This window comes from Platalea leucorodia, assembly GCF_965183815.1.
Source record: "Platalea leucorodia genome assembly, chromosome: 7".
NCBI lineage: Eukaryota > Metazoa > Chordata > Aves > Pelecaniformes > Threskiornithidae > Platalea > Platalea leucorodia.
In genome coordinates, this window is record NC_138829.1 from 15,215,401 (window position 1) to 15,287,489 (window position 72,089).

Consider the following 72,089-nt stretch of genomic DNA (forward strand, 5'->3'; position numbering starts at 1 on the left):
AGTATGTATTTGTTTCACTAAGTAAAATAGCAATTAAAGTGCAAAGGAGCACATCAGTAAGGGGATATCCTTTGGATATACTTACTTAGCAGTTTATATTGAAAGATGTTTGAAAGGTCAGGATGCCCATAGGCCTTGCATGAGCCTGACCAGCTGTGTCTCAACTCCTCTGCTGTTAGATGGGACAAGCAGTTCTGAGGAGATGCTGGGAGGTTAATGTGTCAAAGCAAGCGACTGAGGCACTGGAGCGGGGGGTCATGCATGTACCTAAGATAGATATCTAGAAAGATAAATATTCAGTGTGGCCACAGTTTTTCACAGGGCAATTCAGAAAGCCCGACCATGGAACAAAAGCACATTAAATCTTCTCTGTCTGGGTTGTCATCAGTTATTGTGAGAACATTTCCCTGGGGCTATATCACTTCCAGGATTTTCCCTTCTATCAGGCCCATATCCCAACTCCTGTAACTAAAGCTATGTTTGGAAGAACCTTTGAGGGCCTCAGAGATATTGATGTGCCTTAGATTTGCAGTCCTGTGACTTTCAGAAGATGTGGATGAATAGCCGAACAATGTATATAATAATAGTTATTATAATAGCACAGCATGTAAGTTTTCAATTAAATGTTCTCTTCTACTGTATGTCATCCAAGACGGGCTGTATTGGAGGACTTGTGATCAGAGGCGGATGAGAAGAATTCAGAGTTACCAAAACAACTCTGCTGGCCTGCAAAGAGAATGACTACCCAGGGGGAAGAGGGGTGGAGTGAAGGGAGAGGGAAAGAAGGGTGGAGAACAGAGATTCTGCAATGGTAATACGCTGGCAGAGCCCTCCATTGGCAGTCAAATAACAAAGGATTTTGTGACCTTCAGTCACTTGCATAAAGAGAAGCACATGTACAGAGTGACAGCAGCTTGGGCCTAAGGTTCTCCGGTCCCTCTCCCATTATCAGGCAACGGACATCACATTCTTCCTTGGGTATTGTTTGTAATAAAGTCTTATCCCATATTGTTTACATCTGATGCCTTTTCAGCACAGACCATTCTTTTAGTCTTAAAACATCCCCTTATTTTATGTTCTTTTGTTACGTGATGAGTGGAGACATGTAATACAAACTTTTCATTTCATCCATCTTTATAGCTGTATTCAGTAACCAAGCTTGATTATTAAATTTGAGCCTTATTCTGCATCAATCTACTCCTGTGCTATGTTCTCAGGCCAAGTCGTCTAAGCAGACCATAAACCAGATGTGATTCTTAACTTTTTCAGGACTTAATTTTGCCACTTGGTTTGGATCACAGAGAAGTTTTCAGCCTGCAGTCTTTGATGCCTTATGTTTGCATTCATAAAAATTATATAGAAAGTTATAAAAGAGTGATAAGGCCTTCCAGTTTTACCACCAAATGGAAAAGTTGTCCACACAAAGAATTTATAACCATCTTGTAGCAATTTCTAGGATCTAAAATCATTTTAGCTGATTATGCATTAGAGATGTTGAAAAGAATGTAAACCTACCAGTTTCTATGCAAGAATCATGAGAACCAACTCTGTTTCCCGCTTTTATATACCAAAGGCCTCTCTTCAAACCCCACTTACATGCTGAGATACACTGACTTCAATAAGACAACTTATGTGAGTAAGGAAGATTTGAATGAATGAGGGTTTCAGGTATGGGATCTAAGATCAAGAAGCATGAAAGCCTTTTAGTTAATTCACTTCAGCATCACTAATACTGAGTGACTCAAAAACTACAGTTATGATTAATGACGTTGGGATTTTTTTCAAAAGATAAAGTCAGGATTCTTTGCAAGTCTTTTTGCCTGTTTTTAAAATGTGATAGTTACATTTAAAAGATCTTTAAAAAATATTAGTCATGTGAAAAAGCATGCATATTCAAAAACTAAAAATTGGCGAGAGACAGATTTTAAGCCAAGCTTTCTAGTCATTGAACACTGTATAGGAAGCTTCCTTTTGGAAATGGATGTATTTAAAACTGTGAATGCTTCCAACAGTCTTTTGTGTATGTGAATTTTGTGAAAATCCAAAAATTTTGTTATATTTTATCCTAAAAGGGTCAGCAAAAATGCAGTTTGTAGAAAAATGCAATGATTTTAAAAGGAAAACTTAGAAACATTCTTACTGTCAAGGATTAGAGCGATAAAGAGCCTCATGTTAGGCATCTGTACCATCCCCCCATCTTTCACTAATATCCTTTTGGTAGACAATATCATTTTTCTTTCAACAATTTAAACCCACCCAAATGTGAGCGTAAGTTAAGAAACATTGATGCACAGAAGGAAAAATGACACTAACCTCTATATTCGGTATGATAGTGCTTTCACTTGGCAGGTTGCATACAGTTTACTCATAGTAATAAACTCTTTGCACAATAAGTGTTGTTGCAACACCCTGCTATTAACAGTGTTATTTCATGCACTTAATGATAGCTAAGCAATGGAAATAATAAGGCAATTTACAAATACTAAAACAGAAAGAAGTTGTATTTCCTCATGTATGCAGGGTATGTTCTGATCCACTTATGCTTCTGCTAAGTTTTGCTGAAGCATGAAAAAGGTTGTAAATCATATTTGACATACATCCCATGGGTCAGCCACCACTCTTCTAAGATAGCTGAATGGAATGGGAATAACCACTTTTGGAGGCACAATGTGAAAAAGGAACTGTGGTGTACTGTGTAAGGCAGAAAGCCATCACTTAAAAATGATCAGCAGCTTAAACTCAGGTGCTTGCACTTCTATTTTCAGTCCGGGTGAGGAAACAGTAGAACAGAATGGCAAAATGGCAATCCTCCATGAACTTTAACATTGTCATGGGATGGACCCCAACAGGGTCAGAGACTGCTTCAGTAGTGCAGGGAAGGTGTCAGGGTATTCACTGGAATGATGATCTGAGAGAGAGGCAGCTGGTCCCATCAGTTCTTATTTTTGAGGACCAAACAACATCTTCTTCCACAATTTAAAATTCAGGACCCTCTCCTGACTCACAGCATGGCAGTACAGATATTTTATATATTCATGTGAACAGAAGCGCTTTGAAAAAGCATTGTAGAAATGGTGAGATACAGCTGCTAATCAATTCTATTTATATTGTACGCACTATATGAAATTACTAATGCAGACCCAGTTCTGCCCCTAATGAAGACGGAGGCAAACTCTTTCCCAGTCCAGTGGGAAGAAGAAAACAGCCATGACAGTGTTTGGTATGCCACCCTCTCAACCCCAGAAGCATATGATGAAGATGCTCTCACGTACCCAGGCAGAAATGTTATGACATTCAGCGCATCTGCAAATGGAATGGCTGTGTTTGCACCTGCTCTTTTGTCTAGGCTGCCTTTTCCTATTTCAATCAAGTTCCACCCATGTCCTCTCTTTTCTCTGGCTCTTAGACATTTGCTATAACCAAGAGAAAAGAGCAGCCTGACACTTCCTGAGCAGGGATGTAAGTCGCTATTTGTTGAAGTGCCCAAAAGTGATGACAGGGAAAAAAGGCAACTCCTGCTGCTTGCAAAACTCATCCACCCTCTCCTGCTGGCCAAACTGGCCCTGCCCATGCCAGCAGCAAGTAACACAAGTTCCCGTGACATGCAGCATCTATCCCACATTGCCTTCAGGTACTGCTGCCCGTCAAACACTAGTATCAGGATGCAGAAAATAACAGATACTTCTATGCGTGCATGCTTGCACATATGTGTATGTGCAACCGTGTATATGTATATTAATGCATTAACTCATTTGTAGATGAAAGGTAATCAGCAACGTCATGACGTCATGGAGGCCTGTAATTGCACATCAGTCTGGACTCTGTGCCTTGATCTGCAGGCTCACATTACTGGCAATAACATTTCTGGTGTAATCATGCATATACTTCGTATTCCTCTGGCCAGGATGAAGCTGTAGGAGCTAATGTATTCTGAGTCAGACCAACTGCCGCTCATGAAGGGAAAAAAAGACTTGCTTGAGTAACCGTAATAATTGGAAAATTATTTTGATAGCCTGAAACAATCTAATATATTACAGAATTTTATTAAAATAATATCAAATCAAATTAACTGCTATTCCATAATGAATTAGGTAACAAGGTAGGCAGATATTAATCGGCCTTGGCTCCCAGGCAGGGGAGCCAGGAATTTATTAGCTCTTGCGGCTTGTGTGAGGGTGAAGACAGAAATCAGTATCACAGGCTGCAAGGGAAGCCCCTGAGACAGCTGAGCTTTTACTTTTTTCTCACTTTCACTTTATAATCCATCATTAAACACTTGTATTTCTTTTATGTGGGGTCTTATGAAATTTTTAATTTTTTAATTGCTTTGTGATTTAATGATGAGGATTTTTTGTGCGTGTGTGTGGGTGCATAGCATGTGTAACTCAGCTGCCAATATTAGAATTAACTCACCTTTGTCCACCTATGGCTAACCTTTATGAAAGAAAGAAGTCATTTTACAACTTGTCTAATTACCAGCAGAAAGATTGCCAAGTTCATGGGTGTGCTGGTTTTGGCTGGGATAGAGTTAATTTTCTTCATAGTAGCTAGTGTGGGGCTATGTTTTGGATTTGTGCTGAAAACAGTGTTGATAACACAGGGATGTTTTCATTATTGCTGAGCAGCACTTACACAGAGTCAAGGCCTTTTCGGCTTCTCACCCGACCAGCAAGCAGGCTGGGGGTACACAAGAAGCTGGGAGGGGACACAGCTGGGACAGCTGACCCCAACTGACCAAAAGGCTGTTCCATACCATATGATGCCATGCTCAGCATATAAAGCTGGGGGAAGAAGAAGGAAGGGGGGACGTTCGGAGTGATGGCATTTGTCTTCCCAAGTAACCGTTATGTGTGATGGGGCCCTGCTTTCTTGGAGATGGCTGAACACCTGCCTGCTGATGGGAAGCAGTGAATGAAGTCCTTGTTTTGCTTTGCTTGCATGTGCAGCTTTTGCTTTCCCTATTAAACTGTCTTTATCTCAACCCATGAGTTTTCTCACTTTTACTCTTCTGATTCTCTCCCCCATCCCACTGGGGAGGAGTGAGTGAGCGGCTGTGTGGTGCTTGGTTGCCAGCTGGGGTTAAACCATGACAATGGGCATTGTGGCATCAATAACCGGGTTTAACAGGCTACCAGACCTGTGCTGTCTTATCCTAGCCTGGCCTAGCCTAGCCTAGCCTAGCCTAGCCTAGCCTAGCCTATCCAAAAGGGGGAATAGAGGAAATGTGGGCATGAAGCATGGAAGAAAGGGCAAAATAGGGTGTGGTGTCCTCCAGTGAGATCTTAGTGGTAGGTACACCAGATATCTAGGAAACGATGAGGGTATGCCTTGTTCATTATTTTTTGTTGGCATTGAAATTTGCTATGATCAGCACCAACTTTATTTCATGCTGCTTTGTGCAGTCTGCTGCTGATTTCTGGCTGGGTGATGTTCCTAGCAGCTACATGGGTAGCAGAGGGCTGGAATCTAACTTTCTGTACTAGGTTTCTGTTTGTAGAGAGAGATAGATCCCCCTTAGTCTGAACTGTGACAGGTGAAGTTACAAATCACGCCAGTATCAGCAAGAAGAAAGACACTTATTTGATTCAAAAAACTCATGAGAATAACAACTTTTGGAGCTGGAGCATATTGAGTCATGACGATATATGAATCTGGAGTGGTGTGTTCTTGGGAGGGTGGCTGTTTTGGGTGGCTGATGGGATAACTGCAATGAATATAATAACAGAGATAGCAGCAGCAGGTAAATTGAGCAAGAGAAAACTGTCAGTAGAATCAGACCTCCGTTTCCTTGGAATAAGCTGATCTGAAGTCCCAGATTTGGAAAATAAATGAAGAAATTAAAGTGAGAGGAGACAATTATGTCTCTGAAATATCCTCTGGATACTGGGACAAAAGCTGGAGGAGCATATCTGTTTCTGTATCCTGTCCCAGAGTGAACTGAATCTTCTTCTTAGCTGAAAGGAGGATACAAAGCTGGTGTTGCGCTTCCACTCAACATTTAAAAAAAATGTCTCTAGTTTTGGTATTCATATATTTAAAGGCAAAAAGTGACCAGGGCTGCTTGCTGCCTCCCAAAGTTCTGCCTCTGAGCAGGGCCAGCTGGAGTCACATTTGTGGTCCTGCTTGGAAGGAGGAGGAGAGAATGACATTGGTGCTATTCCAAAACACGAGCTCTATGTGTCCCACCCCATCTTGCTTTCTGCAGTTTTTCTCATAATTCTGTTCTGTCCTGACTTTGCTTCATAAACAATAGGCGTTCCCAGCGCTGATATTTTCTGTTCCCTTCTTGGTTTGTGTCTGTGGAAAGGAAAACAAAACAGAGAAGTTCAGAAGAACAGAAGCTTCCAGCACCCTTTCCAGACATGGCACAAACTTGATTGTGCAGTGCCTAATGGGATACATGAGACCAATGAAATCTGTATTGCAGAGCAGCACCAGACCTATCCATTGCACCTCTCCTGGGCATACTGCCCAGACACTGGTCAGATGCCTTCAGTTCTTGTACTATTGCTGTCACGTTTTCTCCTTGATTATCTCCTGCCTTCTTTTCCCTCACTTGGCATTTTGTTTGGACATGGAATTTCTTGAGCATTCCAGGGAAAGTCAGGGGGACACCAAGGAAGAGAAGTAGTGGAAGTACCTGTCCTTCCGGCAGGAGCTAGGCAATAGAAGGTAACTTCATTGTCTATGTGCCAGCCATTTAACCATTTGACATACCTATTAGCAGAATATATTGCTGTTCAAGTACTTGCTTTAGGGATAACTTAGATCCCTTTTCAGTCAAAACTTATGTTTGTTCTTGCTAGAAGAGTTTAGTGATGGTGCCTGGATGAAGTAGAAGTAAAATATGTCCAGTTTGGGAAACACTCACTGATGGATGAAAGTGTGTATCTGCTGCAACTGCAGTCTTTCAATAGATAAATGAAAGAAAGGATAATGTGTTCCTTAGAGAGATACATTTTTCTGGGGTTAGTGAAATTACTGCATACTCATTTCAGGCCTTTGAACTAAAAGCCCAGGTATTACCCCAGATGAGAAATCCAGTTTTTGTCCTGATAAAAGGGCAGAGGGTTTCAGTCCAGCAACTGTTCTTGTTCAAATATAAAAGAAGTTCTAAAGAAAAACACCTCTTGGCATTACAATTGGCTTTGGACTTTCAGAACAAACAAGTGGAAGAACATGCCTCTTTGATGACATGGGATATTCAATGTGTGCTGTAGTAATGTCATTTATGACAATTCATGCCTTCCTATTGCTGTTTGGCTGCTGGACTTTCACGATTGTCATTTCTGGACATGACAATCTGCATCTATGTAAAGAAGATTGCACAAAGAATGGTTCTCTGGTAGGCTGAGGACACAGTTACTTAAACTTCCCTACCCTACTACCCACATCTTACAAGCCATAGCTCTAAGCTGAGACCCATGAGGTAAGTACCACATGGCTTGGAGATCAAGGCTGATGGGAGATGCTGAAAGTTGCCCGCACATTGAAGCTGATAAAGTTCACTGCAGCACTGGGGAGCAGGGCTGGGAAAGCTCCAGCAGGAGCCCCTGCGCTGTCTCCTCCCTCAGTTTGCCCAGCAGCCTCGTGCTAGACCCATTCGGTTTGTGAACATGCAGCAGATACCTGGAGCCTCAAGAGCCACAGGATACAAAACTGGCACTTGAAAATTCCCAGTTGTCAGGCAGCTCCCCATCTTGTCTTAAAGAAATATCTGTATGTATTCCAAGGTATTAACGATCACACTTTGGAGGTGCAGCAACATGTGGGCCTTTTGTTTTTCATGCTTTGCCATGCTTTGCACATAAATAGATCCAAAATTAAATTAACAGCTCCCTGGTTGATAATTACTTTGAAGGGAATGAGATCTGATTTATACAAGCCCACTGGTTAGGGAGATAAATAAGAGACCTTAAATTAAGAATGAGGGGAATAAAGGTCAAATGTATAATGGTTGAGATGCATGTGAGGACAAATTGGCTTTTTGGCTGTTATAGAAACATTTAGTTTTAAAAGTCATAGTGTGGTACTGTGAAATGGAATATTTTTATTAAATATCATATCATTGACTGAAATGATGCACAAGTGAGAGTAGCAGGCACTGATTAAAACTAGTTAATGAAGATTTTGTTTTTGCCATCTCCTTCTGAAAGTTAGAGACAATTTGGGTTTGCCTGCTTTGGGAGCTACAGAAAGGTGAGAAGGTTTGTTTCAGCCTGATGGAGATGAGAGAATAACAGAAGGCTTCTGGGGGATTAGTGATGGAGATTTGGGAGGCATCTGCCTGGGGATCTGAATGTGTTAGCTCTCCCAGGGCCCACAAAACTGAAGTCTGGACTGGGCTCAAATCATGTTTCACACAATTCTTTCTACCAGTTTGAGCTCTGTGTTTCTAACCCCTTTGAGCTCTCTTTGGGGTTTAGAGTGAATTTAAACGCAATAAAGCCACCAAACTCTACCTCAACAAATTATCTTCTCAATTCCTGCCATTAGTATCTCACTCCTAATTTACCTCATCCTATTTCTCACACAAAGCATCCAGGTCACAAATGCAACTTTTACGAAGAATATTAAAACTCTCTTCAAATATAGCCAGATGGATGACTGAAGGATAAGGTAAAAAACTATTAAACCCATTGATATTGGTGTGAAATCTCACCAGATTCAAAGTTTCTGAAGCTTCTTCCTCTTGATTGCTTACTCATTAGCCCATTTGATACAAGTCATTTCAAGCTGGTTCCTATTAAACAATCAAAAGCCACCATCACAATTGACAAGTCCTCTATGCAAACTAAGCCACACAGCACTGAGCTGCTGGCATACAGAAGAGCATGAACACCCTCTCAGTTGTAGACCTCCAGCTGCAATTATTAACTCACATGCAAGTAGGCTTGGCTGCACAAATATCACCCCATCATAGTGGGACAAGCACATGAGAAAAGCAATCACTAAGGCTGCAGCAGTGGAAAGATCTGACCATGCTTAGTACTAACAGATCTTTCACATCTTGGTGGGTTGTACCTTCTCACGTTAAAAGGCCCCAAATTATCAGTGTTCAAGCATTTGAACAGTCAACAGAGCTGGTCAGATGTTAAAAGTTAGGGAGTTATTTAGGTGCTTTGGAGGCCCTGGGACCTTCTGCTGTGGAGCATGACTGTCCTGGGTGTTGTTGCTGTAATGCTGTCAGTGGCCATTCTGTTTGCCTTCTGCAAGGTGTAGGCTTCCATTAAGATAATTAGTGGAATATAATGTGCTTGACTGATGCATCTCCCTAAAGGAATAGTGTTTTAAAAATAAGAGCCTGAATTCTCACTTACATTGAGGCAATTTTACATCATTCTGGCAAGCGTAAGAGGTCTTTCAAGTGGGTGTAGAAGTAACTTATGGCCCGTTTACACAGCCAGATCAGTGTGAAGTGACCTTCATGTAAATGACAACCAGGCCCCAAATTGTTAAGTTACTTTTTTTAAAGATCCAAGTTGGCCGAGGATGCTTTGAGAGGGGAAGTGAAGTGTTTTTCTTTCTTTTTTTTCTTCTCAAATTAGTCAAAGGAGGTTGATCGCTTTAAAGGATGGAAGAGTTCACCACGGCTCCAGAAAAACATCAAATATGAGAGCCTAGATTATGTCAGAAGACATGCAGCAGCCCACGCATTAGACTTGAAATCTGTGCTCGCACCTGCCCCGACTCATGTTTTTTCCCTTTGCATTTATTGAGATGACACAATGTCAACAGAATTCTGCAAACTTTATGACAAAATTGTGACAGATATGCAATGGCAGAATGACTTATGGAAATGTTGAAGTGGCTTCTCAATCAAGCCTCAGGATAGCTTGTGACTCCATTGTCTTAGAGGTCAGAAGTCAGACTCCACCGAGGAGTGACATCGCTTGGTTCTGGTCCAATTTCCTGCCATATGCTGGAGGTGGGAGGGGGAAATCAAGACTTTTAATTGCTCGATCCCTATTTTTTCTCATCTGCATTCCCCAAGCTAAAAATGCTTTCCATGGCACACTCCGTTGTTTGCAATGTGGTCTGATTGATAAGTTTTTAAAATACTCAAGATCTGATTCCTTATGGTCTTGACTCTTTTCAAAACCTTTACCATTGCCCAGAACAAAATAATGGACTGCCATGGACAGAAGCAGGTAGGTAATACTGTGTTGGTAGCAGTTCACTCCCAGTTCATATCTGTGGAAATAACTTCACAAAGTATAAAGGAAGGACAGGTCAGACCTGTTGCACACTGAATTGGAAAGCTTGGATAGGCTGTCCAAGCATGGATGGATGGGCAGAGACTACTTGCTTGTGGTACCTTACTTGCCCCAGTGGAGAATGTCTCTTCATTTCCATTACCTTTGGTAGAATTTCTCTTGCTTTTTCAAATGTACTTTTTAATGTGATTTTTCTAAAGTGGTAAATATGCATTTCACGTAAGTATGAATTGAAATGGGAGAACTGAGAAAGAAACTGCTTCTTTATTACATATATTTGCTAAATTATGTATAAAAATATGGTTGGAGAGCTCCACCCTATTGAGAACATAAACCTACTGTTCAGTGAGACTGGCAAGAGAGAGACACTGAGTCCAGTGCTCTGGACTCTGCTTTATGTCTGATTTAAATAGTGAGTTCAGGGTCACGGTCTTACTCTACTGAGCTCTCCGTGGACTACAGTGGCCCTCAAGCAGCTCCTCTTGCCGCAACCAGCTGCAGCTGTGCCCTTCAGAAAGGCTAAACCTATGTGCCACAGGAGGAAGATTTAGTAGAACCACAGGTGGGGGGAAGGGGACATGTGAAGAAGCAGTCTTGATTTCTTTCCCAAGTCCTAAATTTCCAAGAATGCAAGTAATATCACCCTTTGGAGAATGTCTGCAGCTTTCCCTAACAGCATTTTGGTCACAGGAGAAATCTGGTCCTGGGCTAACAGGCCTTAATTTTTTTTTTTTTCTAGAGTATTTTTCTCATTGCAGTTACTAAGTCCTTCTCACCTTTTCAGATTTGGATGCACCACCTTTCTAACCTGACTTCCCCAAAAAGCAAATAGAAAATCCTCTTGTGAGAATGAGAAACTATCAGTCCTCATAACAGTGAAACCGGGATGAGATGCTTGGCAGTGCAACTGCACTGCCGTGAGGGATGGGAACCAGACAAACGGACAGTGGCCAGCAGTTCACACTGTAATAACGGGCTCAGCAACAGAGAGAAACTCAGCAAATCAGCCAGACAAAACTCCTTGCTCACCTGCCTGTTTCTGCTGCACCTCAGACAGGGTATTGCATCTGAGGTATGTTAAATGTGATTCTACAATGAGTGCCGAAGAGCTGAAGTATTTGGAGAGAGAGCTCAAGTTACCTATTTGTGCTGGCAACACATTAGGAAATGTTCCTTTATTTCCATTCCCAGCAACCTCAGTTCACCAGCAGACTCGGCTACTGAGATGCAATGAAAGGAAAAACTGTGAGCGTAACACATTTCAGTGACTTTCCTTGATATGAACCTCTTCACAGTTCACTGAAAGAGCTTAAGGAAACTCGGATGCTTCTGCACAACTGTAGTGTGGCAGGCAGGTACCATGACCGCTGCTTGTTTATATTTAATGACTATAACATTATGGTACCATTTGTTTATTTAAAGATGAACTTCTGTGCTCAGTCAAACTTTAGACACGTTATTTAAACATAAGCCAATTTGCCAATCATGTATCTGTGGCTGTTTTCCTCCATAAATAGTTAATAATTGAAGATAAATATTTGTAAACATGAGACTTTTTCCTCAACATTCATTTTCTTCTCCTGCTCATTCATACTAAGAGGTCATTGTAAGCTTCTGGTTTTAGTATTTTATTTTGGAATCTCTTATTTTCTTTGGGAATGTCCATGACGAAACAACTCAATGGATGGATGACAAGCATTCAGCATGAATCATATAAAGAAGAGTGAGAAGGACAAGGAGAAAAACATTCACACACGAATTCACAGTCTTCTGAGAAAAGAAAAAAAATGAAAGAAACAATCCATTCTTCAGACAGTGTCAGAATGAGAGGTACATACAGTGCTGAAACATTTTTAACCCATTAACTGGTCAGGATAAACAATGAGATTTACTTCAGCTGGCTAAAAATGCATTAAAGCTGTACCTGTTTCTCTTCACTTTGATTTTAACATTTTTTAGGATACAATGTTTTTCCTAGATAAAACATATCCTGATTCAGCTGTAGCATCTCAGAGCCTCCTGTCTGTCTCTTAAACAGTACTAGAGAAGTGCTATAAGTCTGGCTACTGATAAAACAGGAAAAAGAAATAGAGTGATGCAAATCTTATTCTGAAATGAGGCTGTCTGAAAACCAGAAATTTCAGTACATTTTTTATGATAGCAACACATTTCTGCTCATCCAGTGTGAAGTGGAGACATTTTGAAAATTTTGTTGGATGTGGAAGATTATGTTCAGGTCCCTGCTCTGAATCACTTTGAAGTGAGATTTATTAAATATTAATTGTGAAAGACAAAGTCAAGCAGAGCAATGATTTGAACCTGCAGTTCCTTCATCCCATACAAACATCCTACCCTTGCCAACAGGTCGCCCTGCTTGCATACACGGCCTCAGCTCTCCCCTATTACCAGCACAAATACTGAGTGGGATTGGGGTCTTTAATATCCTGGTATTTGTCTTTTTCATCTGTCTGTCTTTCCTGCTTTGTTCCTCTCCTAAATAAGAGTTTTGAAACTGAAGTAAAAATGGAGTTCAGTCAAGGGGAAGGAAGTGCCTCAAATGTAGCTGGATTTCCACAGAAATATTGTCTTTTCATTCTCTTTTTGACTAAGCTTAAAGGTTAATATTCAAAGCATTAGTAAAGTTTTCACCATTCCTTTCCTGGATGCCTGAACAGATTGTCAGTATATGGAGAAGAATCCAAAAGTTACTAGTTTTTGACAATATTCATGGTGTCTGGTGCCTGATAAAAGTAAAGATTTTCAACAACGAAAATATGCATATCACTTTATTTTTAAAGGTGTTACTGCAGAGAAGACACTGTTTTAAATTGCTTGCTGTTAGGGACAGGACAATATGAGGGTGGATTCAGTAATTCATTTTCTTCCAGCATATTGCTCTCTTTAAATATACCATTTCCTGCTCTGTTTCTAGAGGACCTTATGTGCTATGGGCCCCAATTGCTGATATCCTGATTTTTTTCTTGAAAGGTGCTGTGTGCCTGTGACTTTGTTACACATCGATGACACTGAGCACTGCTCAGCCTCTCCTCAAATGGGAACGCGAGAAAGTCAGGAGTGAGTCAACACTTCCGTGGGAGACGCAGGAAATACCAGGAACACAGGGATGGGGGAACAGCTCCTGCCTAAACCCATGATGTGGTGGGACAACTGGCTGGGTTTTGGGTTTTTTTTGAGGCTTTTCTGGTTTGTCTTTTTTAGGTTTACCAGTATTCTTTTAACACTGAACTGCTAGGGACTGCAAATACTGAAGAGTAGTAGCCATCTCTTTGCTTTGTGTTGTACTGGGTACAGAATCACTCTAGGATTCATAGCATTATAACACACACAAAAATAAGGGTGGAAAGTCTCCCTAACTTACAGGGATTCCAGTCATATCCTGGATGCATGAATTTTGTATTTCAAATGGTTATTGTACCCTTTTCCTTCAGAAGGGTGGACACCTGAACTGGACCTGCCATGCGTTATAGCTGCATTTTCAGGTTGAATACATGCATTCAAAACGAAAGCCTCTGTCAACTTGTCCTTCCATGTTTCCTTGGTGACAGTGGTGCAATATTGGGCAACTAGGCTAATCCAAAACGTAGTTATTTAAACATTTATTATAACAGTGCGTTAAAATTTAAACACATTTTAAAGCTATTCCAGCTGCCTCTTTATTAACTCTATACTATCAATAGCTGAACTGGAAGGAGTTAATCACTCCTTCCTAATTTTCTTTTATAAATATGTGATTAGCCTGAATTATTAGGTAGGCACAATAGCTTTATTCTTCCTGTCAACTATGTGCAGAGAAGTCAGGATTAGTAATCTCCAGGGATCAGGAGCTGATTTGGTGGAGGCAGGCAGGAGGACGGCTAACTTTTGAACCTAAGAGGGCTTTGCTGGGCAAGGGTGACAGCTGTAGCATCTTTAGCCTGGATTTGAATTTGAATTCTATCTACCAGTGCAGCAATGCTATGACTTGGCAATATGTTATAATAATCTTCGTGACACAAATGTCGGGGGCTTTTTGTTACATGTCCTCAAAGAGATTTAGGTAATTAATGTTAAATTGATGATATAAAACCTCCATTCTATCTCTCTTACTAATTCTGATCTACTGTAAATAGAGAGAAATATTCACAGGCCAATAATCCCAATGCTGTTTGGGGGTTTTGATTTCTTTTTTATCATGAGTGTGAGGTCAATAGTTGCTGTAAGATATTCAGCTCTGAATCTGAAAGAGTTTCTATTGGAAACACGTTGAAAAAATAGGGATGGGACCTGAATGTGTTCTCCTGCTGAGAAGGCCATATACTATTTCATACTGTAGGCTTAAGTGAGAAAATGGGCCAATGTATCAGAATTTATCAGCTTTTCAACACAGTTGCGGGCTATTAAATGTTTATGTAGCAGATGGGAACAGTGGAGAAATACAGTGCATAGCACACATGCCGCGTTGGGCCAAGAGGAAAGGAAGCTCTCCAGCCTTCCCCCTTTGCTGTACTATGAACCTATGACCCTATTGCCCAGAGGCAAAAAAGCTACCTGCAGAGATGTCAGCAGTATGGAAAAAAAGGAATTATAGTGAAACACAAACACTCTGCTCTGCAGAGATGCTTTTCTAAGTCCTTTAGGCTTTTGGTCCATTTGTTTCAGTCTTGGCGAAAATGTTGAGGAATTATTTTAGGTAGGACTAGGGCATAGAAATCAAGTAAAATGAGTGAAATTAAATGAGTTGAAAATAACTCAGGATGGAATATTTGGAATGAACTTTCTGACAATGGAATGCAATGTGTCGGAGAATTGATGAGAAATGGAAACTATGAAAATCCCATTTCTTCAGAAAGTTCAGGTGAAATAGTATATTCAACAGGGAAAAGTACTCCTGTGCTAAACAGGAGCTCAGATCTGAAAAGAATTTCAATGGTCTTATGCTTGATGTGTGTATTTTGTTAGGAACTGGGAATCGTTTTTCTCAACAGGAAAGAGCTCAGAGAGAAACCTCTGCCTGAGTTTTTCAGTCAATTAGCATATTCTTTAATTAATGAATTAAATTAGAGAATTAAACTTAGGCAATTGGTGAGGATAGATAGCAGTGTTGTAAATTTTACACTTTGGGGATCCTTTTGCTCTGGCCCTTTCCTTCCTAAAGCATTGGTTAATAAATCTGACTAATGAAGCATGCAGATAAAAGGTAAAATTTTCAAATGCATCTAATTGACTTAGAATCCAAAGCCAATGGGATTTATTGTCCTTAAGTCATTTAGATGCCTCTGGAAGTTTTACTCTTATATTCCGTTGTTAACATTGATAAAATAATGAACGCTTACAGTCCACAAGGGGAAAAAAAAAAAGAAAAAGTAAAAGTAAGATTATTTATGGACTTCAGGAACTGAACTGACCACAGTAATAACTCCACAGATCTTGTGGTTGAAACTTGCCTAAGAGCTCCTGGCAGTTTACTCCAAATATGCACCAAATAACAAATGACTAAACTGGTGCTGCACTGATATATGATGCTCTGTAACGTCTTCTCATCTCACACTGAATCTTGGGATCATTTCCTACAAACCTCTGCTGCTGGACAGGGAGTTCATAAGTCAATGATCTGTCTTATTCTCCCCCGATAATGTTAGATATGGATTGTCTACACCTTTGAAACGTTAATTTTCTTTTGAACAGTGTGTTTTAAGGCTGTTCTTGGTGAGACACTTTTTTCCCCCCAGACACCTTCTTTCTAGTTTCTCGAGAAATTGATGAACTATTTCTTGTTTTGTACCTCCCTAAGGTCTGGAAACCTGGTTTTTGCTACACCATGGCAGGGCTGTACTGGCTGGTGCACTCCCATATGTTGTATACCACAGCCCCTCTCAGGCTGAGTGATCTCCTATTAGGCCAGTTCCTGGTAATCACCTGGGTTTGTAAAAGAGTAAGCATAAAATGACTAAAGGTAAAATGAGTAAATGACAGTCTAGGCTGCATGGGCCATGGAGCAGAAGAACGTAAAGCTGTTGGTGCCACGAGAAGTATGAGGCAACCATGTAAAGAGGGAGCCTCCATGAGCAGGACTTTGAGGGTAGGCAGTGGACCAGTTCCTTGGTTTACCATGTTTAGCCTCAGAAGTTATTCATAAATTCACTGGTGTTTGCAGTGTTTTCAGCCTTGTTTTCAAATTGTAGGGTTTATTGTGACAATAGTGGTATTGTTCATTATGCTTTCAAAAAAGTCATGCAGCAAGATGACTTCCAGTAGTTCAGCTTGTTTGGATTGTATGTGGCTGCTTATAGTCCTCCATAAATCCTCAGAAGTTATTGGCATTATATTAATGTGTTAGCTTCAGTTTAAGGTGGCCTTGAAAGGCTATTTTTGACCCTAGCTGTATGTTTGTCTCAAGGTAGAAACTTTGAAAGAATAAAAGAAATGCATAAGCATTGCTCTGGCATTTTCATACTCTTTGTTTAAGATTAAATGGACCAAATTCAGAAGTCCCGTATTCATTCATTTCTCACTCAAAATTTCCATGGGTTTGAGACCATTTACACAGCCTGGGTAAAGACTAGAAAATAAGATCAGCAGATAGAGTCTTTGGTAAACAGAAGCTTTCACATTTGTATTAAAATGTTTAATTTTTAAAACCTTTAGTGTTCAGTGTTGCTGAGAGCAGTTACAGCTTACACCACAGCATCATCTCAGAAATATAGTGTGATGATTCAGCTTCTGGGATAAGTCCAGTTTGTTTCTACCCTCTTTTTCAGATGAAAACATTTTTTACATTTGAGGACAACATGCATGAAAGGTTTTATGCTACAGAATGTTGAGATAAGCAGGGAAGAACTTCCTCGTGCGAACCATGGGAGTTCCTCACATTAGTCACACTAATAAATAATAGACTGTACCTACTGAGCTCCCCTTTGAAACAGACCTCCCTGTGCTCAAGAAGAAGCTAGTATTGGATTCTTCCTTTTATATTGCTCATTTGGTTTTGCATCTTGCTTTGCAGACAGCTGCTATTAGTTACTAGTGTTTGGAGGAATAGAAAAGGTGGGAAAATACTGCTTTTTAAGTGTTCTGTTTCCTTTCACTAAATGTCCAGCAAATTCCCAGTTGAAAAAAACCTTATTCCACTCCCTTCCCACTCTCCACCTTTCCTCTATGAGGTTTTTGTGAATTGTATTTCTAATTCTCTAAATACATGCCAACTCGCTAATTATCTTGGTCCACCATTTCCTTTCCATTGTATAGTTCCCCTTTGCAGGACCTTTTATAAACAGACCTTAATAATTGCCATTGCACTAACATACTGTGGTCTCTGCTAAAAGCCCAGTGAGAATCAATGCTTTTTTATTTAAAAGTTTGTTACGAGTTATGTTCTCCTTGTATATTTAGCTGGTGAGGACCAGAACCCCTCACAGCATATCTGAACTGGCTCTCCTTTGAGTTGTGCCAAACAGCAGAACAGCCCTGGTTTACCTGGTCTCCCACGACAACAGACTTGATGGCAGCCAAAGAGATCGAGAGGCAGCCGAGCGTGACAGCCGACATCAAAGCGAGAATGCCACACCTTGATCCAGGCTTCACTCTACCTGCCGGGGCAAACTTATTAACGTGACCACCCTGAGAATTCAAAGGAGCAAATGCACACAAGCACACAAACCCCAACCACTCAAATTTGAAATGAAAATAGAAGTCTAGACAGCTTTTCTTCAGAATTCATTGCTGCTGACCTAATTATTTGGATCCTGTGCTTTATCTTGCTCTTTTCAAAGAACAAGAAGAATAGTTAATTTCGCTTAATAGAATAATTGAATGTCATAATTGTGGTGGGTTTTTTTTTTTTTTACTTCAACAATAATGTTTTAGTTAAGCTGCCATCTCTTTCTGTAGAGCTGCTAATGACCAGGCTGCTCACACAATGAATTAGTTAATTCTTTGTTTCCTTTCCGGACCATTTGGACTAACTTAAGCTGATGAAGATTTTGTGTACGTGCATGTGCTGTAATGATTGTTTTTGTCTGTGATGTCCTGAGCTGTAAATCAAATCTCCTTTTCATTCATGATTTGCCACATGCAAGAACTACATAGAAGTAGAGGATAATTAAGATATGGATTTGTCTGAACAACATGTTTTTTTTGAGATGGGATGGTTACATTTGTCCTTGTTTAACCAACATTGCATATAGGAAGAGTTCAAATTCTGGATAGTTTGAAATTTGCAGAGTGTGAGCCTGTTTTATTTTTGCAAAACTGGGGATTAACTAGGCACAGGCCCTAGTCATTCAAATTGTACAGAATTTTGGGATGGATAATGCCATTTAAATGAATCTGGTGAGCTCTCTCTCCTAGTTGAAAGGATGGATGACATTTTGATGACTTCAGTGGTAAAGTGTCTGTGAAAAGATCTGACTAATACAAAGTGGAAGTTTCGTAATAACTTTAACGAGCTCCACAATTTCTCACATTTATGGTGTCTTCTATCTTGTAAATCCCTAAGCACTTCACAACAATATAAAGCACCGCTGAAAAGCAGCTACCTCTAGGGCAGAAAGTGGTGACCAGCTGGCTCCCAGCAAAGTACATGGCAGCGAAATGAGAAGGAAAAGTCATTTTGGCCAAGTAAACTGGATTATAAATTAAAAGTAAGTAAGTATTGTATTGCCTAAAGGAAATGCTTTGTCAAACACAGCCCCTTTTTCATTCCCCTTTAAAGAAAGCACTGTGAATGAAGAGCATATTCTGGTTATTAAATGATTTGTCTATCTCAGCTTTTCCCCAACTGTGGTCTGGAGTACATTTATTAGTGGTTTGTGGAGACTTTCTGGTCAGAGTGGCAAGACCGCTTCAGTTTTCAAATGGTGTTTGTAGGTTCATGTAGCCTCACCCAGGATTTTTCTACTGCCTCAACTCCCTCTGAGTATTCCAGTGCCATATGGTGTAGTAGGGAATATGAGTGCTTAGAAATGCTGGTGATACGGGGTGTTTAGGAAACTCACTTTTTTGGTCAAAGCCAAATCTGAAACACTTCTGCAACTTGCATATCGAACTCTGTGCAGCAGAGCATGCAGGCTGAAATGATGGCCAACATTCTAAAAGAGAAAAAAATGAAACTACATAACATTCTGGTGTGGTACAAACAGCACTGTTAAAAAGAGACTCATGCCAAATGGACTCCTAAATAATTATTTGGTTTTATTTGGACCTGGTCTGGCCCAAAACAGGGGAAACAAAAAAGGGGAGAAAAGGACAAGAAGAAAGGCTATAATTTATTAACTTTACCAAAATAATGTATGTTCATTTCAAGCTCCTTTCTTCAGTGTTGCCTTAACAATATTTTTCCACAAAGGATTATAAATAGTCTATAAGAGGGATTGTGAATTGAGAGAGGATATTGTTCATGAGAAATTCCTTATTTAAAGCTGTTGAACAGTGTAAATGTGTTTAGAACCATGAAACTGTCTAATAAGTATCCTCTGGTCTAAAACTTGGCCCAAGCTAGGTCTGAACTGAATGTTCTTATGTAGAAGGTGTACTTTGAAAGTCCATAGATAAGACGAGACAGAACGAGCTCCTGCAAAAACAGATGCCAAAATGTAGCAAGGAGAGATTAGCCCAGAACAGAGGGTTAAATCTGAGTTCCTTCCAGTGTCTGTGTATCCTGCTCCATTTCTTGCGTCATCTTCAGGAAGAAGCAAAACTAAATTGAATTACTGTGAAATGCAATTACTTTCCGGTTTTGCTAACTTGGGCTCAAAATTTCAAGACAGCTCACAGATCTTTACACAATCAGCTCCAAACACCTCACACTCCATAAGATTCTAGTATGAACCTGGTAACATCAGTCACTCTCTATGGGATAGAAATTAGGAAGCTTGTGTGTGCGTGTAAGTTAAATGAGTCTGAAATTTTGGTCTGTGCCTTGCAACAGTAGTAACAACATCATTCCACTCCCCTACCCATGAGATACATGCTATCAGTGAGGAAACACGATACTGATCTGGAATTTTCTGGCCCAGTTTGGTCACATGTTTGCATTTATTTGCTTGCCATTTAACACCTATTGAATGCTAATTTTACATTATGATTTCCAGGGTGATTAGCATGCCTTTTTAGCTGTGTATTCTCTCCAACTTTCATTGCACACTTTGAACATAGATAATATGTAAATATTTCCATTCTGCAGTGGTTTCCACTGTGTGCTCTTTGGATTTAGCTACTCTATGAAGTAAATAGTGGGGCTGGTTGAACTCTTCATAACAAATAATTCATCCAGCAAATTCAGCTCTTCTGTAAATGTAATGCATACAAGCTGATTGCGATTTTCCCAAATTAGTTCATTATTTGTAATTGTCTGCTGAATTATTTTTGTGAGCAAACTGTACCCTATGAATTATCTGCAATTTGAACACTATGATTATTTACTTTAAGTTATTCCTTGTGTGTGACTGTTCACCTGGTTTTATTTCTGGTCCCTGATTGAATAGGCTGACTTTGAGAAACAGGTGCTTTAGATGGATTTTTCACTCAAGGGTTTAGTGTGAAGAGGATTAAATGTTTCTAGAATAAAGATGGGAAAGAACAATTCTGAGGAGGAAGGAAGGAAAGAAGGAAAGAAAGGAAAGAGGGAAGGAGGGAAAATGTGTCCTCTCTTATTCTTAGAAGAACTTTGTATTGAGATAGATACATATATCTGAAAACAAAAAGCTTCAATGAATGGGTTACTGTGCTCAGTAGCACTTCATATTATTGAAATTAAGGTGTATTAAAATTACAGAAGTTTTGTGGGGCCTCATCTGGTATGATATCCAATCAATAATACTGGCTTTTCCAAGAACAAAAGATTAATAGAGAGCCGTTGTGCTCACATACCTGGGTGTCCTTGTATCAGACAGACTGCTAGACCGTTAGAAACTGCCTCTTAATGGAACTAAAAAATACCTTAAAAATCCTACTTGAGTCTAAAAAGGAGCATTTACCCTGAATTGGAAAGAAAACAGAAATATGGAGAGAAATTATTTAACTGAGGTGACACAGTTGATCACTGGCCATACTACAGATACATCCCAGCCTCCCAGGTTCTTAAGCTCATGCCATATCCATAAGCCACCACCATCCGTGTTCAGTCAATGAATGTTCTTAAGGCCATATGAGAAGCTGGGGACCAGGTCTGGCCCATTTAATTCCTGGTGCCTCTCGTCAGGAATTGCTGTTGCATCCTCCAAACCCTGCACATAATGACAATCTGCACACTTTAATATATCTGCCAAGCACATGGGTTGAATCTGTTAATCTTTATTTTGTGTACCTTCATCATTCACCCACCACTCCTCACAGTCACCAATCAGGTGTACACGTGTGGGGCTCTGCACCAAGTGCCTTTGCCAACATACCTGCAGGAGGAAATTTAACTTCTGATCTAGATTTTACATCTGGCTGGGCTTTATGTGAGCACCTGTGGTAGAGATTGCATCAAGGGCACATTAATGAATCTTCTGGCTAACCTGGCCAAACTCTTTTTTTTTTTTTTTTTTTTTTTGTGTCTCAGGAGCTCCATTTTGAGAGCTGTACTGCCTCTTTTTCTGTCTCAGGCAGCATAAGGTAAGGTGACTTCTGGCACTACAAGTTCTTTCCCTTTCCTTGAACCAAGACACACCCTAAATGAATGAAAACTCAGTAATTAAATATGTATGCGCGCACACACACATATATACCTCACTCCAATAATATCCTAACTGTAGCCACTCTGGGGCCAGATTCACGTAGGGTGGGCACATATTTGCACCAGATTTAGACCTAAAAGCATGTCTAATTCTGTGAAGTCACAGGCATATTCATTTCCTGGTTTTAACACGCTCATATGGCATGTAAAGTTTTGAAAGGTTAGGCTGAAAAGATCATAAGCCATGTTGTTAGCATGTGTGAGATTTTGTAGCTGTTTGCAAAGTGCTGAGATCCTCAGATGGCAGGTGCTATATAAACGCCATGTATTATTATTTGTAATATTATCATTCAATTATATATTAATCACTTGCATGAATGAAAGAAGATTTTACTGTATGGTTCTGACTTCCTTTCCTATGCTTTCGGTTAATCTCTACAGGACATGATTATATTTGCTTGGACCAGATCTATAATAACGAACGTAAACACAGAACTTTGTTTTTAATCTGTTACTGATATTATGTTTTGTTTAAAGATAGACAGCCCTCTGTCATTCAGATGTAGGACCGCTGCTGAAAATCAGCTGTCAAATACATTTAGAGCTATACCCTAACTCACTGTGTGCAAGGGTGCATGCATCCCCTTGAGACACTGGGTAAGAAAAGGTTAATCCTTAAGCTGACTAGAAAAGGGACCACAGTTGTCTCTCCATCCTGTAGGAATTAGGCCAGCTGTGGGGAGTTAATTGCTTCCTATACACACCCCTCCAAGCACAGCATAAAAGGGGTGTGTTGGGAGGGCCTTGGCTTGGCAGGGAGACTGAGAGAGGAAGGAAGCTGGGTCCAGTGTTAGAGATCAGATCTGAGCAAGGTGATGTCCTACTCTCTGGTGTTTGCCTGATGTGGGCAGTGCTTAGGCTGAGTAGAAGCAAACTATCCTTATGTGAGGGCTGCTGCTGAGAAGGGAAATTTCTTGTTTGCTCTTGGCCTTTGGAATAGGGCATTTTTCCTGGCTGATTTCACTTTCCAGAGTGATACTCCTTATGAAATGCTGAGATTCTGTAGTCCCTCTTTCTGTTGGTGTATCACTAGATTGCACTCTGCACATAGGTGCACTTCAGGGCATGTGTGGTCAGGACAGAAGGGATCCTAAACTATGGGAATTAAGCAAGCAGATAGTGGGAAGTGCTGGTGGTATATATAGAGAATTGTGTTCTTCACAATTCTTCACTGCTGTCTGTTGCTCTTAGGAAAGTTTCAGTAAAGAATATTCAGATTCTGAAAAAAAAAAACCCACTCTGGTTTCCTTAATATCAAGTATGGTGCACAGCTATAACTTTTATTCTGCTTTTGCTTCCCCCCCCCCCCTTAGTGCTATGGAGTAGCACTTGAGTCCAGAACCCGATGCTTTCTGTTTATCCTCTATAGTTTAACATTACCCATGTTAGCTGGCCAATATGCTCTGAATTTAAGTTGCCGGAATGCTTCTAGGGAAAAGCATAATGTGTGTCAGGACCTGATTGATATGACCTAACTATTGCCTGATCTGTTTGGTGCAGGGCTGCTGATTTCTCTGCTGCTCTGTATGCTGTTATTGGGGCTGACTGCTGAGAGACCCTGGCACACCAGTATGAACTGAGCATCTTCTGCACCGCAGTGGAGGGCGTGCCTTGCTAATCTATATCCTCAAAGAATAGGGTTTCTTTTACCTCTTGGGCCCCGACATGCCTGTTCAGGGGGTAGGATTTGGCCCTTAGTGAGCTGATTATCCATTCCCTTGACATAACATAAAGCTCTAGGATTTACGGCTATATAAGAAAGTAATAATCTTGCTGGGATATGTGGGGAGTTACATACAGTATGTAAATCCCATCTTGAGATAGGAATATGTTCCTTTGAGAGTACAGCTGTAAGAGACCTGCATTATGAAACCTGAATCCATGTAAAATGGCCCAGTTTCATTACAAACTTGAATCTCACTTTATATCAGTTGAAAGTTTTGCTATGGTTCATGAACATTTCAAAGCAAACCTGGGCCCAGGTTCAAATAATTCTTTTATTCCTCTGTATCATGCAAACTTCATGGCACCATGCAATTTCAACACAAAACCAGATGAAATGCAAGGCTTTTCACTGAGTGTTTTGATACTTTTTTTTTTAGCTTTGTGGTGTTTGCCTGTCTCAAAGTGCAATTCAGCAGCAACAAACCAAGTGAAATCTTTGGGAAAGTCTCTATAAAAGCACTGTGATCCGAAACAGCCAAGTTCTGCACAGCTGCACTACAGAGTAATGGGCAAGGCTTTAGTTGCTAAGCTTGATGCAGCCACACTCGCTGTCAGAAACGGACTGAAGGAATGCAACTCCTCTGGTTTCCATTTCTGCCTGAAGGGGAGCATAGCTCTGTGAACCCACAATGAGACTTAGGGGAAAGGAAAACTAAATTACATTTAAAGAAAGAAAAGAAGCCTTCTGCTTTTTTTTAATGATTGAGTGATGCTGATCTCTTCCACATAACATAGATAAGGTTACAACAAGCCTTTCATTATAAGCCTAATATTGAAAGCGACCCCCACCAAACTTTGCCAAGCCAAAAATCAAGCTGTCTGAAATTTCATAGGCAGCCATTCAGACCAGACCAGAATCTCCCCTCCTGGCATATTTGCTAAGGTGTGTAAAGAGGAAAGGAGGCGGAAACCAGAGAAAGTATGTGAGGGAAATAAGTTCCTGTAAAAGAGTCAAGTTTACTAATTATGCCATTTTGTGCTGTTAACGCTATCTGATGTTCTTAAATATAGTCTTCCAAATTCATTTTCTTTACAAGCAAGCAAATGCTAAGCCTAATGAGATGTGTTGTATATTATTAGGTTTGTTAAACAGGTCAGACAGAGGTAACTATGTGAACAGCAGGAGAATTTGCTCTCTGCCCTGGTCTTTGATTAGGGTCATTTCATAACACAGGTGACTCTTGTCAAAGCCTGGAATCAGTGCTATGCTTTGATTCCGGAGAACAGGGGTGGTCTTCCATGCTGTTTGAAAAACTCTGTTGCAGTGCTGCTTTACACATGCAAATTAAAGCAAGTTTTTGCTTAATTCAAGTTGGACTCTGCTTCCCTTTTCCACTGGAAGCATATCTGCAAGACTCCAGGTATTCTTTAACAAGAGCAGAGAAACTACACTGAAAAGGATTTAGTGACAGAACAAGAAGATATATCATCTTGTAGCAGCACCAGTATTGCTGTCTTTAGTAAGAATGGAAAACTTCAGTTTTCAGTTTGTCCTGAATGTGAAAGTGGCAAAGGTGTCAATGAGAATTCACTGCTGTTACCTGGTATCTTCACTCTGACTAGCACTGACCCAGGAAATGAAGCATGACAGTAGATTGTGAAGTTGCACAGGGCAAACTTGAATTTTTTCCCACCCTCATAGAAGAAATTCTAGGAGATTCATAACCTCAGAAATAGAGGAAAAAATTAAAACCATGCCAAACCATTTTAAATTGGACTTCATGATAAACTGAGATTTGATATTCCTGGATAATTACTAATGAGAACACTTTCCCTTTAATTATCTTGTGGTCACCATTTCAAAGGTGATTAAAGCTATTCTTCACTAGATGTGGTTATAGATTTAATGCAAACCTGGTCTTTCTTGTGGTTTTATCACAGCAATTAAATCTGGCTTGCACACAGACTTTGTGTGGCATGAGGGATTTCACCAAGCAAAATGATTTTACCCTTCAGGCAATGTTAAATTTAGGAAAAATATAATTAATTATATCAGACAGGTACCTATTATACATCATGCACACATTCTTAGAGACCAGGGGGCCCACTTCTACTCAAAACAGAAACAGTCATTCCTTCCAGCTCTGGTCTTAAGCACAGTAGAAGCTGTTGCTGGTTCAGACATGTCTTAATATGATCATTTTTATTATCGGTAACAAGCAATCATCTGTTCTCTGAGAAGAAACAGTAGAAAATCCCAAGTTTTGAATGCAAGTTCTCCCTTCCTATCCCATTTGCACTGAGCGTTTCATGGTTCTTCGCTTTCTTTCTGATTGTATGCAGCAGTTATGTCTTGGAAATAATGCAGTGTTAGCCTATTACAGTTACAGGCTATGTAATATGTTTCTATTTAGCTTTTATCTGCTGATTGTAAGATTACCTGATTGCATTTTATTTTTTTCCCCCTGGACTACTTGATGGGTTTGTTGCTAACTTATCTAATACTGTACAATCTCTCAGCCCACAAAAACCTTCCGATTTAATTAGGGTTTTAGGCTTTCTTCTAAAGACAAAAGGTTACATTTTCAAAATGTAAGTAGGCACTCAAGATGCCCATGTCAGTGATACTGCATGCTATGAAAATGTCTTTCATCAGTGGATCTCAAAGCATTTTAAAAACATTTGCAAATCATCAGTGAGAGAGAAATGTATACTCAGTTTACACATGCATGAACTGATAAACTGTGTAAGTTATAAATATGCCATGCTAAACATCAAACTATACTTTTGATTACATTAAAAAGGTAGTGTTTGAGATATGTGGGCGAGATGGGCATTTTTATTGTTGGTGGGGTTTCTCCCTAATCCTCGGGATAGGTTACCTGTAGGGGAACAGAGCTGGATTTAAAATGCTTCATCTATATGCAAGCATAACATGAAAATGAGGAGATAGAGCTAACTTTTCTTGTTTTGCTTTCCTCTAAGTGCTTCATAGAAGTTTATTCATCGATCTGATTAAAATAAAATAAAATAAAATAAAAGGTTTAAAGATGGTCCTAAGGAAAAAAACAGCGGTAGAGAACTAGTTTTACAGTTGAATTATTGAAGTAGAATACTGTTTGGGAAAATAAGCTGTGAAATCTTACAGAGCTGTTACCAGATTTCATCTGGTATCAACTTTTATTGTTTCTTTTTAAATTCAAAAGCCTTAGTTCTTGAAAGAGTCTTGGAAGTATTACAGCATTCGGAGCAGTGACATTGTAAAATATAGGGTACTAATCACAGAGTAGCTGTGCAACATACAGCTTTTTCTATCTGTCATATTTAATAACTAGACTATCATATCATTTGATTCTCATGTGCCAGAATCAGAGTCCTACCTCTCAACAGTTTGGAACCATGACAAAAATAATATCACTCAGCCAATCTCATGACTCAAGTGACCTTGGCCTTTGATCCAGTCAGATCTTATCAGATCTTCAGAGGGTCAAGGTACACCTGTTTTCAGTATTTTAGCATTTTAGCCTTAAGCATTAAAGGGCTACAGGGGACACAGGATACTCAGAGGAAAAGGTGCTGCTCTGCTCTGCGCGTGTGTGCGCGTGTACGTATGTGTATATACATAGGCGTGTGCCTCTGCCTGGGGAGGGGGCTATATGTAATAATGCAGTCTGTTATTTAAAACTGGGTTTAAACCAAGACAAAATGAGTTTGTTGTTTTTTTTTTTTTTTTATTACAGATAGCATACACATTTGAAAGTGCTGTTAATGAAAAATATTTCATTAAAGATATTCTTGCAGCATGCATAGAGAAAGAGAGGCAGCTTGGCGGAACAGGTATCATATACATGAAGTGCATTAGCACTTAACATCACACAGACATGCTTTGCTGTATGGGAAACAGCATGATCAGGTGCACGTCTGCCATATTAAAGGATTATGAGAAATGGGGAGAAAATAATACTTAATTCGGAATGTAAAAATATTCTGTTTTTTAAAGAGGCGTCTCTTGAAGCAACCATATTATGAGATATAATACTACAAAATCTTCTTGATTTAGCACTATAGAGACTATTAATGCTTATGACTGCTTAATTTCTCTTTCTGAAGCATGCAAGAAAGCCATATGCCGGAATGTAGGAGGTTTGTAGCATGTCCATTTAGTCAGGAATAATATGCAGCCAGAGGCACTGAAAATGACTATTTTGTTGATAAAAACACGCCAAGCATTTTATTCCCAGCTACGAAGTATGGAATAAACTTTTGATGATCAATGCTGACTTCTATTAGAAAGTTGTGCTGTGTATACACCAGGCTAATGTGTATGCATTGTAAGCTAGAGAGATATTATTATCGTAGAGATCATTGTTTGCAAACGGGAAGCTTAGAAGGCTGTGAAGATAATTTCTCATGACAATTATTATGTACAGTAGGTGTAGGAATTGTTTGCTTGTGACCCTCAGTAATTGTTAGTGAGGCATGCCTGCACATCTATCAGGGAGAAAACGAGGACTCTTCATTTAGAGAAATAGGATGATTTTACTGAAATGTATACACTGAAGTGTTCCTGAAGTTCCCTGTCCCAGCTATGCTGCAGTATGATCCCAAACAGCAGAGCAGAAGATTTTCATTGCATATTGCAGAAAATGGTGATTGTCCCACTAGAGGTAAGGATCAAGGCATAGTGTTTTTAACCTATTAAATATAGAATGAAGACTGCAGTATTATGCAGAGCTTCTAATCTACAATCTACAACCCACTGCTGTGGGTTCCAAGTAGCCATATCTTAATTTCATGGGTTGTTTTCAATAGCAAGGAAAATGGTACAAAAAGTTTCCTTCAGTGACACTAGACCAACTTCCAGCATCAGCGACTTCCGCCTGGGGCCCTTTTTTAAAATCCCATCATATAACAGCACTAATTTCACTAAACTCATGGGATGCCTCTGCTTGCAAAAGGACTGCTTGTGTGAGCCAGGGTTATAGAATTAAACCTTTAATATTGCTCTAACAAATCAGGAATGAACAGAAAGAAGCTCACTGTAAAGAAGAGGGAAAAGGGAATGATTACTTGTGCTCTTGTCCTAGTTCAGCTGCAGGTTTCCTTCCAGTGCTCTCTGTCACTTGCTTTTTCTTTATTTTTCCCACTTGTGAGATGGAGGAAAATGATCAAGCTCATCCTGCATATGTGTATTGAGGGGGATGCTGAAATTGACCCAACATTACCTATATCACAGAGTTGTTAAGGAGGTAATTATGTCCATATTTGTGAAGTGCTATAATGTATGAATTATCAGTTATGTTAATAATAATATTTTTATAAATCAAAGCAGAATGGGCTGTATTCCCTGAGGGGTCTGGGTAATTTTCTATCTATCATCTACCTTCCTTTCCACAAAGGTGAAATACAGTGTCTTAAAAAGACTTGGATAGTTGAGCTATTTGAGTTTTTAGATAGGATGAAACATAACAGCCCAATGTATTGTGGCAGTCACTTTCTTCACAGCCCGCATAATGTTCTTTTTGCATCCATCACAGACAATTAAAAGGGGATGCATTGGTATAAAATGAGTCTGCAACATTTTCTTTGCCTTCTTTTCTGTGCCTCAAATGATAGAATGAGTCAGGCGAACTGAAGACCTCTTTAAACTGTAGAGCTCTTTCTGTTTTTCCCTACCTCTTTTAATTAAAGGAAATAAAGCAGCAATCAAACATTTTTTTCTGCCAAAGACTGGATCCTAACTAAATATCTTAGATTCCTTTCATTTCCTGTCCATCCCCAAACACCAGCCCCATGCTCCCTACCACTTTCATTTGGTCCCATTCTTTGCAGCTCTAGATACTTCTACCTTTTCCTAAACCCAACAATGTTATTTCTTAAGGGGCAGAGCAAACAAGACACGAGATTCCTGTGGTCACTTCTCTGACCCTTCCCTCTCTCTTTCCTTTCCCACAGGTCTTGGATGTGCTGTGACCTTTCTGTGCATGGCATAGAAAGCGCAGTTAAGCAAAGCAATGCTCCTTTCTGCAATGCACTATGTGCACCCCCAGACCTGAACAGCAGATTCCTGCCTCAAAAGACAAACCTACACAATTCCTTACAGCCAGTTGCCAGGTGTCCAGGAACATAGTTTAAGGTGAAATGAATTTGGTGGGATTGAAAAGCTACATTCCTTCCTTTTATATTGTATTCAATGGCTGCACTGATGTTTTTGTATTAATTAGGAACTTCATATATTGTATTAATCAGAGAACAGATGCAGTTACACACGTAGGAACAAGTTACCCTTGTAGGTGAAATAGAAGGAATGATGATTTGGGTCTTGGACTTTGTAGGTATGTATTAGGTGTAAGGTCAAAAGTAAAACTTGTAAACAAACATGTTCTTAGCTTTGACCTTGAAAGTGCCACTTCCTTAATGGGACTGTCATATGATTAGATTTGTGGGCCAGACTGGGGACTTGCACTTCAAACATATTTCCCTGTTAAGGGAAAGGATCAGTAAACCGTATTTCTGCTGGTAATAGGGAATAGGTGCTTGGATTTCATTGTTATAAACAGCATAGAGAATCTAATATTGTAAACTCAAGGAAAGAAGTGACTGTCTAGTAGTCAGAGCACTGGAGTAGAAATCAGAAAATTTGGGTTATTCTGGTCTAAGATCACTGCTGTCTTCCTGTGTTGCTTTCAGCTATGAATTTGGTGACTTGCCTATAGCTTCTCCATGGTATATTATCAATATAAATAACCTAATCAATACATAGATTAGCTATTCTGTAATCCCAATACAACCTTTTCAGTAAGCTAAGTTAGCCTCAACAGGACCCTATGCTGTTATCATGCTTCTGGCACTACTTTTTCTTAACATATTCTGGAGGAGAGGTCTGATGCTTTTACAGTTGACGTGATGGCCTCAGTGCAAGTACAGACACTCCTGCCTTTGAGTGTCTTTTCATACAACCTGCGGTTTACCTAAACCATTCAGGACCCTGAGAATGGTTTCACCCAAAGCTTCCTTCATCTCAGGTCAGGAAGTACAAAATTGACTTTGTTACCCTTGGTACCTACATAGGATTTGGGTGTGACAGCTGGGGAACAGGTCATCTTCAAACGTATGCAAGAATGAACTGAATGAGCTGTCCAGCTTGGAGAAAATCTCGTGACTCTCAGAAGACAAACAGCTGAGTCAAAACAGAAAGGAAACACACATGTATTTATGTTTCTCTTTCTTCCCTCTGGAAATGACATCCAGATGTTGGCACTGTATTCCTTGAACTACTTAACAAGTGGGTTCATATGTTACTGCCAATGGGTATTTAGTGGGTCACACTGATAAGTTGAATGTTGTCTCCATCCACTCTTGTGCAGCACCATAAGACTGCCAGATACTATCCCCAGATCTATGTATAATCTTGCATATATCATAGACGATGCTGATACAGAAACTCATTAAGGCTAAGTCTGTCTGTCCTTATATATATGAGACTTCACTGAAATGGGAACTTTGAGCTGAGATCAATAGGAGGATCAGTCCATAAGAAAAGAGCTGAAAGGGCCTATTGATTGTTTACTACATTAGGAATGCAAAAAAATGTAGATTTTGAATGATGTCGGGTATTCTTAAAAAAACATAACGATAAAAAAATTGTCTGATGCCTTCAAATTAAGTGTTTTCTCTGGTAGTCTAAGCATCTACCTGAGGCTTCTAAATTTATTTCCTAGCCTGACTAGCCAAGTGACCTTTCTGAAGTTATTTATATTGTCTTTATATTTGTATTCAATTACTCAGCATAAATCAGAATGAGAATTCAAGGCCCCCTTCTGCTTTATCTTTATCAGTATGCAATGAACCTGATCCAAAGTCTGCTGAAGGCAGCAGATGGGGCCCCGCTGACATTAGCTGACTTTGACTCAGAGCATCATATATACCACACCAAACTCTGGTCCCGCGTATAATGCATCCCAGTTCAGCCAAGTGACCAGTCATATGGGTTTCATATTCTTGTATAAATGGAAAAAAAAAAGGGTTGGAGGTCTCTCCACATCCTTACTTAGGTACATAAAATGCTAGTCTTGGTATTTAAAAAAAGAAAAGCAAATGTTCTGCTAGCAGCATAATTAAAGGATCTTGGTTTCTTACAGATGTATATGCTGTGTCACAGTGCTACCTGCTTTACCCACTGGGCCTCCTGTAACACCTCCTGCAGCAGTATCTTTAGATCTCATAAGATCACTTCTTTGGTTTGCTACTGATCTTTTTTTGACCTGTTAGATGACCAGAGGACAGCAATGTATCATAACTAGTGCCAAGCTACAGGAGGAATTCTCTCTGTGGGGAACTGGTATGGTCTTTCTCCTCTGTTCAGGTGCTAATTTTCAAAAAAACTCATGAAATCTATTTAATTTTGGGACTTTTAACCTGAACTGGGATGAAACAAATATGCCAGATTGGGAAGAAATTCATCAGTGAAGGCTCAAAGTCAGCTGGTGATGTGGGCAAAGAAAATGGTCACTAGACTCAAAGTCATTATGAGGAGGAGAAACAGATGGTAAATAAGCAGTATGATTGCATAAGCCTGAATTCTGCTAAATATTTTAATTCTCTGTGCCAACTGTGGGCCAGGTAATTATTGACCTTCTCATGACAGAATGAATACAAAACAACTATTTTTTTTGTCCTTTGTTAATCCACATGAAGGCGTGGGAAGCAATCTGTAGTCCTGTTATGCCATCCTGCTTCATGAAAGGTGCGCAAAGTCAATGTGTTTATGTTTTCTTTATCCTTTCATGAAAAGCCCTCAGAGCGTTAGACATGGTGTGCTGTTTTTTGGTGCTCTTTTGACAGATACTGTAACTTAACATCATAGGCTGTTCCCTGTCTGCAGTGCCTATGTCATCAGTTCTCCATATAAAACCTTCATGTTTTAACTGGGACAAAATGCACTAAGGATTTTCACATGATTAATGACAGCCATTGGGATTAATGAAGACTGGCTCCAGCCATGGGGTCACAGATGAATTTTCTGACTCTGATTCTTTTAAGTTCAGCAGACCTAGCAGGGAAAACCTATATTCAGCACTTCTCTTTGTGTCTCTCAAAGCTTTAACGCAATGTGTATTTTTGCCTTGCAGTATATGAAGCCTGATGAATACAGTGTAAGATGCTCAGTTTGTTAAACTATGCTTTTGTGCCTTTTAATGTATTCCTAGCTTTTTTCTGGGTACACAACCTAAGGAGGAGATATGTCATCAGCCATGCTAAAACCATTGAAATATCTGGGAAAGAAATCGTCCTCGAGTCTCAACAAATCATCTTTTTACAGCATTGCGTGTTAAGAATTCATTTAAGAAATGATCCCCAAGAGGCCACATGTGAACACTGTGCCATCCTAATCTATCTTTTCCTGACTATTAGGTTGATAATGGGGATTCCTTTGCACAGTCATTATGCATTGTTGTCAGTCTTGAGCCGGTTTTATGACCTGTGTCCAAGATGTACCCTCATTCTCATTAAAGGCTTAAAATGATCCATTAATCTCTTGCTTTGTTTCTTCAATTTTTCTGGCTCCTTACAGAACTTTAAAATATTGGTATTTTTTAGATGGCAGGGAACCAGCATAGCTCGAACAATGATCCATTCTTGGTTCAGCAACCAGAGATTTTTATCTGTTTCTGTTGTGAGCACCAACTTTCAACAAGCAAATCCAACATAGTTCAACATCCAAATGACTGTGTTGAAACCCAGCAGTAGCACTGATGGACCATGATAATGAAACCTCTCCTGTGTCATATTGGCAGTGTACGTATGTAGGGTGCACCCATGGAGTTTAGTTATTGTTATCTGTTAGAATACGCAGTCAGTGTCCATGCAAATACTTTGCATCATTTCTAGAATGTAGAGAAGATATGGTCCCCCTTAAGACTTGCAAGAGACATTTCTCATTTTAAGTTTATAGTATAGTTTGGCCACCGAAGGTTTTAAAATAACAGCTTCCTCCTGCCCAACTTTTAAAGCTCTCCTAATCAGAAAATTAAAGTCAATCAGTCTTGATTTAAAAAAATACTTTTGATGGCAGCACACAGAAAGAAGCATGCAGAAATCATTTTAAAATCCTAGTAAAAATGTATTAAGGGTCCAACACCAGTACATTGTATATTAGAAGTCCTTGTTTTAGTGAACTCAATAATAAACAGACTATGATATTCAAGACAGCACAATCAGTATAAAAATACAGTAAAGGAAAAAAAAGTCCAGGCAAATAACTTCTGTTACTAGTTCATATTCTCCTGTCCTGGAACTGTAGCAGTCTGGGTAAATGCAGGTAGACTCTCAACCCTTGTCTTTTCCTGACTGATTGCTAGCCATAACCTGCTGGTATTGGAATTAGAAACTGTCTGCACACTCTGCTCTCTATTTGGCTGACAAAGTACTAACAGAGCAAATTGTAGGTTATTTCACTTTTCAACATGGGCTGTCACCCTCTAAGCTTGCTGATATGGTGGCACTGGTCTGTACCATCTCTATTAGAGTTTTTTATATAAATAGGGTGAAAGTGAAGGGGTAGGCTCTTTGCAGCTCCGGTGTCAGCTGTGTACTGATAGTTCTCCACTTACCTACATTGCCTGATCATTAGTTTGATCGCTACCTAATGCCTGATCATTCTTCCTGCAGAGCTTGCTGTTTTATTAAACTGCTTCACTAGTATTGTGAGTTTCTAAAGCTGGGTTATTTTCTCTTGAGAAAAGAAAAAAAGATAAGAGATACACCTACCCTAGCAGAAATTGTACTCTTCTTGGTAAACTTCTGTCCTTGTGTACATACCAAATTAATAAAGTTGCGATACCTGATGAAATGACTGACACACAGCTACTTTTGTTTATACATATTGCCATCAGTTTACATGTTAATAGACAAAATGAGTGTTTATGGCAATCATATTTAATCCTACTCTCAATGGATCAGATGTGAACTGTGGGAGGTTGGCCCACTCTCGCTGTTTCTGCTTCCCACCAATGTTTGGAAATACACCAACTTTCCAGAAAAAAGCCCGTTACAATATATTGCATGCTTCCAGGCACCAGCTGTCTCCTAAAACACATCACCTGTGGACTGATGCCATGTGACCTTGTTACTCATCTATCAACCTATTTCTGTCTCTCTGTTTGTCTCAGGTATTTTTAATGTGTCCATCACCATGGTTTCTCATACTCCTTAGTACTTACCCCTTAAATATTTAGCAAGCCTAGCTTTTAACATTCTTGTGTTTTGATTAAATCTTCCTTGCTTTCAGACCTCCATTGAAGGCAGTGGAAGTATTTCTGTACGTTTTAAAGGATATGGATCATTCTGTTAGACCACATGGTGACTTTACTGTCAGTTTTAACTATTGTGGATTGCATTTAAAAGGCATCAATAATAAAATTGCATGATGTGATCTCATAAACAGTGGATGACATCCCAACTTTTTTGAAAGTAAGCGTGGTTCTGCTATGAACTTTACTGTGGACAAAACACTGCTTATTTATTTCAACTTTGCTTCACTTGGTTTACCACTGATGGCGTGATGATTTGCAATCCTGATTCTTCTCTTTATTCCATATTTGTTTTCTGTGCTGTCCATCTTTGATTCTTTAACAGAAGTTTGATATTTACTGAATATTCTGAATGTGTGGGATTATTGATGGCATGGTTTCCATACACAGATTGGAAGTACTATATTTGTACAGATCCTAGTCTCTTTGAGAACCTAGCATGGCTGGGACTTTAGGTGCTATTGGATTAATAAATAACACCCACTCCCATCTTTGTTGTTAATGAAAGCCATGTACCTGTGTTATGAAATGCACCTGTATTACGACACTACTGTGATGACAGTGGTCCCTCTGTTTTTAAAACAAAAAATGATCTAATTTAAAACTGTAACTTAATAAAATGCAATCCATTAATATCCAGTTTAGTTTACAAATACAGAAGGTCCACTTTTGGCTCAACACCTTTAAGAAATTGGATCTGTTTAGATTTGTGGAGCAGATGGGAAGAGCTGGCATTTATCATACTTAGAATTTTTTATTACAAACAATGCTAGATACGTGTACTGTGACATTCTCAAGAACACTGATGTGCCACTCACTGTCATAGGCCCCATTCTTACGGCTTCTTGATAGTGAAATGTTGTGAAATATTGCACTTCACTGAACTATTCTAATTTCTGTGTCAAGTTAATGGTGGCATTACTATCCCCAAAAGTTCCAAACTCATAGGACTGTCTTATAGTCAACAAGATGTACAAGAAAACTATTTTCTGTTCTTCTAATGTGGTTTTAGCCCTCAGATCGCATATAGACCACATACTCATAGTTTTCTCAGCAACAGTGAAAGCTAGAATTGCCATTAAACAAACAAACAAAACCCATTTAGATAAAGATTTCTGAGATTTATGTTAGAATCCTCTTGAATTTGTCATCTATGACTGAAAATAAAGAACTGATAACATAAGGCTTGAATAAAATCAGGAGAACTAGTAGTGATGAGTTCAGTGTTAGTAATGGACTGTGAAAAATCACTTTACCTCAGTAGATCCATAGTCACATCTTGCATGATTATGAAAAGTTCTCATAAAATCCTGACCCCAATCCCTTTTGAAGTCAAAGAAAATTTTGAAGATGGCTTTGCTAGAGCCAAGATTTCTAGCTTTATATTTGGGATCTGTTTCTCTGGGGTGATTTTGGTTGATGGTTCTGGAGCATATTTGCTAGATAAGTTACTTGTGTTGATTACAGAGGAGGCAGAAGTGGTGCTACTTGCTGATGCGCACACCTTACACAGGCAGGTTCCCTGGTTCCTGGTGCTGCAGCCCTTGCTGCCACTGTAACATGTTCCTTGGAGCTGCAACAGCAGGACTGAACCCTGGATCCTGGGACGCGCCATCAGCAAAGTTCATATGGTTGCAGTGCAATGCCAAAAGTAGTGGTGCCTCCTGCCAGTGATGCTTGGCCAATACTGTGGATCTATCTGCCTGATCAATTGACATATCAGATACAAAGTAGCCTCTCAGTTTTCAAGAAGGACACTCACACTGGATTTTCTTCCTTTTCTTCCTTTTCTTCTCATCCTGCAAGCTTTCATAAGCTAGAATGCTCATGTATGACAGAACATTGCATTTGATGAAAATCATTACTCTTTCATCAGCTAGTCCAGCTTTTACAGTCCTGCTGATGAATTCTTAGAGATGTAGACTGTACTAATTTGCATGGGTAGCACTGGGAGTATACTGAATGGGATTGTCCATATGTATGGTTTATGTGTTCCTGCTGCACAGCTACATTCATCCCTGCCTGCTTACTAATGTTTCCAATGGATTGACTGGAAAAAGAATATGTATCTTACACCTTAATTTACTGTTAAATCCCTAGTCCCTTAAACTGACCTTTCCAGTTCAATGGGCTACTGCTCTGAAAGTCCAGAAATATTTAGCCAAGATGCCTAGCCCGAAGTCTCTTCTAGCCCATCAGTATCTCATTGTCTGCCCAAACATTTAATTTCGTCCTATAAAATAAAATTTTTATCCTATTGTGTATAGCCTGCTGTCCTTCATGTTTATGATAGAAAAAGAACAAAATATGTACTCTTCCAACCGACTGGAATATCAAGACTCTTTGCACTGTCTTGGCCTTCAGTTTTCTTAGAAATATGATTCTAGGTTTGAATGTGAAAGAGTTGCTGAGAATTAAAATTTACCCAAATTGATTTTTGGTCTTGTGCATAATCCATGTATGATTGCTATGCATTAAAATGTATTACACTAAATGTTGGATAGTTTCTGATGGTGAATCAAGTGCTTGCATAGTGCTTGATAAATGCTATACTTTTCTATGTCTGGAAAACTCATAAGATGATACATGAACTAAGAAAAATGTATAAATATATTTTTTTAAAAAAATATTTTTGTTGTTACTCAATACTTGTTAGCCTGCTCCACCACCAATTCAGATGTTAAGGTGAGTAAATTGCATTACCGTTTTGGCCATCAATATCTAGCAGGTTTCTAAATACTTGTCTTCAAAGATATTCCCCAATATGGCTACTCCATATGTTCCCTTAGGTGCTGACTTATGAGTTTAGATATTTACTATACTATTATAAAAGCTGCATGCAATGATCATTCATTGATGTGTTTGATCAGAATACTTTCAATATTAATCTTTATCAACATGTCAGTTAAAAAAAAATGAGTGACTCCTTTCTTGGAAAAAAGGTATTGTTCCCTTGAGCATATTATTTTCTTTTCACTTCCCTTTTAGTTACACACGGCAGGGGAAACAAAACAGAATAAAAAATTGAATCAATTTAATGGCAAGCGTAAAAAAATCCCAACACAACAGTGATCACTATCTTTTGTTGCTGGTATGGAATCTCCCTCCTAAATTTTTGATAGCATATAATGTAGATGTATTAATGAAAAGTTAAGAAATAAAAGTTTGTTATATAATAACAGGAATTAATCTAATTTTCTTTTATAAATAGATAATAAATAATAGATTTTCTGAATCTCTTGGGTAGGACTTTCCTTGACATTTGCAGAAAGAAACAGAATTTTTTCTTTATACATTCAGTAGCAAAAAATACAGTTAGAGACTGGGCTATTTCCTTAAGAGTAGATTCATGACTGAAACCCCTTAATTTCACATGTAAAGTGGCTTGGCTGCATTCATAAACAGAGCCATGAATTCTTTTCCATCTGAACTTATGTTCTTTAATTTTCACTGAATGACTGACCATTTCAGCACGCTCTCCTGATCGTATATAATTCAGTCCTTGACCATGACAAACCAATCATTCACAACTGACCCTTGAAATTAATTAATGCCAATCACTGCTATCAGTCAAGAGACATTCCGAGGGATTTCAAAAGAAGAGATTGATGTTACATAGTGCTAAAGGTAGATGTAGAAAATGCAGTCAGTCAGAGAATTTCAGAAGAACTTAAATTACACTTAAAGATAGCTAACATCCTTTCTAGTACATGTAGTTACAAGATGGTAGTCGTCAATGTATACTAAAGCTGGAACAAGTGCTCAGTGTGAAAATGCTAATTTTCAGATACTTATATCTTGAAAACCATAGGTGGTCTTGGCATGGAAAATAACATGCTACCTCCAAATTTGAATCTCTAAAGCATAGCAGGAGGCAGATCTAACCAGCACTGTGACCATATGTGTTTGGGATTTCATACACAATAATTAATTTCCATTCTGTAAAAATGAATAATTTAATATAACATCCCACATCAAGAGATGCAAACACAAACTGATACTTAAAAAAAAATATGCCATTGAACGAACTTTTTTCCTAATCAAAAGCAACTTAAAATGTTATGAATAAAAATAAAATGAAAAGAAAACTATTTAACTGCTTTTATTTCTCAACATAAGAATCTTATGAATACTGTCTCTTGGCAATTGAAGGATGTTTAATTGAATAAAGGACTTTTAGAAGAAATATGTAATCTGCAAATGGATGCTATCTGTATATATACCTAACATCCATGTTCTTTTCTAACTGTGCTTCTAGTTACAACCATGTTTCCTCTTTCCTGTTTGATTTGCATGTGAAGATGAACCGTCATCAAAATACTCAATATTTTTACCTAAACTTAATAAACCTGACACACCTGCAGGCTGAAACAGTGATAACCAATAGGCTTTAATGTCATTCTCTGACACAGGTCAGGTCCATAAAAGTCTTCCTGGAAATTATCATTCTGGTGTCAGATAATCAACAACATCGGTGCTGTCGTGTCATCTGAGGGGTTACTTTCCCAGTGAAACGAGAGGTAAAGCATGTATTGTCACTCTCTATGTCTGCTGAGAACATATTCACACCAAACTATCCAACACGTGGTACTTGTATAAAAACATGTTGTGCCAAATCTTCTCTCAAGTGATACTTGAAGTTTCTAAAAAAAACCCCTGCTAGCTGATGCATTTGTCTCCTGTTTACCACATTCAGCTGCCACTCCTTGCTCTGTCCAAGAGCAAAACAGCCTTTTTTTTCCAAATTAAAAAACAAGTCACGTCAACAGAGAAACAAGAACTGAATCTTTAGATTTGAATTGCTCTGCTAGCAGAAGATTGACTACAAATCAAAACCACGTGCCACCCTGGAAGTTTTAGCCACCAAAAACTGTTGATCGGTGCTGAAGGGGGGTTTCAGAAATCCAGCTAGGCTCCTAGGCACATTTCAAAATCCCACTAGATGCCAGTCTGACTACATATCTCAGAAAAAAATGTGGTCCTTGTGAATGGCCTCTAATCTCTAATACCTGTTGGATCTTGATCCAAACTGTGGAATTAGGACTGGATCCAGATCCTACTGTGCAGCTAAAGCTCCCCATAGCTGCTAATGACAGAGTAATCTTTATTGCTGAATGGTGGAGGCTTCTGGGAGATACATGTACCTTTTGGGGTGTCTTGCATAGGGTCTTGCACAGAACTGATGGCTGGCTGTCAAGAAGAAGATATTCCTCCACCCTTCTCTGCTTTGGGTGTCAGGGTTGCATTATATTACTAAAGAGCACCTATCAGCAAGCAAAGAACAACATTCATTACTTTTTGAGTAGAAAAAATGTTTGTTGTTTGACTGGATGTTTGTGAGTAAGAGAATAGCTGATTTTTATCTTTCAGAGCAGCATGGCTAGAAAGGCAATCAGGGACCAGACTTCCAAAGTCCAAAACCAGAGACAGGGGCTAGCTGTGCTGTGCCGCTCCTAGTATCTTGATAAATCACACTCGTTTGCAGTGGGTGTGAAGACTGTCAGGTGGAAGGATATTGTTAATGATGACATTACTCCCATTACACAGCTTTTGCTTTTCTTAAGTAATGCTTAGAAACTTGTCTCCCATGCTCTGCTACTTGTGGTATTATCACTGACATCTGTTCTTTTTAGGCTGCAACACGGTCTTGCCAGATCTACAGTCCACCAGAAACACTAGTCAGAATTTATTTACATACACATATATATGTATTTTCCCTGAAAATGCTGCTTCAGCAAAGAATTAGCAGTGTAGTGATTTTTGCCAGAATTTTCTGTGAGGTAGTTTCTTCAGTTGAAAGTTGACTATTTTAAAAAATAACGTAGCTTGAAATGTTACCACACCAAATTTAGTTTCTGGATTGAAGAACCCATTAGAGATGATTATGTGAGAATGATAGAGATTTCCTCCCAAGTATTTCTGTTCATCTCTCAGAGTATATCCAATCATCTCCTTGTTCTTGGCACTGGTGAGGCTGCGCCTTGAATTCTGTGTTCAGTTTTGGGCCCCTCACTACAAGAAAGACATTGAGGTGCTGGAGCGTGTCCAAAGAAGAGCAACAACAAATGGTGAAGGGTCTGGAGAACAAGTCTGATGAGGGGCAGCTGAAGGAACTGGGGTTGTTTACTCTGGAGAAAAGGAGGCTCAGGGAAGATCTTATTGGTCTCTACAACTACCTGAAAGGAGGCTGTAGCGAGGTGGGGGTCAGTCTCTTCTCCCAAGTAACAAGTGATAGGACAAGAGGAAATGGCCTCAAGTTGCGCCAGTGGAGGATTAGATTGGATATTAGGAAAAATTTCTTCACCAAAAGGGCAGTCAGGCATTGGAACAGGCTGCCCAGGGAAGTGGTTGAGTCCCCATCCCTGGAGGTATTTAAAAGACATGTAGATGTGGTGCTTAGGGTCATGGTTTAGTGGTGGCCTTGGCAATGTTAGGTTTATGGTTGGACTCAATGATCTTAAAGGTCTTTTCCAACCTAAATGATTCTATGATTCTATACCAGGAGTCAATGCAATGTAGTGTTTCTGCTACTTTTAAGCTAACTTAGGTATGAGACATTCTAGTTTACTAGACAGCTGCCTAGCCACAGCTGTATATTCCTCAGTGGCAGTATATGTTTTTTCCACACTGAGCTCCCTAATGTCCTGGCTACACTGCCAGGAGGACCTGAAGATGTTCGCATGTCCTTTCAGTGCGGTAAAATTGTTACCGTGTGTGACTTCAGTGAAGACATACTCTTAACTCACTGATAGCTAGTGCTACCTGCGTGAGTTGAAATGGCTTTAAGACAGCAAATTAGGAAGGATAACTAATGGGTTTAACTAATGCCTGTCAGTACAGCATATCTCAACAGAAGGTCTGTTGTCCTTCTGCAAGTACTGCTTTTTGCTGCTCTGACTGTTGTTAATGAAGCTGCAGCTCGCTTCTGTCTACCCCTGGTTTCCGGTGTCTGGATTGGTTTGAGGTTGAGAGTGGTTTCCTGTTTCTGTGCAGCTCTGGAGTAGTCTAATTGAAACGACATGTCGGCAAATATGTGTCCAGTGTGGCTAGGGAAGGAGCCAAGGTCCGGTTTGCTGCAGCAAACTGAATATAGGAATCTCCATAGAAATAGAAGAAAAATCAATAAGCTGATGTTTGATGTGAACAGCAACGTTTGTCTCCTTCTAGGAAGGCTGGGCAAGCTCATGGAGGGGAGCATGGCCTTCTGCAAGAAGGACAAGGCAAGGAAAAGAACAAAAGGAAATATTAGTGGCAGGGGAAAATCTTTTCAGTAATTGTCCTCTTGGTTTCTTCCAACTTGACTCTGCACATATGAATAAATAGAATTGAATGAGGAAAAATACTAAATCTATACATCAGGTCCTCAAGAATGAATCCATCAGAAGTAGCTTCAAGTTCATATGCTAAGCAAAGACATTATTATGAAAAAAAGGGCGATTCCAAGTATTGCTCTGTGTTATGAAGTGTTTTTTTTGGATAGTTAAGGAAACCATGGCCATTGTGTGAAGAATGTATTCATTCATATGATTTGATTGAATTTCCAGCACTGTTACTTTGCAGCTACCAGTCTCTTGGATGCAGTATCTTCTTTTTGACATATTTTAGCAATCCCAACAGACAGCAGGAATCCATTGTTTCATGCAAAATGCATACGTAAAAACAAATTATGAAATTGGTCCAAAAGGGCTAACAGTCTAAGGTGGAGATCTTGCATTCAATTAGTTGGAAACATAAGACTACTCATGATTCTCCTACACAGAGTACACCCTCCCAAGGAACTTTGTATCAGCATGCAAAACAAAAACTGTGTCTAAGTCTTGGCAGCTCATACATCTAAATGCACAAGATAAACAGTGGCAACATTACTGAGGATTTACTCTTCCATTTTTACTGATGGAGAAGTAAAGCACACAGTCTCATTTCTGCATCTCTTCAGTTCAAATTCCAGTTGCCCACACTGCCCAGAGTGATCAAGGGTACTAAGTACCTTCTTCCCTGGAGAGAGAAGTGTGGGAGAGCATATTGGTGCACTGGAGAGGGGCTGAGATGTGTCTGGGACTGCCATAATGTGGTCTGTCCTCAGCCCTGAGGTTTGTGTAATTGCTGTTCACCTGAATTGGGACGTTCACCCTTTGCCCTTACCTAGAGTTCTTCTGATGTTTTCTGCTTTCCCAGTCACTTTTTCTGAATCCTCTGAATCACAGCTTGCCACAGCATGCTGGCACAGTGATTTCAGCATGGAGGACAAAGGAAAGAAATATTTGGGTCTTTTATAGATGTCTGTCTGATAGGTAGTCTAGGTGGAAAGAGATGGGAGAGAACATCTGGAAGTTCTTCTAAGAGTTATGTGGCAGGTTGTGGCCTGTATTCATCTTCAAGGTCCAAACCACTTTTGACAGTAGTTTTCCCTCTTCACCATGCATACGTTACTGTAGTCCTTATATAGGTGAGATAAATCTGGATCTCAGTGCCAAAACTACAGATAAACCTGAGGAAGAATCTGAAGTCAAACCCGCATCACCTTTGTCCCAGTCTTAGGCACATGAGCAATTGTCCTTTGTTCCCTGTTTCTTTTCCTGAATGGTAAAAGTTGAGATGGGTTCAAGAGCGACTGGACACGTTTATGAAAGAGAAATCCTTTGAAGATTGCTAAATATGTAGAAACCACATCCAGCTCTGGAAGTGCCCATAATGAAAACAGTTGGTGTCTGGGAAAGTATTAGCTGGATATATCATGCATGCTTGTTTGCCCTACTCTTTATCTTCTTTAGCCGTCTGGTAATGACCAGACTTTTTTTAATTCTTTTTTTCAAGTTGAGGTTGTGGGGTGATTCAGACACCCTTTCCTTTTCGTAACAGATAAAGTCACATTCATTCTCTTGCCATGAAACAGATGTTTTTGTTGTTATTCTAGATCCCCCTTTTTCACACCAGAAGACAGCATCACAGGCTCCACAGGAACTTATTCTTCATAAATGCTGTCTTGAAGGTAGTGGAGATTTTCCTAGTCTTCCTCTGCTTCTGCCACAGATTTGAGATTCACCAGTGCTGGAGGAGGCCCAACTCCTACTATAGGTCTTGGCCTTGTGCTTTACTATGGAACACCCTTGTTCCTAGTTCAGTGCCATAAGGCTTTTTTTTTTTTTCTTTTCCTCTCTTGGGCTCTGTATCTTCTATGTCTTGGATGTTTTTTTTTTTTTTTTTTTTTTTTTTTTAAACCAGGTTCTGCTATGTGTCATTCTGGATTAATGTGCCTTTGGATTAATTCAGATCTGGAGATGGGGGAGGAAGCCCCTGATGATTTTAAGAAGACTTGTGCCCACTGGAATGATCAACTCCTCTATGGGCTGCACCAGCTGATAGGTCTTTGGTCCTACCCAGCATGATTATTCCTTTCACACTTTGTTATCCCTGCCTCAATCTGTTTATTATTTTTACAGGGGTTTCTATTGTGCCTTCCAAATTTTCTGTCTGGGGCATACACGGCAGTGTGTTATGGATTATCAGAAACAATAACGTTATTTATGTAAACATAGAGGGGGCAAAGTATTTTGTGGCTCTGTTTGGGCCTGTACTATCCTATGCCAAAGCTGAAAGAGCTGAATCCTCCCTTGTTAAATCCAAATGGACTTCCAGTTGTGAAATACAGTAACTGAAAATGCTGCTGTTTGTTAGAAAAATGAAATAGATTAGTGTTGCAAACCTTTCCATGCCACTCTGGCAGATGTTATTCTCTTCTGTTTGATCAATATATTAAAAGAAGAGTTTGCTATTTCTTTTCCCTTTAGGGCCATACCACTTTGTTCCTCACTGTGAATCTCTGTCAAGAGCAAAAAGCGTTGCGTTGTGTTCTCGTAGAACTTCTAACAATCACAGCTCTTCAAAACCAACCTTCCACAAACCAATTCAGGGTTTGAGTCAGGGAGCAGATGCAGAGGTGGTTAAACTGGCAAATACCTCAGTAACTCAGACAGTATATTCACATGATTGCTGGTGTGTAGTAAAATGATAAACTGGCTAAAGATATTCTTCTACTTTGGTGAATAAGGAGTTAACTGCATGGGAGGTGAATCTTGCTTCTCCTTGCGCAGAAGTGGGGTGTGTGGGAATGACAAAAAAGTATCTGTGTGACAGAGGGAGACAATGCTTAGGAAATTAACCTCAGTTTTAGAAAACCATCTAGCCAACCTGGATCTGATTACCAGATTGAACCCCGGACATTGAGAGTTTTGTTAAATTTTTTCATCCTTTTTTCCCCTGGTAATATTTTGCTTTGATTTCTGGCCATAAAGATTGTCCCAGGAATTATACATGAGCTTGACTGAATCTGTTTTTTCTGCATCATTTCACTTGCTTACACTACATAAACCAATGTTTTGGCTAATTTGATCCTTGGTAAGAAGGTCAGTTTTGGAAAAACAGCATGGGGATCAAACAAATAAAAAGAATACAACTTTTTGTTGGGACAGGAATAGAATGGGAAGAAATAGGAGACCCTTAAGAGCCTTTATTGATAAAGTTGTGGAAGTGAACTTTATTTGCCAACACACTTCTACTTTTGCTAAAAAACAGATTTTCTCTTTGTCCTAATAGACGGAATTTTGATCACTCTTTTCAGCCTACCCTCACTTGTTTTCTAATTGGCTTGGGATTTTTTTTCTTTTTTTGCAAATGTCTGGGAGATCCATCACCCCAAATAAGTGGACTTTAAAGGTCAAGAGAGCTCTTATCCTTTTAGTTCCTTTCATGAGAGCTCTGAGCAGCAGGCACAGCAATCTCAGCATGGACTCAACGATATTTCCTCACAATGTAGCCAGAAACTGTATGCCTGCAGGGTAAAACAAAATTACCAGTGTTCCCCTATGAATGTCCTACACCTCAAGAGGCCACAGCCAGCTACAGAGCAGTTAGCTGCATGGCTGAGCACTAGCAGTAAATGCTTACTTCAATTGTGGCAACTGCCACTCAGAAGGGATGCATTTAATCTTGAAGGATAGATGTCTCAAGACATCTCTCCTAAATGACACAAAGTCTCTGGATATAGGAGGGAGCGCTGAAGGGTTCTGTATGTAGACAGTTTCTCTCTGAAAGTGGGGTAAATGGAGAGAATTTTGAAAGCTGCTAATAAATTAACTTTAATATTAATCTAGTCCTTATGTAGAATGAAAATGGCTAATGAATACACATGGAAAAAAGTGAAACACGACAACATAGAAGAAAATCAATAACATGATTAAGAAAACTCCCTTTTCTCATTTTGGCTATTATTATTGATGGCAATGCACAAATGTTCGCAGATTTGCTTAGAAATTATTTTGATTAAGCCATGCAGTACAGCTGATGAGAACCCAGAATTCAAATCTACAGAAATTTCCTTTGGGACTAACACTCCTAAAAGAGATGACCTAGAAAAGGGGAAGAGTGTGTGAATTGCTGCTGCCTATGGACCCCAATGAGTCCTTCTGGACACCATCGCTCTTCTTGTCCGATCCAGTCAGAACCTGTTGCTAATCATTATTAAGCATCCTGTAAGAAAATGTCAATAGCACTGAGATTTCATGGAATATAAGCAGCAATTAAGGTCACGCATGAGTAAAACAGGTACAGATTTTCAACAGCAAGGGTCTAGGGGTCACTATAAGGATTTAGACTGCAAACTCATACAGGTAATTTTGAAAACTGTGGGAGAATTCTTATAGCATTATATAAAATAGATTTTTAAAGCCTTTGCTACTGTCAGTTACTTTGTGAATTTTAAAAGTATAACCTGAAGGTGTAATAAATACCGTGCAACCTGATCTGAAAGGAACTTTAGGTAACTTACTGTAAATGCACATACATGCACATGATTCTTTCTAAATATATTGGCCTATTTACTACCATAGTTACCTGTTTAAGACTTGCAGTTATATTAAGTAGAATAGTGTGCCTGGGCTAATACATTTTCAGAGAGCCTATTTGTTTTACTGAAGAATTTATTGCAGCAGTAATAACTGTCAGAGTGAAAGCGTGGTTAAAGTGCTAGAGACAGGACCAACTGCAAAGGGTATCTATCAAACTATCGACTTCCTGCCAGCGGTGTTGTGAACTCTTTTGTCATAAACTCAAGCACCCAGAGTTGAAACCTCGATCAATGAAAGGGGAATCTGGTATCCAGCTCTTTTAGAGAGGGCATCTCTTCTGTTTGACCCATTAGGACACAAATAACAGTTTTTATACAGTGCAGGTTTGATTTACAGCAAACCTTCAGGTTAGCTAGTGACATTTATATTTTAAACGATGTGAACAGCACTTACCATCTGAAAGAGTTAAATACAGAGCTCCCAGTTGCACTCTGATAAAAAGTTTTAGCTTTGTAACCCGCAAATAGAAATTTCATTACATTGTGTAGTTATTTGCCATACAGAATTTTATTTCTTTTTCCTTTTTTTTTTTTTCCTCTTGATTTAATTTCACTTTTAGCATCCTGGCACCATGGACAGTATGGTCTTGTCTGAAAATGCTGCTGACTGCTGTTCTCTCAGCATTTGCAAAGGCAGTATGCCTCTGTCCTCCATGGATATAATTCACCTATTCACTCTCCAAAGTCCCTCTGTCTCTCAGAGCTTCTATTTCATCTGTGGCTAGAAACTTGTTTAAAAATTCTACAATATTATGATCAAATTTATAGATACAGTGTAATAAAAACCTTCTGAATAATTTTTATTTCTAACCTATTCCCAAAATCACTTTATAATGTAGCAGTAATGTGGATACAAGCTGCGGCACATAGGGCATTTCATTCTTGGGATATATGTATATCATAAAGTCATAGAATCACTGAATGCTTTGGGTTGGATGGGATCTTTAAAGATCATCCAGTCCAATCCCCCTGCCTCGGGCAGGGACATCTTTCACTACATCTGGTTGCTAAAAGCCCCGTCCAACCTGACCTTGAACAATTCCAGGGATGGGGCATCTACAACTTCTCTGGGAAACCTGTTCCAGTGTCTCACCACTCTCATCATAAAAGTTACATATATAATTATATGGTGCATGCTTATAAGTATTTTAATTATGGCCATTTGTGACTAAATGTCATATGCTGCAACCTAGTGTGAGAGACATTGTAGAAAAACCATGTTAAATGTATGGACTAAATTTGTTGATATCTAGGGTCTCACCGAGTTTGCTCTTTTAAAAATATGGAGAGCAGAAGGACTCAAACTCAGCTCCGATTCAGTTCAAAGATGTGCTTGCCAACTGGAGGCAGCTGGGTCACACTTTGCTTGCCTCTGCAGAATTCCACTGGGTATTTCATTTTTGGATCATTTCATATGGTTTTTGGACATGCAAATCTCCCTAGAGGTCTTCTCTTCACTTTTGTTGAGCTCAGACTAGCTTGCTGGGGTTGGTCAAGTTGTGGATAGAATCATTTTTTTGAGTTCTGGTGAGTGCCCTACATGTGTCCGTCCCATGAATGGGACAACAGGAGATGTTACCCAGTGTATTTCACTGTTGTGCAGGGTTAGACTGGATGCTTCTCAGTGTAGCAGTGTGAACACTGAAGCCAGTGCTTCCTTGCTGCTCTGTGTACATTAGTAATTTTTAGCAAGATTTTTGATTCATGTGAAGAAATTTGGATATAATTGGTTTTCTTATTTTAGAGATCCAATAGAAGTGAGGGGTAGGCATCAGCTTGGTTTATCATTGCTTGCTGCATTCTATTTACTTTTTGGAGGCTGGGGGAGGTGCTCATTTATATTATGCCTTTCATATGTGTTTCCTATTTTTACAAGGGGAAACTTTCATTGAAATTTGAGTTCTGTGGTGCCATTAACTTGATCATTACAGTATCATTTCAATATGTTTTGCTTCAGTGCAAGCTTTCACAAATATGTTCCATTCTCCAATCAATGAAAAAATGGCCTAGGTAGACTGTTGCTGTGTGTGTGGTACAACAGCCTTGTACTTCAGAGGAGGAACTTTCCTCCTGCCTCAGAAACAGAACTTTTCCCTTGGTAGATGAGATTTTTTTTGTGCTATTTGTCTGAAGCAAGGTGACGTATTGAAACACAGGAATGAAACAAAAGTTTAGTGCATTCCGGATGTTATACTAAATACATTGCCAGTTTCCATATTTGCATAAGCACTTTTTCTTACATGACATAGTTCTTTTTTTAATTAAAAAAGAAGAGTGTCTCCAGACACCGATATTATTTTTGAAATTTAGATGTATAGCACTTATGTGCTATGTAACACCCTAACATGAAGTGGTTGATAACACTTTTATGTGTCTTTTTTAGAAGAATAAAAGGTTTTGTGTGTACTAGGGAAAGTGATTCCTGCTTTCATTTTAGTAGTTTTACACAGTGTAACATATGTAATTTTATCAATAGATTTTGAATCATCCTGCTGTGCATTAGGTCAGTTTATCATCTGCTGCAGTCTGAATCTGATTTGCTCATGCTTAGTCATATGATTGTCATCTCTGAGTACTCCATATGATCAGATTCAGTGCTGCTTGGGTTACACACTGAAAATGACATGTTCCTGCAAAATTAGACTCTACAATAACTATTGTCATAATGAAAATGTGAAGAGTTGTCTCTTTTTTGTGTTAAAGTGTTCTGTCTCAAGCGCAAACCAAAAATGTTTTTTACATAAATATTAACCTTTAAGTGAATTGTTGCCTTGAAACATATAGGAAGATTTGAGTCAATCATAGGATTTCTCACTGAAGAGCAGGCTATTGTGCAGTATTAACTAACTCTTGCACAGAGAAGGAACATGTTGTGGGGAGCCTTCCTTTCATGCTTGTGTTATCATGGCTCAGATCCGTATGAGCTACAACTGCATGCTCCTTCCAGCAAATCCAGATTTCTCTTAATATTTGCTGATGATGTGGTTCAGATGTGTTATTCAGCCAAAAGCAAGCATCTCACCATCTCAGAACAACACCTTTTCAGGCCCCCTGCCATTAGCACAGTATTTTTGTTTTAATTAGAATGAGTGATATGCTGCTAGTAAGCATACATATCATGTTTCTTTCTGTAGACTTGAGGCTTTTATGGTTTGGCTTTTAAATTTACTCTGTTTACAATCAATAAAGTGTGCTACGTGCTCAATAAGACCAAAATTAACTTAACACAATTAGCTATAATTCAAACTTTCTGCAAAGCTGGTCCTTTATTCATTGTTTGCACTAAATCACTAGAAAGCAACTACAAGGTAGGGCAGAATCAGATCAGACTATTTAAATCTAACTGGTATTTTTTTCCCTCCTCCAAATGGTTTCTGCTTATCTTATAACTTGAGAAATAGGAGAGAAAAAGAAAAAAAAAAAAGATACCCTTCTCAGTCTGTGCTCTGTTAGGATCTTTACTTGGGGGGCCTAATCTGAAGCTACTCGCTGCAGTCCTGGTATGGCTGGGAGTCATACCTGTGCCTCCTGACTTGGGAAGCTTGGGGATCAGCTCTGAACTCTGAAGAGTTTTTTTTAGGGTGAGGTGGGGCAGAGCACACAGCAAATTTCCAGACATGTTGACTTCCGTGGTCCCTGTGAGCGCTCTCCCTGCCCTGGCTGGAGAGTTGGGATGCCAAGCAAGGTGTCACCGCAGGACATGTCTGCCCCGGCATGGAGAACACACCCCAACAGCTCAGGAATGGGTACAGAGCAAGAGCCATGGTTTGGCCAGCCCTGATCAGAAGCTGAGCAAGCGTCTGTGCTGTTTGCTTGTATTAACAAAGCTTCAAAAATTGACTTTCCTCTTTCTTTAACTAAAGGTTTTCATTGCCTTGGCCAGCACTGACAAACTGCGCTGAGAATTGAGTGATAAAGTAAACAGCGTGAGTGATGTTTATTGCTATTCTCAAATAATGATAGCAATTTTTTAAATGATTTTTCACCTAAACGGTGTTTCTCTAAAATCATGTAGGAGTTCAGCCTGATATTAAGACTTAAATTGATGCCAGGGGAGTTGTGATTTGGAATAGAGATCATATATTTTATTTCTAAACCCACATTTTTTCTGGAACACAGAAAGTATGCAGAAGACTGTCATTGTTAACATTCACCCACATTCAATTTTGTAGATGCTTAACAAGTCTTTTTTAACTAATGACTTTACGATTGAAAGGAAATATGTAAATAAGGAAGAGTCACAATAAACATTACAGAAAAAGGATAATTAAACTACATTTGTCCATGTGTCTTTTTTTTTTTTTTTAAACTCTTCAATTTCATAAACAGAAAGCAAAGTTAATTAAGCAGTTAAAGAATCATACTTCCTTCTGGTATTTTTGGTCACTGTATCCAGAATTTTTTAATGCTCTTGTTTCAGAGTTTCAGCTGACAGAAATTCAGAAAATATGCATGGATAGAGTGTTTTGGATGCTAAATTAAATGGTGACATGTTAGAAAGCAGTGTATATTTTTCCAGCCTGGAGCTCCCAGAGTTATTGTACAAAATTCCACATTAATATCTTACTCAGTTTCTGTGATTATATCCTTTATATCAGTGAATGTCATGGCTGCCAGGTAAAATAAAACCATCCTATGTGTCCTCTTAGAATTATGCCAAACCTAATAATGTGTGAGAGTTGGTCCGCGTTTCTCCGGAGCCGGCGATGCCAGCTCATCCTCGCAGACTAATGTGTAATCAATACATCTTTCACTGGCGACCAGAGCCCTAGTCGAGCATGCAGAGATGCCAGTCAATAAATCATAGCTGGAGGTCACTGCCACGGCAGCTCGGCGCCCCTGGGTTGCGCAGCTTCGCCTGGGACCTGGCCATGGCTCTTCGGGCTGCCTGGCAGCCGCAGGTCGGCACGAGGTCAAGTTTGTGCCCAGCGGGGTATTGGCCTCTCAGATGCTGTTTTGCTGTTTCTGACACTGACCATTAATTCTCCTCTGTCGCCACATTTAACCCTTCCCTGTCAGCCCCTGCACAGCCTCAGTTGAGAGTTCCCCAGGCACACTGGGGAAGGATGCCTTCCCCTGAATCGAACGCTGTAGAAGTCCTGTTTGACAGTACTGCTCCTCTGCCAGATTTTAGCTTTTTCTCAGTCAAGAGAAAATGGGAGGCACTTCTTGGCAGAAATTTCTGAGGTCAGGAGGGGCTGCAAGTGCTTGTGAAAGTCAGGTTTGGGGTGTCTAATCTGACACCCAAAATGGGCAAAGTCAGTGAGCTCACCCCACACGGTGTCAGGAGTGATGTTTGCCTACAACTATAACATGCCTTTATAGATACAGGCTTGTAAAATGAAGAGCAATATCAAAGTTGCTTGATGATAACTTAATTTTTTGGACTTACTCTCCAATAGCTTATGTAAATATATGACCTCAGCATCTCAAGGATTCACCTAAAACTCACAGTGAAATAAATATAGCATCATGAAGCATCCTTGCCCTACCCTTATCATCTTCAATTGAGAAGGAAATACTTATCAAATCACTGGGAAGCCTTGCTCTCATAAGATTTGTAAAATTTTAAACCTCATTTGTGGACTGTAAAGTTCTGTACAAGCTCAGATATGCAATATATATTTGACCTGCTGAGTACATTGCCACAGGAGTAGCCAAGTAAAATAATTTCACTTGAGTAAAAAGGGGCAGATACTTTTATGATCACTAATAACATTTTTATAGCTATGAAAGCCAAGATAATAAGGATAGTCAGATCATACGTTTCAGGACATAAACTGATTATAGTACCAGCAACGGTCAGGAAGGAATTTTACCTTTTGTCACAAAAAAAAAAAAATAAATAAAGTGCACAGTGACTAAAATTATATTTTAAAAGGACTTAATCATCTTAAAGTCGGGCACTGACAGCTGTAGCACAATAGACTAGGCAGGGCTGAAGGCTACTCTGGTACAAAAACCCCTTTGATTAGCTTCTACACTCTGATATCTAAAAAACACCCTTATGACTTAGATTTATCAATTGTCATATCTCTCTGCCTGCCCTCTGTACTCTCCTCGTAACATCAGGCCTGACGCATCATTCACTCGTATTCTCTCCGAGTGTGTCTGTGCCTTATAACTCCCATTCCTACAACATTATTGTTTTTTCCTCATTAACCAAGATTTTACTCTTTGATCATTTAAAGCCAAGCTGTTTCTTTTCTGAAACCTAAAAAGAGCCACACTGCATACTTTCCAGTGTGAGGTTCCTTCCACTTTACATACCCTGCACATGATCCTGTCCCATTTGCAGTAGATGGGAATACCGTCAGAGGCTTGCCTGGGGCCCACAGGACCCAGGCAGGAGATGGACCTTCACAGCATCAGGTCATTTGGATGATGTGTCCTCCCTGTGCCTTGGGAACTGACTGACCTCTCCAAGGAGCAGCATGGTTTTGCAGTGCCCCTTACTCAGCCCATTATTGGGCATAAAAATTTAGTACCACATGAATGAAAACGAACATATATGGTTATGGAAAGTATTAACCTGCAGCACCATCTTTCAACAAGAATAATAATGTTCTTTTTCTTAGTGTGCAAGTCTTGAAAGAAATATTTGCACTGTTAATTTGTATATGCAAATAGCTCTTGAGAGAGGTGCTGCTGCTAGCAGTCACAGTGTTTGTTCTTTCCCCTATTATTTCTAACTAGAAGCTATTTGCAGAAAAAGCTTCTAGGAAACCGTGTGTGGATAGACAGAATGAGGTTTCAGGACAACCGTGTGCTTTCTGCAATTTCTAGAACAGATGTGCATGTATAAGATCAGTTAAACTTAAAGTGTTACTTTAGCAGTGAAAAGTATCTTCTGGACTCTCTCCCATGTCAATGGAGAGCCTGTGTCAGCTCCAAAACACAATTCATTTAACCAATCTCTGCACATACCACCTTACAGTAGGACAAATTGCCCCTCTCTCACACTAGCTACAGAGAAGCCTGGAAAACCAGATCATACTAAACTCGAGCATTGCAGAATTAAAGTTAGGTGAGAGAAATCACAGTATCATCATATACACTCCTTTTCTGGAGTGCTGCTTCTTATCTGTACTTTAAAGCACTCAGAATTACTTTACAAATAAAAGGTAGTTACGGAGACTGCCAGAAGAAGGTATTCTTTATAAGCTACCCTCATACTGAGGGTAGGCTGTCATAAAAAAGCCCACAAACAAACAAAAAACACCCAACAAGAATCTGTGTTCAAAACTAAATCAGACTAAGACATTCAAGGAATGACAGAGAGGCTGTTGATAAGATAAAAGTTTCATCAGCAGGAATGGAGTTGACTGGCTTGACACCTTAAGATGGATGAGAGTGGCATGTCATCTGCATCTTTCCAGTGCATTTAAATTTATTTGTGGGAAGCAAATATTAAGTTAGATAGGACAGCCTATTTTTTCCTGTGGATCCTAATTGTAGGGTGAGAACAATTTGTCCCCACTCTATCTTCCCTCCATCCACCTCTCTCCTCAAGAAAATCATTAGAAAAGTAGAGATGAAGTTAAATCTAATTTTGAAAAGATTTGGTGAATGTATGTCCAACTGAACAACACCCACTGTTATATTGAACTAATTTCTTATGCTCAGATGGTGTAGCTGAAACAGTGTTTATAAAAAGCAGAAGTATGAATTTGTACATTGGGTATCTGCAGGCAGGATTATTCACAAATGTTTGGCACTGGTGCCAGTGATGGCTTTTGTCAGGCAATGGAAAAGAGCTGTACTCATGCTTAGGAAAGAAGGGATGGCCTTTGGTCCTTGCAGAAAAGAAGTCTGTTGAGGGATATTTCTACACTGATTCCAGAATAAGAATGGGAGTATCTGAAAATACAGAGGAATAGAAATAGCAGGTCCCATTTATCTTCAGTGCTCTGATATCTGACCCAACACCCATTGCTTGAAATAAACTAAGCTGCTCAGTGGCAACTGGACACATCTGGTAGTAAAATTTACTCATCATCTTTAGGTACTTGAAATACTGCTATATTCTGCCTGGATTTCCTGTTTCCATATATATTTCTTGACACTTATGAAATCTAGCTCTACCAAACCAGAGCACTTTACAATGATATACGGTCATTGCTTCATTCTTTTTTTTTTCTGTCAAGATAAACCTCATGAATAATGTGATAATAAATGTTGTATTAGAACTCAGAAATGATCAAGATTTCTATAATATAGAAAGTTCTGATGTTTTAAGATGAATTTATGTTAGTATGCTTGCACAGATGCTAATGAATTAATCTGAAGTGTTGTGTGAAATTTGTTGGTGGGCTTGAGACAGTGGATTAAAATCAGAAAGAAAATTGGTACAAGAAGAAAAGAGGCATGAAAGAAAGAAAAATGCAGTGGGAGAAATCAGGATAGGAACAAAGAAGGCATGCTTATCTTAGACTTGGGTTCACCACTGAGGAAGCGGGAGAAGTTCTAGAGAGAAGGTGCATACAAGAAGCTCTTAAAGCTATGTTAGAAGTCTGCTTGCCTGTAGGGCTAAGATAAAATAGGGTACAAAGGCTTGCATGGAAATTTCTTTTTTTTTTTCCTTTTTTTTTTTTCCTCCTCCCCAAAGGAAGATGAGGACACAGAAACATGTATGCCTAGAAGGTCTGGAACTAATGTGGAGAGGACACCTGGCATAGCAGGGGCTAAGATAAAGAAGGGCCACAGGAACTGGAAAAGAGAGACAGAGAAATAGTGTAGTAAAGCACAGCTAGAAGTTAAGTTGGAATACACGGTAGAGACAGCTGTTTGAAAGTATGACCTGATAAACAACTGTAATGCAGGGGTGCTAAAATGGATACGAAATATGTTTGTGATGACAATAGTGGTTGGAATAAATCTAGTACAGCAAACGCTGAAGTTCCTAGTGTAATTTTGAGGAAATAAATTAATGGAATATATCTTGAAGGAAGGATACTTTTGGTCAGCACAGAGAGGTTAGAAGTGGCAGAACATTGCAATGCCAGGGGTCCTTGATCGTTCAGGATGGCTTTGTCAAAACCATTACACAGAAAAGTTAACTGATAACCCATAAATGGGAGGCAGAACACAATGCAGAATAGTCAATTCCAGTGGAAGAGCACTGTATTAATAGCAGAGGTAGTATTGGTAATGCAGGTAAACAATGTAAGTAATACATGAAATACAACATTTGATTTTGGTTTTCTCCTGCAGAAAAATGAGAGTATACTCTGTTTATTGGATCATGGGAATGACTTGTGGACCAAATGTTTTAAAGTTAAAAAAGTAGGCCAGAGGCAGTCTATTAATGTATGGTTAAACAGTCAAGATAGAGCACTTGTATGAATAAAGACTGTAAGAAGATATTTCATAACAGTTGATATAATAAAGATATACCTCACGTTTCTGAGTTCAAAGTACAACAGATTCTAGTTGATCAGATAGAGGCATATAGACTGCAAACAGTTTTGTGTGCTGCAAATTGAGAAGTCACTTTGGATAATCAAGAAGACAGACAGCTTGTACTCTAAAAAAATAACAGGGAAAAAATTATATATCCAGACATAGTCAGAACAACTACATGGTGGAAGAACTGAGGAGCAGCAATACTGTAGCAGTACTACCAGTAACCTTAATTAGGAGAGGTTACTGCTTTTCCATAATCCATTCAAATATATCTCTGCAAAGTAGAGAAGGTTGGCAGAGAATCGCTTCCACACCTAATCCTTTTCAGTCCTAATTCTTATTCATTCACTCTCCTGGATGAGTAATGTGTTGGTAATCTCTCTTTCTCAACTTTGCAAATAAACAAACAAAACCTATGACCCCTAAATTTGTAAAACAAAACCCCACAAAGTAAAACAGAAAAGAACCCACAGTGGGAATATTAAGAGTAGCATTGGAAAAAAATAAAAAAAAAAAAAATAATTGTACATTAGCTACAGCCCTCTGAAATAGGGATTTACCTGAATTTGGATTTGCAGTACAGCCACATTTCTTGCTCTCACCAAAGAGCAGTGAATTATAAACCCTGCTGCTCCTGAACCCTTCAACTGTATGAGATGACTAGGTATAAGTGCTTTTATAACCTTCCATAAGGTTTTTTTTAGTATGCTGTGATCTTTAAAAAGGCACAGACTAGACACAATGAAGTGAGCTAAATGAAAAGAGAAAGCATTAACAATGGATTTCATCTTAGTATTTAATTAGCTAGAGGCCATGTAGGAATAGACTAAATATCAGCACAGGGTTCTTGATTACAATCTTAGAACAGATGGGCATTTTTATCTTGAAAGGATGACCAGCTTATCTGCAGTTTTCCAGCTATCATGACTGATCTATATCTTCTTTATCCAGACTAATCAAGTACAGAAAGTTTATTAAGATAATAATACTGAAAGTTATCACCAGTTAGGCTCTCTAATCTTGATACAGTTTTGCTGTGTACTGTGTTTCAAGAGGTCTGTCAGCCAACAAAGGCTAAAGTTTGAGGGGTATCATTTACAGGCCTGCAATGATATTTTTTTGCTCAACAACAAGAAACTTAAACCCCAGTTTAAACTGATGGCAAAAGGTTATTGTCATGACAACTCCAATAGGTTAAACACAGGCTCTGAAAACAGGGTAAAAGGTGGAAATCTTCCCTCAAGGCAAGCAGGTTGCTGGGTCTCCCACCGACTCTAGTTTCCTGGCACTGCCCACTAAACTGCCTTCTACAAACATGGAAGAAGAGATTCGGCTGGTAAAAATCAGAGTAGTCACAGTACTGGAATCTGTGCCAAATTTGTAGCTGAAATGATACACAGCTACCGGATGTGTGCCTAGGAGAGCCGACTGTTGGGAATGTAAAATTAGCGTTTGCTTTTTTAATGCATGTACATTCTAAACATTGTTAAAATAGTCCTTTTGTTTTTATTTTTAAGAAATGAGTTTTAAGAGTAAAAAATATTCCCCAAGAGATTTCAAATATGGATTCACTTTTAAACCTAACTATGTGATAGGAGATGTCCTCCATCCCATTAGGATGACTGCATTTTTGCATAAATGAGAAGAATCAGTTGATTTTGGATAGGTTTTACATCAATACAGCACTGTGTCAATAATCAGGTTACTGCATAATACTTCAAGTGGAGAGATAGTTCATAACAAAAAGAGGTGGAGTGTTTTAATAGTCTGAAAAAGTTTTTGTGCTTTAAACCTTATTTAATCCTCTCCCCCCCCCCAAAAAAAAAAAAAAAAATAAAATCAGGAGCATGCATACTGCTGCTACTTGAATACTAGAACCCCATCTTGCTTTTGGAGGTCCTGGCAGTATATTGCCTGAAGAGATGTCTTGATGTCTGTACGATCATCTACATGTGTGTAGAAAGGAACACAGTCTATATCAGTTGTGGCATTTCTTGCCTGGCCTTGACGAGTCAGAAATTCTCGAGGAGATGGGCTATGGGGCTTTTGACTGAAAGATCAATGCTTAAATAAAACCTGTGTGCTGATTACACATCTCCACAATCAATGAGTCACTGAAATTCCATAACAAGCTAAATATTGATGACCAGAAAACAAATGTGTACAATTGCACTTCACTGGTTTTTCTCTTCCTCTTCCTAATTTCACCCAGCCTTAATAAATATGAGGTTATTACCGCCAGTTATACTACATCTAACCAGTTATTGTGCTGTAAAGTGCTACCATTTGCTGTTATTGATCTTACCTATCTTTTTAATTATTGAAGTGACCTGAGGCTTGGTTTGGTCAGCCATGCAGGTCATTCTTCCACCTTAATGATGTGAAATGCTATTGTCAGGGTGAGGGAATCAGAGTGCCATAGTTTAATGCTCTTTTACATGCCAATTATTCCCCAGACTATAGAACAGCTGCAGTCCATTAAATATCAAATCTGGAGGTCATCTGTCTTTTTCGTGACCTCTCTGTGTCTGAAACCTAGCAATAGAAATCTTTGATAATCTTGCCTTTCCTGTGAAAGAAGTTGTATACTAAAATTTATAGGTGATGTCTGAAAACCCAGGCAGTTTTTTGCCAGAGACAAATTTGGGAACAGAGCAAAAAGCCTTTTCATGTTGTTAGAGTCCAATTTACATTTTAAATGGACTTGAGCAGAAATACTTAATCTGGATCAGAAAGTATGTAATATAATCCAAAGTTAAACCTTATGAATAGGGTTTCCAAGGAATTTTTCAAGAGCCTCAAACAACTGCTCATCACCTTGTAACTTAATGTCCTACTAATATTTCTGATTTGTATCCCTTTAATTTCACTGCTAAAATATTAAAGAAGTCTCATATTTCTTGCTACACCTCTTCTTAGAGCTCCTAGGAAGTGTCTTCAGCCTACAATTTGTTGCAGTCTAATGTATTTTTAGAGAAGTATCTGGCCATTTGGTTTGTGGTCATATGTAACTCTCATATAACTCCCCTTTTATTGACATTTTATATGTATATTTTTTTATTTTAAAAATCTTTCTTTATGATAGGAAGGGGCAAAGAAATGTTTTGAGAAGAAGTTTTCATTTGTGTCATTGCAGGGTTGTTCACCTTTCCATCAGCATATCCAAACCCTGCTCTGTATGAAGGCAGTTTAGTGAACAGCAGTGCCTGAACACTTACCCTGAGCCAACCACCCGTTCCCAGTTTCTCATGCTTGTACCAGCTAGTGTAGCTCTTAATTCCTGTAAAAGACAAAGTTACGTAGGCCTTAGAGACCATTTGGAAACTGAACCAAATGTTCAGTGCAGAATTTTGGTATCTGCTTAAACATGGCTTCTCAGTGGATGTGTCCAGGCAGACAGCAAATTTCTGGCTAGTTCACGTTATTGGCATTAGTCTTCAGAGCCCTAGTGGCCTAAGATTTGCCTATTTGAGAGATTTTCTCTCTTCAGTTGACAGAGCAGTGGGCAACAAATCACTCTGGGTGTGATCCAAAGCCCAGTAAAGTCAATGGAGACATTTGTGGAAGGGAGGTTAGCAGGACAATCTTTAGAAGTGATTTTTCCAGAGCTCTCTCTTACAGTTGGTTTACCATTGATCTGATTTTTTAACCTTTGTAGCAAGCTGAAAAACCCGCTTTGCTATTTCCACTCTACTAAGAAAGGCTGAGCTGAGAGCTGGAAGGATTTTTTGTTTGTTTTCTTGACATTAGGCTGGTGAGTGTTTACCTATCATCAGAGGGACATTTTTTTTTAAATTTAAATTTTGGGAGGGATGCAGCATAAGATAGTTGGTTATTGAGGGTTTTGTAAATATAAATAAATAACCTAAATTATACTTATAAATGGCTATAACAATCCCCTCTCCTACCTTCCCAGAGATATTTCTTTCTTTGTACTTTCTATTGCAAGAATAACCACTTGAAGTAAACGTGCTTTGTAATATTGCACTGGGGTGCTATGGATTTTTAAAAAGTACCTTTTTTTGTGATATGTTAAAAAAATCTTGGCTGATTACAACTTGTTAGCTTTGCTGCTGCTCCAGTTCCGTTTAGGAAAAAAAAATATGGCTTTATATTCCCTCCCACTGATTTTCAACTAAAACAGAACTTAGGTGCCTGCTGATCCTGCTGGCTTTTTTAAATGAAAAACTTATTCTTCTTAAACTACTGGAAAATTATGTTTAAAAATCAGCATAATTTCATTGCCTTTTATTTCTGTCTGTCATGAAAACTGCTAGGCTGCTTTCTGGAACAACCCAATGTAATTTAATGCACAAATTTAGTTATAGTTATGAATATACTGACTGAAAAATATTTTAATGATCCAGAGATATTAGTCACTCTACAGTAAAATTGGCTGTGTGCATACATTGGAAAAAAACCCCATCTGTGTCTATAGGTGCCTGTATCTTCAAAACAGGTAATTGTATAAGACTGAGAATTGGCAGGTTGAGTAAGGAGTGACTTTGCCTAACCAATGTACCAGATGTGGTTTGGCCATTTAAATTGCAGAGGACATAGAAATTAATACGAAATTATGACATCACATGCCTTCTATTTTTAAGAATGGTAAGGACAGTCAGGAGAACAGGAAATAAACACTCCATTTGAAGACTGACAGAAAATGACAATATTTCTGATTATAAGACCACCTGGTGGTTTTGCCTAATTTCCCATGTCTCTTCAATAGGGAGGATGTACACTGGAAGAACCAAGTGACAAGTTCAAATCTTGCAGAGGTCAAAACTCACATGCTATTCTGAATCTCTTGTTTATGAAAACTTGGGCTATTTTATAAAATTAGCTTTTTCTGGTGAATTTCCTAAGATTCCATTTCTATTTATTCCTCCTGGAGTGACTGCATACCCGTCCTTTTCAGTTCTAGTATTTTGTAGCAAATAATTGTCCATTAGAAAGGAGATAAAGGTGTGAGCAGTACTACATATATAGCCTGGTAAATCTCAATGTACCCTCTAGCAAGTAGTTCAGTTTGCAAGACAACGCATGGGTTGCAAGACAAGAATAACCGCTAAGACCTTACATAAGCCAGAGAATTTCACTGGAAGGATTATTCTGCATCAAACCCTTACTTTTTGTCTGAGTAGGAGGCAGGGGAAACACTGACTACACTGAAGGAAGAAGTTCATGTGATGGAAAATCTGCTCCATCTCCCAGTTTCCAATGGTTAGTTACATTCACTGTTCAAATCATGTGCCTGGCTGTGGCTGAAAAGATCATAAATACTTAAAGTGTACAGCTTGCATATTTTAAATTCAACCAACTGACCGCCAAATGATCCTTAATGGAAAGTGCAAAGAAAATTAGTACTCTATATTGCAGGTTTCCAGTTCTGTGAGAAACCTTTTGGCGTCTCTACTTTCCCTCCTCGTCTATACTGTTATTATAGAGAAGGTATCACATAGTTCTAGTTTGGCGCTGTTTAGTCCGTGTCTGAATAAAAATTAGCCGAGGAAGCAAACAGTGGACATATTTTTCTGTCTTCGAGTGGTACGATTTTGTCACTAAAGTCTGGCCTAGCGTGTGTGACCAACATTGCAGGAGTTTATCACATGCTTAAAAATGAGAGAAAAGCACTTCTGTCCCATTATTTTTTGTATACAAAAGAATTCTGCTTACCCTGTGTCCCTAGGTTTCTAGAAAAATTTTGTGTGCTGCTGGGTCACTCAGAATCTGACAGTTGTTGACTGTCATATTAACAAGTCTTCAAATTATTTGGAGTAAAGTGACTGCTATAATAAATCAGAGTAGTGACGCAGCAATCCTAGTGTCCTGTCTTTAACATCACCTGGGACTGTATGCTTCAGAAAAAAAGAATAAAGAGTATTCTTACTTAAACTCCATCTGTTGGTTTATTTGCACAGTCATTTTCTACTTCTAACATGATATTCATACTTAGAGTGGTGGGAAGACTCTTCCACCAACCTAGACTTGATCTGTTTCTTCAGCAGTAGCCTCTGAGCATTTCAAGGAAGTAGACACAGTCTTATAAAGTTCACCCTGCTGCTGCCTGTACTCCTCAGAGACTGTTTCTCACTCATTACTGCAAGTGGGCGAGTGCCTTTTTCAAGCCCTGTAAAATTGGTAAATCTAACAGATGGTAGATATGGCCTATATGCCTGAAGTCCCTTCATATCACTCTGTCGTGTTTCCAAAACTACTTTCCAATGTGCTTTCCCTTAAAAGTCATTGGAATATTCTTGTTGGGTTGGATTATTACATTTCCCTTTCCCTCCCTCCCCACCCCCCCCCCCCGATGTAATTCAGAAAAATTAAGAGGCTTTTGTCATCATGTAAACATATATTTATAGTAGGTTTTGAGGGAAAAATAATTGGTCAGGCTAAGACTTGTACCTCCTGCAGCATACTTCAGGGAACTATCATAGAATCATAGAATCATAGAATAGTTTGGGTTGGAAGGGACCTTTAAAGGTCATCTAGTCCAACCCCCCTGCAATGGACAGGGACGTCTTCAACTCAATCAGGTTGCTCAGAGCCCCATCCAGCCTGACCTTGAATGTTTCCAAGGATGTGGCATTTACCACCTCTCTGGGCAACCTGTTCCAGTGTTTCAGCACCCTCATCGTGAAAAATTTCTTCCTTATATCTAGTCTGAATCTACCCTCTTGTAGTTTAAAACCATTACACCTTGTCCTATCGCTACAGGCCCTGCTAAAATGTCTGTCCCCATCTTTCTTATAGGCCCCCTTTAAGTACTGAAAGGCTGCAACAAGGTCTCCCTGCAGCCTTCTCTTCTCCAGGCTGAACAACCCCCGTTCTCTCAGCCTTTCCTCATAGCAGAGGTGCTCCATCCCACTGATCATTTTTGTGTCCCTCCTTTGGACCCACTCCAACAGGTCCATGTCCTTCCTGTGCTGAGGGCTCCAGAGCTGGACACAGTACTCCAGGTGGGGTCTCACCAGAGTGGAGTAGAGGGGCAGAATCACCTCCCTCACCCTGCTGGTCACGCTTCTTTTGATGCAGCCCAGGATACGGTTGGCTTTCTGGGCTGCGAGAGCACATTGTCGGCTCACGTCCAGCTTTTTGTCTATCAGTACTCCCAAGTCCTTCTTCTTAGGGCTGCTCTCAATCCCTTCATCCCCCAGCCTGTACTGATACTGGGGATTGCCCCAACCCAGGTGCAGGACCTTGTACTTGTCCTTGTTGAACCTCATGAGATTCACACAGGCCCACTTCTCAAGCTTGTCCAGGTCTCTCTGGATGGCATCCTGTCCCTCAGGCGTGTCAACTGCACTGCTCAACTTAGTGTCATCTGCAAACTTGCTGAGGGTGCACTCGATCCCACTATGTCATTGATTGAACAGCACTGGCCCCAGTACGGACCCCCGAGGGACATCTGACGTCTGAGGGACGTCACTTGTCACTGATCTCCATCTGGACATCGAGCTATTGACCACTACCCTCTGGATGCGACCATCCAGCCAATTAGCTATCCACTGAAGAGTCCACTCATCAAATCCATATCCTTCCAATTTAGAGAGAAGGATGTTGTGGGGGACCATGTCAAAGGCCTTACAGAAGTCCAGATAGATGACATCCATAGCTCTTCCCTTGTCCACTGATGTAGTCACTATAAATCACTTTCAGTGGGATTCGGGTTTATATCAAACCTACTGCTTCCACTACTTCCCATGGGCTATCTTCATAGAGTTTAGCTTGTTTTTCCTACTCATGTTATGTGTTTTGAAACTGTGGTGTATTGACATCAGTCTAGACCACTGACTAGTCTAACGTAATCACTACAAACATAACCATTACCTACCGGTGATAATCAGAGGGGTTTCTTTTGAATCCTTGGGTCAAAAAATTAATGTCAGGATGTTCGGCACATATGGTATAAAAAAAGTCACATAAAACAGCGTTGCACCTGTTTGCATGAGCTTGGATCTTCCAATGGTGTGAGCACTCTGTCACCTCTCTCTTATGTTGCTGCTTGTTGTACAACATAGACATTAAGCTTAGGGAGGATTTACGAAGCAGTAGTCAGCTGCTCTCTACTCTCAGTATACTCATTATTTGCTGGGTCATTTCTATCAGCGTTCACCCAAGCTTTAGGTTGTCCTCAGTGACATGAATTTTCTACTTGGCAAACAGGGCCACAATTGGTCCCTTTTGTACAAGCAGGATAGCACAAAGATCCTTCATCAAAATAGGCAAAATTTTTAACACATTGTTTTCTCTAATTACCAAGGAAAAAGTTATCTTCCTCATGGCTAACAGGTCATAAAAAGATGATGTTAGTGACATCTATATGTTTTCCTGCCAATTGTACAAATCCACAATGGTCCACAGAGTAATAAATGTAACATTCAAATTTTTTAGAACTGTTGTGGAGGGATCATACAGGACAAGAGGGAAGTTCGGCAGCGAATTTTAGCCCAGATTCTGTAACAAGTGGCAGCACTAACTAAACTGCAACATCAGGCCACCTTCCGTTATAGGTGTCTATTGAACTCAATATCAAAATTACTACTGACTTCAAAGGGGTTTGAATTGGGTCCAGCAGTGCATGCTCACTGCTTGCTAATAGGCTGAAAACGTCAAGACTGGGACTTCAAGGACAATACTGGAAGGGATGGTTAGTGAACTCTGCTTGCATTCCAAAAATAACCCAAGGTCACTTTGAGAAGGCGTGCCCACTACAACCAAGCCTTTGAGTCAGGCATCTAGATTTAAAGTAGCAGAAAAAACAAGGTGTAAATTTTGTACTGATGCAAAACGGTAATCTATCTTGCGAGAAGTTTTCCATCATCTTCTTCACATATGATGAGGCCTTTCAAAACCTGTGTGTGAGTGCACATGTGTGTTTTTGTGGGCTCACACAGGTTTTGAAAGGCCACATCATAGACAACATCCTCCCCTCTCCTCCTTAGACTGGATTACTCAAATCTAGCTGAATTACAGAGCTGGGAACATATCTAGCAAATAGTGCTAGAAACCAAATTCAAAATTAAATTATCAGAATTCAATTTTTTAGAAAATAAATTAACAATTGCATTTTAATAATGCATTAAGGTAGACATTAAAGTTCATTTTTTAATGACCATTTTCCATTTTAAATTGATAATCAGTCATTTATAGTAGTTGAACTTCTATCATGGTACAACATTGGATACAAAGGTATTTCTGTTAGCATTTGAGACACCATGTAGGATGCTACCCCTCTGAACTGTTTATGTTTTGACTATTGATTTGAAAACTGGTTTATGTCACATGAGGAGAATCTTCTTCTCTTCAGCCAAAGGTGTCTGAAGTTCAAAGAGAAGAAGTGAACATTTACTGACCTATATGGGGTCAGCTTGAAAAACTTTTATACTGCCTATTCTCCTTTCTGTCAAAGTGGGTCTATATAGAAACAGATACCAAAATTCCTATCACAAGAAGTCAAGACTTTTCATGACTATTTCTACTGGAAACTATGGACTAGCATACTAGGAAATATTTGTTGAAGAGGGTAATATTTCTGGATTTCCTAATTAAAAAGAATTTTTTTTTTTTTTTTTTTTTGGCCGACAGCATTTATTTGCATTTGATATCACCTTTCATCTTCCAAGAGACAGTTTGGAAAAAAACAATGCAAAATAATTTCAGTAAACCCCAGATTTCTCACTCATGCTCCCCTTTCCCCTAATTTTTCATCAGTTCACAAACATTTTCAAAATTTTAACTTGTTCTGATACAGGAGGGGAAAAAAAATCAGGTGAAAAATTCTAAGAAAAGAAAGATGCTTTACTATCTTGATCTACATCTAATTTGTCTGTTCAGCATTCAAGGACATCTCTTGTGCTGGAGAATAGGGTACTAACAGTTGGCTGAATACCAGTCCCACTCCGCAGGGGTTTAGGTGCTCATGTTTTGTTATGGAGAAAACATTTTTAGTCTCAATGATGGATTTCTGCAAATTCATCTCCTTCCTTGCAAGACAGTATTTTCTTACAGCTTCTTAGAACTGTATTCTGCTAGCAAGACGGTTGGATGGCTTATGTTGCAGCTATCAAGCTTGCGTATGTGTACTAGAAAAGTGCATTATCTTTGCTTCAGGGATCACCACTGCCTGCCTTTATTTATACTGCACTGCTGTACCCTCCAGCCCTGTCATTCCAATAGTATTCTTGAAGAGAGCTTGATCCAAAGCACATTACAGAATTGCAAACTCTCTTAAGAGTTTTGTGGCAATGTGGCAAAAATGGTTATAACTTTTGAAATGCTGTGGAAATATTTGCTGGAAGCCAATGAATTTCCTTGCAATAATGTCATAAACAAGTGGAAGTAAATAGAAAATCTGGGAAATCATTCAGATTTTTACAAAGACAAAAAAATAAAAAGGAAAATTAAACACCCCAACCCCCCTAACCTGTTGGGTTTTGCCCAGCTTTAATCAATTCTTTATGACATCCTCATTAGTCCAGACTTCAAGGTCAGTGTATTGAGTCTATCTGGAGAGGAGCTTTGAAAGGAAATGTCATTATACACAGTGCCTGTACGGATCAAATATGCATGTGTTAGTTTTACAGACTGGTGTCAGTTTTGCGTTTATTTATTTGGGACAGTGGTGATGATGTGTAAGCCATTTTGCTCCAAGAGAACAATGCACTGGGATATTTTTTTAAGCATTAAAATCTGGTTTTCTCGGGGCCTTCTCCACCCACTTTAGATGAGGGAGGAAAAAATCTTGGCAAGCGGATGCTCTGAGGGGGCACATGGAGGCGTGTGTAATCATCTTGCCAGTTTAATTAACAGTGCTTTTGACTGATATGTGTTAATGAGGATAATGTACAGTATGGAGGGAAAGAACCCTGTGTGCTATATTAAAGGGACAGGTGCTGGGCGTACTGGAAAGTTCATGCTACTAAAAGGAAATAAAGTGTATGAAATGACTTAGAAAGTGAGGGAGAGGAAATGTTTCTGAGAGCGCTTGTAAGGGAGTAGATCTGAGCACCCAGTTCACGTGCCTTCAAAGTGGCTCATGGTAGAAAAGGAGGGAGTGAAGAAAATCTGCCCATTGGCAATACAGTTCTGCATAGGTAGGTGGGAGTGAGTGGCTCCTGCCTCCCTGTGCCCAGCAAGCTTCACCAAGTCAGCTCACCTGTGTAAATGCTCTCCCACGCATAAACGTTTACAAGAGTGGGCCTAAAGTGTAACGCATTTGACATTCTGTGCTACTTCCTCCGAAATGACACCATTTATAGTTAAGAGCAATCAATGAAATATTTCTTTCTGCATAAGGGCTTGATCGTCCGATGTTGCAAGAGCCTCCTGCAAGGTGCTGAGTGCCCTCAGCTCTAAGTGAAATCAATAGGATTAGGCACTAGCATTTTTAATTCTTCTTTTTTATGGGATATTTTTATTCTCTTTCCTATGCTTTGAAAGTAGAACTAACTTTACAGGATTCATCGTCAGCCTGAAAAGAAAGATAAGATTTCAGTCTGGCAAGCTTATTTATTTTGAAGATATCCTTAGAGATTGGTAGTGTCCTATCAGGGGCTTTAAACATGTATAAAATTTATGTTTTCCTACAGTCTTTACTCCAGCAAAGTTGGATGCAAGTGTTTCCAACACAAAATCTTCACTTACAGGAAACAATGGTATTGGTGGTCCAAGACAGCTAAGTTCTTAGTGAGTGCCTCAAGCTGCCTTGTGGCATTTTTTTTTTTTTTTCCATGACCTTATTTATTTTGGAAAAGGACTAGTGAAGTGCAGATATTCTAGTTTTAATATCATTCTCTGCCTTCTATGTTCACACTCTTTAAGGCTTTCTATTTATTTCTTTTTTCAAAAGTCTTCATCTTTCTACAAGATTTTATTATTATTATTTTAAATCAAAACCTATAAATGTGAATTACAATTAAAGGACATGTTTACAATTAAAGGAGATGTTTACAACACTTTATTATTCATTGTCTTAAAGAAAAAATTGAGGTTTCTACATATGTAGTGTATTGAAAATTATCTATATCTGTAAGTATATATGTATGTTTCTGTTACCAAAAGAGAGATGATCATACGCAGGTAGCTTGTTCTGTCTTTTTGAAAAGAAGCAGTCATCTCTTGGAAAATATTTCCTCTTCTACCAGGGGCTGTACTTGTTTTCTGTGAATCCTCTGCCAAGACTATAAATGGCAGAAGAGCTCTACAGGCCTGGAATAGGACCAATGGATGGTATAGTGCCTATAACAAGGAGAGAAAGATGTTTGCATTACTTTCCCTAAAACAAAAAAGAACCCAAAAAACCACACCTCATTTTTGCTGGGAAAACCCTGTTACGTGACCAGTTCAATGATAGGAGGAAAACAGCGTTTGCCCTCCTAGAACAATGGCTTTTGTGTAAATAGCCTTAAACTAGTGCAATCCAGAAACCTTGAAGATTTTGGAAGCTAGTTTCCTGAGTTTTCTGACTGTGAGAAACAAAGTGTACCCCCAGAGAGGGGTGATTTGACCAGTGGCTTTTCAAAATAACTTAAGCAGAGCTAGACAGAAGATGAAGCTGTTACCTCTTGGTTTAGATGTGATTAATTCTAGGGGTAGATTCTTGGTTGTTTTCTTGTTCAGAAGGGTCCAGACTTATAAATCTGTTTCTCAGGAGACAGGTAAAACTATGTTTGCTTTAGATTTTGATGGGTCCTACAGAAAGGGACTAAGTGTGCCCAAAATTCAGGATGCAGGAGTATTTTATATTTTCTAAATTTAAAAAATGTCAGTATAGTAGATTTTCAACAGTGTAATCCCCTTTTCTCCTTTAATTTTTTTTTTACTGTGTTTCTTCAACTGGAGAGGGGTTAAAATCTGAGACAATGTTGGCATAAGATCAAATGGGTATAAACTGGTTGTAAACACATCTAGGACAGAAATGAGAAGATTTATAACTAACAGAGGACTGAAGTTCTGGAACAGTTTTCAAGCAGGAGCAATGAAGGAAAAAAAAAATCTAATGGGCTTAAACAAAGAGTGTGATAAATTTATTAACAGGATTATATGACCTGATTGCCTCCATTAGCTGTAGACTGGACCTGATTACATAGGAGTTCCTTTCTATTTCTGTTTTCCCAAAGTAATGATGCAAGCACCAGTATTTATGCTGCTGAAATGCAACACACTGAAAAAAAACCTGAGTAAACAGAAAACAAAACAGTCTGGAATCAGCTCTTACCTGTAGTAAACTGACATCAATAACCTTCAGACAAAAGACAGAAACTGGTAATATATCCAAATGCAGGCCCCCTAATTTTGACCTTCTTTACTTCTTTTCCCAAATATGGCAGATTTCAGACATTAATTTTATTCCATCTCTATTCAAAGCAGACATGAGCAAAAACATTGGCTGAATGTACTGTTATTCATTTTAGGGTCAGTATCTCAGCCTCCCTGGACAGCTTTACACATAATAAAAGAACTAACATCCAGCAGAGTTGAAAGCCTTCAACAGATCAAGAATCAGGCTCACAGTTTTAGGATCTGTGCCTCAGTTCAGCAAAGCATCTGTTTAACCCTACGTATGAACTTCATTCCAGTTGAAGCATATGCCTAAATATTTAGATGACTGCAGACAGACTTCAGCTCATGCTTAAAGTTAAGATTACGTCTAAATGCTTTATTAAATTGAAGGCCTGCTTAACCTACAGGAAGCACAAGCTATTAATGGATGATGCTATTTGAATAATCATCAGTACAGTACTCTCCATTATTTTGATTTATGTATTGAAGCTTCCATTATAAACAAGGCTCTCAAAAATACTGTACAAAGTTAATGGTAAAAATATTAAGCCATCCACTTATAAATAATAGGAAAAGAAGAAACTAAGAGGAACAGGAATAAAAGACAGACACTTTCAGATAACTTTAAACATCACTATCATGTTCATTGTATCACAGTAGATATTGAACTATATCAGATGTCCTGTCTTTTTCCCACTTAAGTAATGAAAAAAATTAAAGTACAACATTACACATATTGTTCTTACCCATTATTATCTAATGATGTTCCATTCTTTTTCATTCAAGCATTTCTGGTATTGTGTGTTTAACCATCTCACTATCAGTCGTATCCTTGTTAGTCTTGTTGCTTTTCTACAGACAGTTTGTTACGGGATTCAACCAATATTATTTCCTCTGCTAGTAGGGCTTTTTTTCCCTTCTGTTTAGCATTCCATTATAAATGTCATGATACTAATTTAAATGCACCTAACATGTTCTCTCCAGATTCTAGATAACTGTTTTGACTGATTTTGCTTACTGGGAAGAACATTTTTTTCCCCCCCCTTTTTTTTTTTTTTTTAAATCTTACTACATTATTGTAGTCTGAGCCTTTTTCCTCTCTTCTCTACTATCTGATATATATCCTGAAACATTTGTGATCAAGTTTTGAAACAACGGGTGTCAAATTCTCAGACTGAATATAATAATCACAATGATTTGAAGAAAAACATTGAGATCCATGGAAGTGGCAATAAAGTCAGAGAACTAAATGTGTCATTTTTCGAGGGATGATGCTATTTACAAATAAATGCTTAATAAACCCAGATCTGGCATTTTTCTTTTGCATGATATTATGTGTCATATACAAATAGAATAATTTTTATTTCCATTGTAACTTTTCCACTTTAACAGCATACAGTCCATCAGCAAATAGCAAAGGTACACATTGCCTTAGAGTTATAAAAATAAGCCCTCTTAAACACCCATTGCAATAACTTTTACATTTACCTCTAACATTTTTAATACACAGAAATAATTATCAATCAAAAATACTGTCTGTTGAGGGTTATGGCTCAATTATTTGCATATATTTTAATTTTGAAAATGGATTTTCCTGTTGAAAATAACATTAACGCCTCTGCTAGAGAACAGTTTTATAATTAGGTGAATACCGTACCATAAAATACTCATCACCATAGCAATGGTTTTTCATGGGGCATAAGTAAGTTGATAACAGAGACAATACATTTACTACAGAGACTGTTGTGGTTGAATAATGTAAAGTTATAACTTCTAGTAAAGCACCTACTAACATAAGAAATCATGGCACAGTCACACTACATATTGACATTAAGAGTCATTTTAATGAAATACATTAATATTTTATATAGTATCCTTCATACAAAGCATAATAACATTGCAATGTCTTACAACGTAGTGTCTCATATACTGCCTCTCATCTTGAAGGGTCATGTGCTTGTGTGTGTACGAGTGTATAGGAATCACTTCAACTACTCCTGAAATTCCTTTATTTATTTATATGTATTGTTCTAATATTAACGATTGCAGTACCTGAATTGCCATGGACCTCTCTCCATTGTTGTTAAACAATTGTTTAAAAGTGGATTGCACTCTAAACAACATTTGAATTCTGGCAGCAAAAAAGGGTTAGTCTATCCAACACAACTCCCGAACAGAAATTCAGGTAGGCAGGATGCAATTATCCCAATTTGAAAACAGGCATAGCACTGGGGATGCTATTGTGAAAATTATCATAAGGTCTTTAACAGAGACAAATATCCAAAAACTTAGTTTTATTTCTCCTTTTGACATTTCCTATAGCACAGTCAACTTCAAACACCCGGCAGAAACACAACTTTGTGTTACTGACTTGAAGTAATGGTATCATTCACTAAGGCACAAACTGGCTGTTTTTCCCCAAGTGGCTTTCCCATCTGAGGACTGGTATACTCCTGCTCTGCTGAACTCGTGAGTCATAATAACTGACTCCCTGCAAGGGGAAGATGAACAGAGAAATAAAGGTTTGCCTTGTACAGGTACACTGAGACTTACCTGGTCTAGGGAGCAAGGAGAGTAATGCA